The sequence below is a fragment of the Plecotus auritus genome (assembly GCF_963455305.1).
Source record: "Plecotus auritus genome assembly, chromosome: 6".
Taxonomy (NCBI): Eukaryota; Metazoa; Chordata; class Mammalia; order Chiroptera; family Vespertilionidae; genus Plecotus; species Plecotus auritus.
In genome coordinates this window covers 147720156-147792244 of record NC_137773.1, presented here as the reverse complement: position 1 = coordinate 147792244, position 72089 = coordinate 147720156, and the positions used below count along the sequence as shown (strand labels likewise).

At 40.9% G+C, this 72089-nt stretch overlaps 1 pseudogene across 1 annotated transcript; it reads right to left on the bottom strand.

The window, feature by feature from the left end:
• Positions 1-17256: 17256 nt before the first annotated feature.
• Positions 17257-29281, bottom strand: LOC308251857 (transducin-like enhancer protein 7; annotated as a pseudogene). The gene is made up of 2 exons: positions 29273-29281; positions 17257-18373 (listed from the first exon to the last, which is right to left on the bottom strand). The product of its transcript is annotated as a transducin-like enhancer protein 7 (transcript).
• Positions 29282-72089: the final 42808 nt, after the last annotated feature.

The following is a 72089-nucleotide window of genomic DNA, read 5'->3' as shown; positions in this document are numbered from 1 at the left end:
ATCTTTACAATAGTGATTCTCAAATGTTGGTGTGTACCTAGTATCAATTGGGGGAGGGGAATGATTGTTAAAAATGTAGTTTTTAGCCTGGTTGGAGTGGCTTAGTTGGTTGAGCGTTGTTCCATGCACCTAAAGGTTTTGGGTTTGATTCCCTGGCAGGACATAATGCCAGTGTTGTGGACTTGATCCCCAGTGGGGGGCATGCAGGAGGCAGCCAGTCAATGATGTTTCTCTCTTACATCAGTGTTTCTCTCTCACTCTCTCACTCTCCCTTTCTCTTTCTAAAATCAATAAATCAATAAATTGATTTAAAATCACCAAAGTCCATATATGAATATATTAAATGTAGTTTTTAAGAGAAGGCCCTATGGAGATTTCTGGAATTCTTTTGCTAAATAGCTCTCTCCTTTCTGAAGCTCTGCCCTGTAACTTCAGCTACCTCAACCTCCCTGAGTTCCTATTTATTTCCTCCACCCACTGAGACCATGTGCTCAACTTTGGATTTCCTTTGTTGCTTTATGATGTAGAATGCATTTTCAGACAGAGAACTGGGGTGATCATAGTCACTTATTTGTATTCTTTTTACATGGATCACAGTTCTGTGCTGCTTGTCTGAAAACAATGTCTGAAAACAGTAGCTTCATAGATTTTGTCCAGCTTTCTAGAGGTTTATGGCAGAAGGGTAAATCTGGTCGCAGTAACTTACTTATGGCTTGAAGTGAAAGTTGCTGCCATCACTTTTTATCTCAAGTATGGCAATGATATTCAGATCTCCATCCCTGCCAACTTTTCTATCTCATGTTCTGCTACTATCATCTTCATTCATGAGGCTCCAGCCAAAATCCAGTGTTCTTCTGTCCCTTAAATATACCAATCATCATTCAAATGTGAGCCTTTGTACTTATTCTTCTTTATTCCTAAAATATTCTTCTCATGCAGGTTGTAGCTCATATGTCACCCCCTCTGAAAGTTTACCCTGGCCACTTCACTAAAGTGAACCTCCAATTTCCTAATCTACTTTATCAACTATTTTAGAGTTTAGAACAGTGTGATAGATTCTCAAAAATACTCATTGATTGATGAATGACTGAATGCAAAATACCCCCAACAAAATACTATCAAATTGAATCCAGAAAAATATAAAAAACATTGTACACCATAACCAGGTAGGATTTATCTCAGGAACACATGGTTGATTTAATATCTGAACATCAGTTGATGCAATACACTACATAAATAGAATATTTAAATGTATCAGACTTAATGGTAAAGGGGTGAATATTTCCCCTAAGATTAGAAACAAGATAAGGATATTCACTGTCATTATTTCTATTCAATATTGTACTGGAGATTTTAATCAGTTCAAGAAAAAGAAGGAAAAGGCATCCAGATTGGAAAGAAAGAAGCAAAACTATCTCTATTGCAGATGAAAAGATCTGTATATACGAAACACTGAAGTGGCCTAAAAAACACACACAACCATACAGCTAGATCTAATAAATGAGTTTAGTAATGTTACAAAATACATGAATATACATAGGTCAACTTTATTTTTATACAATAATAATGAAAAACAAAACAAAAATAAAATTAAGAAAACAATTCCATTTACAATAACATGAAAAAGAATAAAATACTTAGGATTAATTTAACAAAAGAAGTGTAAAACATACTTTGAAAACTACAAAACATTGTTAAAAGAAATTAAGAAAGACTTAAATAATTGTTAAGACATCCTATGTTTATGGATTGGAAGACTTAGTATTGTTGAGATACTAATATTCTACAAATTTATATAAAAATTCAATACAGTCTCTGTAAAAATCCTAGCTAACTTATTTGCATAAACACACAAGCTAAGCCTAAGATTAACATGGAAATTCAATGGCTCCAGACTAGCCAACAAATATTGAAAGAGAACAAATTTATAGGACTCATACTTACTGATTTCAAAACTTACTACAAAACTATTAATCAAGTTAAGGTAGTACTGCATAAGGCTAGACACATAGCTAAATGGAACAGAATTGAAAGTACAGAGGAAAATCCATGAATCTGTGGTCAGCAAGAGTGCTGAGACAGCTCATTAGGAAAAAAGTCAACAAATGTTGCTGGGACATCTGCATATTCACATGCAAAAGAATGAAATCACATACACAAATCAATTAAAAGTGGATCAAAGACCTAAATGTAAGAGCTAAAACTCTAAGACTTTTAAAAGAAGTCATAGGTGTAAATCTGACTCTGAATTAGGCAATGCTTTCTTAGACATGACAAGGGCACAAGCAACTGAAGAAAAATAGATAAATTAGATTTAATCAAAATTAAAAACTTGTGCTTTAAAGGATACTATCAAGTAAACTAAAAATAACCCACAAAATGAAAGAAAGTCTTGCAAATCATATATCTGCTGAGTAAAGTATCCAGAATATATACATATCAATAACAAAACTCAATAATGAAAAGGTGAATAACCCAATTAAAAATAGGCAAAGGGAAATGCTGAATAGAGACATACCATGATTTGAAAGGAACGACTTGACATTGTAAGGATGGCAATTCTCCAGAAATTTAATTTGTAAATGCAAATAAATGTCAATCAAAGGCCCAAAATGATATTTTTTGAAACTTGAAAGGATGATTCTAAAGTTTACCTAGCAGAGAAAATGCATACAGAGGAACCAAAAAATGAATTAAGGAGAACAATGAAGGAGTTTTTGCCTACCAGATATTAACACATTTTATAATGTCAAAGCAACTTAAACATTTTGATGTTGGTATTCAAATAGACAACTTAATAAAAGAATACAGCAACAAACTAAGAGACATTGTAATTAATAGCCTTTTGTAGTCCTAAGAGCCTTGGATTGGATGCAATTGCTAAAATCTCTGTCCAGTATTCCTTGAAGAAATGCTGCTAGAGAGAACAGATGAGGCAACATGTCAGTTTGGAAATACTGACAAAGTTAGAGGGGAGATGGTAGGTATGTGCAGTATCCCAGGCATTTAAATATCACCAAAGTCCACCCACTCATAAATTCTCCTTTGTTTAATGTCCAACCCAAATGTGTCTAGTATTTTCTCAAGGTGAAAGTGACTAAACTATATGGAAATTTTTCCTTCATTAATGTTCACAGTTTGTCAGTGGTCTTATTATAATTAACACGAAGAAGGGTGTCTCTGATCAGGGAAACTAAGAGTGGACATTTTCCCTAGACTTTCTCTGCTTTCGGCTCAGTCTTCTGTGTTTGGCAACATGTGGTCTTCTCCCTCTTTATCTTATTTCTGTCCGTCAGCTATATCAGGATAACTACACAAAGTTACTAAAAGCAACCCTGTCCAAAAAAATGTGTTTCCCTTTTTGAGAGACTTTTCATGCAAATGCAATCATACACACTTCACTACATACCACCTTAATTTTTTATTCTAATATTGTAATACTCTTTCAATTTATCAGGTCCCTTTCATAAGAGAAGTTAATATATGATTAATATGTCACTTAAAGAGTGGAGAAAGAACATACTGTTTATTAAATGGTTTTGTGACAATCAATTATTAAGTTTTTAAGTTAGATTACTCCCTCACACCATAATCAAGGTTAATTCTAGATGAACTAAAGAAATACATATCAAAAACAAAATTGAAGGTTTCAAAAATATGTAAAAACATTTTTGTAAACTTTGAATGGTGTAGCACAGGTTTCCATTGTAAAACATGTAGAATTATACCAAACATTTAAAGAATAATATCAATATCATTAGTAATTCAGTCAATGCAAATTAAGTTAGTAAATGCAGTTTAAATAATGACAGCATTTTTTACTCTTCTGATGATCAAATTAAAAATATTTTTAACATCCCATGTGCATGTTGTATAGACAAGTAGTCCCTATAATATGTTGGTGAGAAAAGTCAGAAATGCCATTTTGGAAGGTAAATTTGCATTCTATCTAATAATAGGATAATATGCAAATTGGTCAGGACACTGTCAGGTAACAACCGATCAACAGGCTGTGTCCCCACCCCCTGCTCAGGAAGCTGCGAGGCCTGGGGTAGGTAGGATAGGATACGATAGGAGGGGATAAGAAAGGAGAGGGAGAGGAAGGCAGGCCTGCATGCAGACAGGCCGAGAGGAGAAACAGAAATACAGAAAGGGAACAAGAAAAAGATGCAGGAATGGAAAAGGGAAGGAAACGCGGGGCTGCATGCGGGAGGGTGTGGCAACCACGGGGTGGGGCGGGGGCGGGGTGGAGCAGGTGCGCCCAGTGAGGGGTGAGGTGCAGGCAGCGGGGAGCAGGGAGCCCCACCCAGACGTGGGAAGAGGGCAGTGGTCCCCAGTGCAGGCTGTTGGCGGGGAGGCGCCCATGGGTCCCAGGCCAGAGGGGTGGACAGTCCGAGGTCTTCTGGGCAGAGACGCTCCTGCTTCGCAGCAGCAGTGCCCGGGCCACGTGGGCATGGGCCACCCTCATTGGGCCGGGCACCCTGGGCTGGGAGGGGAGGCACAGCTTAGCTGGGGCAGAGTTGGACACTAAGGAGGGTACCCCTTTTGTCCCTGAGGGCTGGACCCCAAAGACACTGGCCAGGGTTAGGTTGGTGGCGCATTAAGTGTACTTTGTTGACTAGAAGTTGGGGCTTTCCAGGCAGGAAATGGGAGGAGGACGGCAGTGGGGAGGCCCAGGAATGGGGGGTGGCAAAGGCCTGGCCAGGACTGGGCCCTGGGCTGGGGGTTAATGCCCCCTAAACGGAAGCTTTAATATCAAAGTGCATTAGGTGGGGCTGGAAGCAGGTCCCAGAGAGGAAAGGGGAAGGTTTAAAAGAGAAACCAGTGAACATGGTCGGGTGTGGTGGTGCAGGGGGGTAATAATAGGGAAGGAGGGAGGGAGGCAGGGTTCAGGCTCACAAGGGAAAGGTGAATGGGGGGGAGGGGAATGAAGGGAGAGAAGAGGGGAGGAAGGGAGGGAGGGAGAGGGGCTGTGGGAGGATCAAAGGGAGGAAGGGAAAGAAAGCAGGAAAAAGAAGGATGCTAAAATGGGGTGAGGCCAGGAAAATAGTTAAATAAAAAGAAGAAACAGAATGTGAGAGTGAGGGGAGTTTAAAAGAAGGAGTTAGTGAGAAAATTAAGTACAGGATGATTTTTTTTAAATGTATTTTTATTGAGTGTGATTTTTAAGTAAAGAAGTCAGTACTAAGACAGGATGAAAAGCATAGAAAGAGAAAGAAGAAAGTATTTTTTTAAATTAGCCTGTAAAAAGAGTAAAAGAGTGAGGGAGGAGGGGGAAGAAGGGAAGGAGGGAGGGAAGAACTTTATATAAAGGAGTCAGTAGAGAGCAGAGCTAAAGAAGGAAAGAGGATGTATGAGTGAACTGTAGGAGCTATAATGAAAATCAAGTATAGTTGTGTACTGGAGACAGATTTTAAAAGTAGGAATCAGAAAAGTAAAAGGATAAATGACAGTGAATAATTAGGCAGGTAGATAGATAGATATTAAAACAGTGGAAGTAAGTAGAGAAGAATATATGGGAAAAGTAGGATGAGAGAGAAAGAGGGAGGGAAGAAAAGCTTTAAAGGGGAGCCAGTAGAGCTTAAAAGGAGAATGGGAAGAAGGAAGAAATGGGGGAGGGAGCAAAGCAGGTCCAAGGGAGGAAGTGAAGAAAAAAATTAAGGTGGGAAGGAAGGAAAAGGGGAGGGAGGGCACGGGTAAAGATAAAGGAAAGAAGGAATGTTGGAAGGGAGGGAGGATAGGAGAAAGATGGGAAGAAGGATGATGGAACAGAAGTAGGACATAAGGAGGAAAGAAAAGTTTATAAATGTTGAGTCAGTAGGAAAAAGTGTTACATAAAGGAGAGAGAAAAATTGTGTGAGAGGGAGAAGCCAATAAGGAAGTCAAATACAATTGTGTGTGAAGGGAATAAGATTAAAAAAAAAGTTAATATGGGCAACGAGGCTGGCAGGGGAGGGCAGTTAGGGGGATGAGACAGGCAGGGGAGGGCAGTTAGGGGGATGAGACAGGCAGGGGAGGGCAGTGAGGAGGATCAGGCCAGCAGGGGAGGGCAGTGAGGGGGATCAGGCCAGCAGGGGAGGGCAGTGAGGGGGATCAGGCAGGCAGGCAGAGTGGTTAGGGCAGGCAGGCAGGTGAGTGGTTAGAAGCCAGAGGTCCCAGATTGCGAGAGGGATGTCCAAAGGCTCCCAGATTGGAGAGGGTGCAGGTCGGGCTGAGGGACCCCCCGTGCACAAATTTTATGCACCAGGCCTCTGGTATAAAGATAAAAAGGTAAAATTTTAAATGTTTATATTTTGTCCCAGCTACTTTGTTCCTGGGATTCTTTCCTACAGAAATAAACCCATTTCAGCAATATGGATTTAGCATTATTTAAAACTAGAGGCCCAGTGCATGAAAATTCATGCACTGGAGTGGGGTGTCCCTCAACCCAGCCTGCCTCCTCTCACAGTCTGGGAGCCCTCAGGGAAAGGCGACGCCCGCATCACACCTCTGCTGCTGCCACTGCCGGCAGTGCAAGCCTCGGCCGGCCCTGGTTACCTGAGCCTCGGGCAGCCCTGGGCGGCTAGGCAGCCACTATCTGAGGCTTGCCTGCACCTCGGGCTGGCCCTGGGGGGCTGATGGGACTGGGGGACTCCGGAGGCAGGCACCCCAGTGGGGCTGAAGGGACTGGGCGCTGCCATTTTGTAGCTGTGAGCGCTGCCATCTTTGAGGGCGTGGCAGTCAATTAGCATATTCCCTCCTTATTGGCTGTGGGCTCCATCTTCGCGATGGCGTGAGGGTCAATTAGCATATTCCCTCTTTATTAGATAGGACTAGAGGCCCGTTACACGAATTCATGCACAGGTGGGGTCCCTCTGGGTGGCCTGCAGGGATCGGGCTGAAACCTGCAGTCCAATGCTGCCTGCAGCCCCTACCTGCCACTCCCGCTCATCCGGACCCCACTGTGCTTGCCATAGGCTCACGTCCAATCAGTCCTGATTGAGAAGCTTGCCCTGCCATAGCAGCACTCACCAGCCATGAGCCCTGCGGGTGGCGCCCTTCAAAGGGGAGTGGCCTGCGCGATTGGGCTGAAACCGGCTCTCCAACATCCCCTGAGGGGTCCGAAATGCAAGAGGGCACAGGCCAGGCTGAGGGACCCCACAATCAGGCTAGGGAGAGACTGTGGGAGAGCTCTAGGGCGTGTCCCGCCCATCTCGCTCAGTCCCAATTGGCTGGACCCCAGCAGCAAGCTAACCTACCTGTTGGAGCATCTGCCCTCTAATGGTCATTGCAAGTCATAATGACTGGTCAACCGGTTGACTGCCCCCTGGTGGTCAGTGCACATGGAGCGGTTGAGCAGCCTTAGCACATATCATTAGCATATTACACTTTGATTGGTTGTTCTGCTGTTCGGTCTATTTGCATATTACCCTTTTATCATATCGGATAGACAAATTGAAAACAATATAAATGACCTATAATTGGGGAGTGGTCAAAGAACTAATGGCCCACCCATAGTGTACTCATCAGAGTTCTTCAGAGAAACAGCCAATATAAATCTCTTTACTTCTAGCGTTATTGTTAGGAATTGGCTCATGTGATTAAAGAGGCTGACAAGTCCCAAGTTCTGCAGTCAGCAAACTGGAGATCCAGGAGAGCTGATGGAATAGTTCCAGTCTGGAAGCTGGCAGGCTTGAGATTCAGAAAAAGTAGGGGGGGAAATCAATGCCCCAGCTCAAAGGGAGTCAAACAGTTCCCTCTTACTCTGCCATTTTGTTCTATTCACGCCTTCAGCTGATTAGATGGGGCCCACCCACACTGGGGAAGGCAATCTCCTTTAAGCAGTCTACTGATTCAGATGTTAATCTTGTCCTGAAACACCCTCAAAGACACACTCAGAATAATGTTTGAACAAATATCTGGGCACTCCATGGCCCAGTCAAGTTAACACAAATTTAGTCCTCACACATATTATGAAATACTACTTGGTCTTTTTTTTTTTTTTTTTTTTTTTTTTTTAAGAAGGAGGTAGATCTGTATAATTCAATTTGAAAAGATTTCTGAGCTACATTTTTAAATGAAAAAAAAAATCACTGAATAATAATTGAGTATTATTCTTATTTATATTCCCCTATGCTAATTTTATATATTTACATATGGACATATTTAAATACAAGAAAAGGGTCTAGAATCTTATTTCTTTGGTCTCTAAGTTTCAAGCAACAGACACTTTCTCTCTAACCCAGTGAATTTGGATTCTAGTAAGTAGGATCCAGGGCTCAAACAGTATCACTGGGGCTTTCCTCCTCCCCATCCCTCAGATCTTCCTTCTGGGTGTATGATTCCTCCAGGGCTAGCCAATGACTTCTAGGTTTACTAGGTGTACCAGTTAATAATGGCGAATTTTGTAATCAAAGAAAACAATAATTTCAAGAGAAACATCAAAAGTGCTTTATTCAAAGTACTGTCTATCGCTTGCTACACATTTCCCCCATCTTTCAGGTAATTTGTGGATACCGTCCCAATAGAACTTTTCTTGTTTTGAGGCAAACCATTCAGAGACCCAATTTTCTACTTCTTTGTACGTTTTGAAGTGCTGCTCAGAACATGCATGTGCCATCAATTGGAACAAGTGGTAATCTGAAGGAGCAAAGTCTGGTGAATATGACGGGTGGGTTAATACTTCCCAGGCAAGATCTTTTAACGTGTCTTTAACTGGTTTTGAAGTGTGTGGTTGTGCATTATCATGAAACAAAATTACTTTGCTGTGTCTTCTGGCATATTCTGGTCGTTTCACGATCAAAGCGTGGTTCAAATTGATTATTTCTTGTTGGTAGCGATTAGTATTAACGGTTTCACCTGGTTTTAGAAGCTCATAATACACCACACCTTCCTGATCCCACCAAAAGCAGAACATTGTCTTCTTCCTGAAGTGATTTGGACTTGCAGTCGATGTTGATGGTTGACCCGGATCAACCCATGATTTTGTGCATTTGGGATTCTCAAAATAAATCCACTTTTCATCGCCAGTCACCATTCGATGCAAAAAAGACTTTTCTTTCGTGCTGTTGAAGCAACATTTTACTGATGACTTTTCAGTTTTCCATTTGTCTTTCATTCAGTTGATGTGGCACCCATTTTCCTTCCTTTAAAATGTTTCCCATTGCTTGTAAATGATCAGAAATTGTTTGCTGAGCAACGTTTAATCTTTCTGCAAGTTGTTTTTGAGTTTGACATGCATCTTCATCCAATAATGCTTATAATTGTTGGTCTTCAAACTTTTTCGGTTGACCTGGACGTTCTTTGTCTTTCACATAGAAATCATCACTTCTAAAGTGTTCAAACCAGTGTTCACAAGTATCTTGAGATGGAGCATGTTCACCATAAGCTTCCTGAAGTATACGATAACTTTTTCTTCAAAATAATGAATTATAACTTCCCGCAAATACTCTTTTTTTGGCATGAAATTCGACATTTTTAAGTGTAAAAATATCTATGATGTTAACACCTTCAGCAAATTTAACATATGAAGTTTTGAAGCTTGCTGTCAATACAACAAAATAGCATACATATCAAATCGCATATATATATCAACATATGTGTAACTCCATCTATTGAAAAAAAATTCGCATTATTAACTGGTATACCTAGTATACATGAGAAGATCCTTCTTGGTACTTTAAAGCCATACCCTATTCAGCCCAACATACATTCTGTTATCTTATCCACTAATATAATTTATTTTCAATTAAGAATGAATGAGAGCTCCCTAAGCAGCTATCTGATAAGTAACTTACAAGGCATGTGAACATGATGATAATCAGAGCATCACTGATAGGACAACACAGCAGCATTCTGGACTCCGGGCAACCATGTTCAGAAAGTAGACCCAGGGACTGGTCATGACTGAGGCGCTCCCTCAGCTAGCCAGCTGATGTGGAGGGAGGCCTTCTGCAAAGCTTCCTGCTCCAGGGTATGATAAATACCCTGGCCAGCGAGACTCAGTTGATTGAAGCATTGCCCTGTACACCAAAGGGTGTCGGGTTCCATTCCTGGTCAGGCTGTGTACGGGAGGCCACCAATAGATGTTTCTCTGACCTTTCTCTCTCTCTCTTTTCTCTCTCCCTCTCCCTTCCTCTCTCTAACAACAACAAAAATAATCAATTTAAAAAGATAGTAGAACATGGCATATGATCTCATTTTGGCTTTATTTCCACGACCTAGAGTTTTTCTAGAACTGCATCTCACTTGGCCTTTTTCTAAATACTCATATTTACTCCTGATGCCACATAGCGCAGAGCTAAGCATACTGACTGACTATCAGGGGTGGGCAAACTTTTTGACTCGAGGGCCACAGTGGGTTCTTAAACTGGACCGGAGGGCCGGAACAAAAGCATGGATGGAGTGTTTGTGTAAACTAATATAAATTCAAAGTAAAGGAGCGGAGGGGAGAGCAAGAGAACCGGATAGAACAGCCGGATCCGGCCCACGAGCCTGTAGTTTGCCCAAGGCTGGACTAGATGGTAAAGACTGACCTTTGCCTGACCTTAGGGGCGGGGTTTCACTGGCAGGTTAAGCAGGGAAAGTGAATGACAAAGATCCTGAAAGATCCAGGTGCGGAAGAACTGAATTCAAATCACCTAGAGATGACTCTGAGAATTGCATTCCCAATTTTCCTCTCGAGTTTCATTCAACCAGAAAGGAGCTGTTAAATTCTGCATGGTTAACCTAATATTTCTGTAAATCAGCTCAGTGGAGGTAATATGGAATAGCAATTAGGAGGAAGAACCTTGACGTCAGGCAGATAGGCATCCCAGCTTTGGCTCTGCGAAGCCCTAGTTTTATACCTTGAACAAGTGAACTGTAAGTCACAGTTTATTTGTAAATTGGCATAATAATAGTGCCTCACTTGGAGCATTGTTGCAAGGGCTAATGAGTGCTTAGTTTTTTAATAAATCACACACACATATACATACTCTAAACTACTAGGTGTGCTGGATCAAATTCATACAACCACTAAATTTCCTAAGAAAAGAAATCGCCAACCAGCTCCCAGAAGAGTACATGCAGACCTGACTAAATCTACCTTTTAAAATAGACTCTTACTCCAGTGACTTGTAAAATGCCGTAAACCGACATTTGTACTCTCTAAGTAAGTGGTACTTGATCTTCACAGTGATCCGCCTCCTGAATGATCAACAGTTTAGTCATGTCCATTTAGTTTTAGTGTATAGTGAATTATATTCTAAGATTTCTTTTTTAAATTGGTAACCCAAATAAAGTATTTTGGGTAATCTTCTGTAAAATGGAATACCTTCCTTAAATAGAACAACCCATTCTGTGACCAAGTCAAGAATTATATAGACCAGTGGCCGGCAAATGGCGGCTCGTGAGCCACATGCGGCTCTTTGGCCCCTTGAGTGTGGCTCTTCCACAAAATACCACGGCCTGGGCGAGTCTATTTTGAAGAAGTGGCGTTAGAAGAAGTTTAAGTTTAAAAAAATTTGGCTCTCAAAAGAAATTTCAATTGTTGTACTGTTGATATTTGGCTCTGTTGATTAATGAGTTTGCTGACCACTAATATAGACCAAGTACCTAGAAATCTTGCTATGACAACAATTGGGGGAAAAAGTAACTCTTTGTTATTGACCAATGGAATTATTTTCAACACTGATGATTTATACTTTCCAATAACTAGGAAACATTTCCATTTGATTGAATTTGACAGACATTTACAGAACACACCATGAGCCCCTTGTTCTCAAGGACCTCACAATGCCATGAGGGAGACAAACAGGTCATTTAGAATTTCCACTAAGTGTTAGCAGTAATATGATGGAGACAATAGGACTATTAGAAATGTCTTGACTTTTGAAATTTTTGTAATAAAAATAATCTGGCAAACCTCAAATTTTAAAGTGCTTTTGGAGAAAATATCTGTATCTATGTTGAACCTGTCCAATTTTACAATTTTTGATTATTTTAGGGCTACTGGATTAGATAAGTGATGGGCAGGTCCACACACAGACATAGTATGTGTTCACCAGTGTGACTACCTTTAACTCCCCTGCAGAAAAGGCCTTGAAGGTTTCTGGGAATGAGATATTGGCATCTGTCTCCCAGAATCAGGATGGTGCTGGGCACTGGACCAGGCCAGTGGTGTGTGAAGAAGGGACTTCCAAGGCACAACCCTTAGCCTGGATTGGAGCCCCCACCTCTGTGGGGTGAGCAGTGTGCTCCCAGTCCTCTGCCTCCTCTATGAGAGCATCCACCACCTCGAGGTGTCACTGCCTGTCTCTGGTCTGCCTCTCCTGCCAGGCTGGCATCCTAGAGGGCAGTGAGCTTGTCCTATTTATTTGCAGATCCACCGTTGCTGGCATAGCACCTGCTTCAGTGAGCACTCAATAAATGTTTGTTGAAAGAAGAATGAACAAATATTATAGGCAAAGTGTATAATCCAGGGATTGTAATCAACTCTAAGCTAATTCCTAGTCAATTTCTAGCAGTGGCTTATGGCCATATTAAACCTTGCATTAGAATGATTTATGATGCCTGGCTTAACACAATGACAATAACATACTCAATGAAGTAATAAATGAATTGTATTTTAGGCATGGTCAATTGTCAAACTAGAAATTAATTTAATTCAGAGTTTTGGTTTTTATCAATAATACTATCACACAGAAATATTTTAGGAGCTCAGAGTCATGCTATAGCATTGAACCACTTAAAATTCAAGCAGCTTTTATTTCCTTGAGAACTTTAATTGAGGAACAACCCTTTCTTCAATTTAACTTTTAACTTTAGTAAATGTGGTTTATGAATTTATTCATTTTAATTGCTATAGACATTTATTTAGCATCTGGTTTTGTAACTATTTAAATAAGTAGGTTTTGCTGTAATAAAATGTGTACATTTGTCTTGAATGGATAACATCATTTTTTATGGGAGTGTATCTTGTACAATGCAATTAAAGGCTTCTATAGTAACTGGTTTTCAAAATGTATATAAAATTATGATCCCAAAAGACATTTGCTGTAGAAAGATGTGAATAGATAGAAGTATATAAATTGAAAGATATTAAATTTTTTTCTCCTGGGAACCCTAATGGTATTTCTATTATATCATTTGCAAACAGTCATATGCTTTGGGGGAAAAAAGGTAATTTATGGAGTGGAATCCCCAAACCACATGGTCCTCTCTCATCTTACTTCCTCTCTTATCCTTAACCTGCCCCATTTTCATTCCTGTACCCACATGAGAATATTGTAGTCACAGACACACCTGATGATTAGCTATTAGAAAAATGGTAAATTTTATTATTTTTCATTTCTGGTGACGAAGGTGAAGATGGAGTGGTAAACTTTATAATTAAGTGGTATATTTTACGTGATATTTGCATGTTGAAATATATGTGTATATAGTCATATACACATATGTAATAGTCCACTTTCAGGGACACATTGAAAGCCATTTCCAGAAATCTTCCATTTTATGACCCGTTATTGGGTTCATTGTCTCCTCCTGGTATTTATTCCTTCTACAGCTTCCTGTCGTCTTGCCTAAGAGAGCACACATGTCAGCAGCAAACTCATTTGGTCAGATTCCCATGAAACACAACTAGGGACTCTAAACATTTAGCTGTTTGAAAAGAATTCATGACTGACCAAAGTGCTGGGTTGTTGTTGTTTTTCTTTCTGGAGAGAAATGGTGAGTTAGAAAGGAGAGTGATGAAAAAGAGGGTAACATTCCCAATGGAAAAAAATGCATTTATGAGACCTTGCTTAGTTTCTATTTGCATTCCCATCTTCCCTCCTTCAGATCCCAGGAAGGAGTTCTAGGGATTGTTTGTAAAGCAGTTTAAAAGCATCTTGAGGGTTTTCAGGAGTGATCTCAAAAACCTTTACCCCCAAACAATCTGCATGCATATGAGAAAAGATGGTGATTGGTACCATTAATTGAGACAAGAGGAAAACAAGTTTGGCCACACTATGCTATTTATTTTCAATGGTGTTCTCAATTCCCTAACACCCGAAGAGTATTTTAATTGTTGCCTCTCCAAAGCTCCTTTTGATCCCTTTCACTTGTGCTGCCTGCAGCCTTGTTTCTGAAATTTATACTATGTCAGAAATCCTAGATTAAAAACCTAGCAGTATGGCTTGATACATTTAGCTCTCTTTCTCTCGAGGTGTTCGACACCCTTATTGAGGGTCCATCTTGTCATCTATGTAGATGTGTGCAAGTGACACACACACACACACACACACACACAGCAGGAATTGACTTCGGTGCCACTTTGCATCATCACCCCTATTAGGATTATCTGAGTATAGGAATTGTGGGTAAAAGAAGATCTATTTCTTTTCCAAAGTGTGAGAAAAATGGGAGGGTGTCAGGGAGAGGGAGAAGAGAGAAAATAAAGTGTGTGTGTGTTTTGGGCAGGGGGAGGGAGAATAAGAGAGGGGGAATATGAGTGAGTGTGGAGGGAGGAGGGGAAATGAAAGGATATTATATATTTTTTTGTATCTGTCATTTCCCTGCTATCTCCCATATGACTTCTTAATCCATCAGAATGCTGGGAAGATAATGTTTTGGGCGAAATAACATGAGAGAGAGGATAGACTCCCAAGGACCAATATCTTTATTGCTCGGAGGATAAACGGATTATGTCAGCCATTTTCTGTTGCTGACAGCTTTTCTTATTAACCGATTTTATTTTTTAATCTTCCAGGGAAGAAATATGGTTTTATGTCACAATAAAACGCCGGTCACATCTAATTCTGCCCTCAAACAAACAGATTTCTGAAAGCCTTGCAGAGAAATTTGAAATAACTTTAAAGAGGGGGTTTTTGGATAAAGTCTTTATCCAGGGGCTTGTTCAACTGCAGTGTAAAAGGTTTAGAGAGAGAGGAGAGGAGAGGGGAGAGAGAGAGAAATAGACGGAGGGAGGGAGAAGGGAAGGAGAGAGAAGAAAAGGAGAAAGGAAGACCCGCACAGCGGGTTTTGCTTGGTGATCTCTCTTCGAACCCACGCCGGCACAGTCAGGAAACTGCCATTTGGATGAAGGAGGCCTGGGCAGGGCAGGTGAGCAGAGGGGAAGTGAGCCTTCTTGGAGCTTTGGGTTTGGGAAGCTGCTTATACACCACCCCCCGAAACAGACACTTGTGCCCAGTTGTCCTGGAACTATTAGTGGTTGATGGCATCCGTTAAGAATCATAAACAAATCAATGTGAGGCATTTAAAGCTCAGAGGCAATTCTAGCCTTTTCTCCATGATTCCTTTGCCAGGAGATTTCAACCTGCTGGAGGATTGAGGTCCTGTGTTCCCCCAAGAAAATCTTCTGTCAAACAACCCAGACAGCTCCAGCCTTTGCTTGCTTGGGTCGGCTCGCAGCAAGCACATCAGCATCACTAATATTAAAAAAACACCGCTCGTTTCTTCTCTTCTGTTTGGCACAAAGCAATTTAGCCAGACAGGGCCCCTTGCCCACCAGGGGCTTAGCCCAGAAAACGTCCTTAATTTGTGCCTCTCGCTTTGTCCAGCGCTCTGCTCACTGCAAGCCCCGTTACCTTGATTGATAGTGATGGCCCAGTCTTACATCGCGCCCTGCGGCAGGTATCGGTGATATAGAGCACTTTAACAATCTGTTAAAAATAAATCGCTTGGATTTTCTAAGGTGTTGTTTTGTATAAGAGAAACTGGCTTTTCAAGAAAGTATTCTGAAACCTGGGGCAGTTTGGGAACTTAAAACTTGTCCTAAGGCAGTGGTCGGCAAACCGGTTTGCGAGCCGCAGTTTGCCGCTCTGTTGACTAATGAGTTTGCCGACCACTGTCTAAGGCACGTCAGCCAAGCTAAGCACCTCCAGCTGTGAGAAGAGCAAGGTTCTCAGGAACAGGCTGAGCTAAACATCTTACCTGGGGGCCAAGAGTGGATTTTCCTGCCTCGTTTCTTTACCTGAGGAAACAGAGAACTGGTAGAATGGAGAGAAAAGGTCATTTGAAGTCTTCCCATCCTGAAGTAAAATGTATGCCAGGACCTGCCAGGAAGTGCTTTAACTCTAAGCTGTGATTTAAAAATTATTATTTGTTTACTATGCATAGATCTCCCCCCCCCAAAAAAAAGTAATTATATTTAAATAAAAATGGGCTAAATGCTTGTGTTAAAAAATAGACTAAGTTTGAAAATTCTATGTGCCATTTACAATAGCTACATTTAAAACATAAAATACAGAAAGATCGACAGTAAGTGAACAGTTTTATTGGCTTTGATGTATGTGTATAACTGTGTTCAACACACCAATCAACACTTAGAATGTTTTTATCAATCCTGATCCAAATGGATGGTGTCCCTGAAGCTGCCACCACACCATCTGGGCAGACATTTGTGGTGGCCCAGCCGGCAGCCCAGGTGAAGAGACGCCGGTGTATAGGTAATGAGCAGGTTATTTGACATGGGAAGAATAACTATTATATTCTGTTTTTCTGTCTATCAAGCACTTTCATGCATATCATCTTAGCATAGCCTTCCAGATGACAAAGGTAATGACAGAAGTATGAATAACAACAGCACAATAAGCACAGACACTGATTTATGTATTTTATGTCAAGCACATATATCTTATATTTAATCCTTCCGACAACCCTTTAAGGTCTGTACATTTTATAGTTGAAGAAAGTGAAGCAAGGAGAGGTTAAGTAACTTGCCCAAGATCACACAAGTAAGTGTTAGAGTCTGATACGCTGCCTCCAGAAACTGTTTTTAACTAAACACGTGGAGCCTGGGACGGGCAGATGACATATTAACAAAAGTCGCACCCACCCCTTCAGCCTCGTTCTCACTCTGTGCCCCCACCCTGGACACCTCCCATTCCATGCCTCAGACCCAGAGCTAATTGCTCTCTGGGCTTGCCATCACCTTTTAGGCCTCTGTGCCTTGTTTTGTTTTTTTGGTTTTTGCTTTTCTATTTTATTAATTATAAGGGCAAGTTTCCCCAGCAATCAGTGGTGGGAAAATAACAAAATAAAAAATCCCTAAGCTGTATAATAAGAACCTGGGAATACAGGCTAGGGGTGTATTTTAAGGGATGGGGGAGGAGGGGAACAGACAGATGACCTGCCATGGAGGAGAAGGGAGGGTGTAGGAGGTGTTGGAAGTTGTCCAGCACCCAAAGTCACCCTCTCAGCATGCTGGCCTTCTATTGGTCTTCACCAGGAGGGCCATGGCACGCAACCTGCAATACAAGAGCACAGTAGCCCAGTTCTTGGAGTCCATGGCTGTTACTGGTTGTCGGAGGACACATCAATTTCTGTAGACTTCTCTTCCTGAAACAATATTTGTAGAAAAGGTGCAGCTAAGCAGTGGATTGACTCGTCCAGTGTGGTCACAAAATAGCTCCCACAGGAGGCAAACTTGAGGTTGTGGTGGTGCACGTATCTATGTATGATGGCCTTAAACTTCCCCTTCCGGTGCATGTGCAGGGTTATGATATCACTCGTTCGCAGGCCCACTAACATCCATTCCTCACTGGGGTTGTGGGTAATGCTGAGATCTCATGGTGTCGACTGTGTTGCTGCAGCTTCTGGTAGCTCTTCAGGTCTCAGGAATACAGGCGGGTGTCTTCACCTCTGGAGCCAAACATATTGCCCATGATATCCACACATCGGGACCCATATTCAGGAACTTCATGCTTCCTGATCAAGATTTAGTTCTTCAAACCCCAAATCTCAATGAATCCTTTGAAACAAGCCAAGCAGATCTGGGCATTGGAGGAGATGGCCAGAGAGTGGCATTTGGGGCTTGTGGAGGCAAGCTGTGTCCTGATATGGGGTGTGGGTGCCAGATCCCAAAGAGTCAGGGTTCAGGACAGACCCCCAGTGATCAGGCTCTGCTCTTTGGGGAACACCTGATAGGTGAGGACACAATTCTGATGGTCCTGAAAGTTCAGCTGAACCTGAGGGGCCTTGTTCCTGGTATGCAGAGCACTCTCATCCCACACCCTGAGAAAGTCATGACCATACGTGTACGTATGATTGAGCTGCTGATGGCAATGGCACAGACATTCTTACTGTGATGGAGTATGCCAACCTTCTGGGATGCATGTGGGGTCTCCTACCTGCCCACCACTTCATCTGCAATAGGAGGGATTTCTCTGAGGAATGACCAGACTTCGTTACTGGGAGGAGGTCAAAGACAAGGCTGGCCAAACTCGGATCCTGGTAGGCTGGAGCCAGACTCTCCTTCTCCTGGCTCCCATCAGAGAGCCAGCAGGCCTGGAGCTCAGACCTGTCTGGGCCTGGAAGGCCCACTGCTGCTCATCTCCTGATAAACTAGGCCATGCTGTACTGGGGAACCTGGGGGTCACTGGGGTGTACCATGCACCCCATCCAGTTGGGACTATGCTTGATGCCATGCTGGGAGGAAATGTCAGAGCATTCTGGCTCATACCTTTTTTCCTCAGGTTCATCATACCTTTTTTCCTCAGGTTCATCATAAATTCCAAGGATTCTGAATGAGGTCTCTTCCTTCTCTCCACTCATGTTCTCAGATTGATAAAAAAGCCTGGGCCACCTGGTTCTAGGGCTTGAGAAATGGGCCCATTAAACAGATGCTGGATTCCCAATTCGTCCTGATCCCCTCTGAAAGCAGAAGGTCAAACTCTGGGAATGGGAAGTCGGCAGAGCTGAGAGCTAGCTAGTGCTAAGAACCCTCACCCCTAGCTCTGGACCCTCTCTTCCACACCTAGGAACTCGCCTCTGTGCCTTTGAATGTGTTCTTTCCTCATCTTCTATTGGACAAATCTCACTCATCTTTCAAGGCTCAGCTGTATTAACACCTCCTCAGTGAATTCCCCTTGAAACTCCATGTGTGGTTTGTTCCTTTCCTGGCATCCCTTTACTACCCCACTCATCTCATCAGCCATGTCCTTGTCTTTCCCAGTAATTATGAGCCCCTAAAGGGCAGAGGCTGTGTTTTTGCCTTCTTCTGTTTCTGGTGCCTAGTACTGTGCTTGCCAAAGGGCCTAGTTGAATGGTTTTCACTAAAATATATTAAGACTTGTATCTTCAATTTGAAAGGGGAAGAGGTGCTGTGTTTATCTCAAACCTCTGGTTTATGCCTCATCATTTGAAACCCATGGCTGTGAGACACCTGCACCAGCTGCTGGTGCTGTGCTTGGTTTAGGAGTTCCTTTTCTGAGAGACAAATGCTATTCTTTTAAAAGACTTAGAGTTGCTAAAATTCCAGACCAGAATATAGAAAAATGTCTCAATGCAAGATGTGTTTTTTTTTAATTGATTTTTTTTACAGAGAGGAAGGAAGAGGGATAGAGAGTTAGAAACATCGATGAGAGAGAAACATCGATCAGCTGCCTCTTGCACGCCTCCTACTGGGAATGTGCCCGCAACCAAGGTACATGCCCTTGACCGAAATCAAACCCGGGACCCTTGAGTCCGCAGGCTGATGCTCTATCCACTTAGCCAAACCGGTTTTGGCGCAAGATGTTTTTTTTTTTTTATCTACAATTCTGTAACAAACAGAATATGGTCATACCTGTTTGGTGTCATTGAGGACCCAGCCTTCTGCTAAAGAGCCTTCACCCAAACTTTGCAAAGTGTGGCTAAAAACTTCTTAAAATGCTGCACACCTTTATCCTGCTCTTCACTTTCATGTGAGCACCTCCTGAGCAATTTTATAACATACTTTAACTCGGGATTTTATATCTGACATCCTACATACAATGTTCTATAGGACATTAATAGGGGCAGGAAAGGGATAGATACAAGGTTAAATAAGCATGAAAAGTGATGTTTACGTGAGTTTCTTGAGAGCAGTACTTTACAGAGTGTATATTGTTTAGTGTTTCATTTATTTATTAAAATAGGGGACCCATTTTGGAGCGGTTCCAATCAACACCTCCTATAATAGTGTGCTTGTCCATCCATAGTTTAGTAAGCATTCTTCAGCTCCTAAGCATAAACATCCTTGACTCATTTTCCATCTCAAAGAATATTTCTAATTGGTGCTTTCAAATATAAAACAATGTTGACCACAACTTGCATTGGGTTATGCAGTCTCTGAGGACTGGAAACTTTCAGGCTCTTATTAGAAATCTCAGTGGATCTCTCAGAAATACCAATTGACAAACTGGTAATGGAGGGTGGTTCTTGGGCTGACCTACAAAGGGAAGCTACTATGAGAAGGACTGACTGTTGACACAGACTAAGATACCATGGTATGGAGTCACGCAGAAGCCAAAAGTCCTGGGCTCACAGCAGCCAGGTGAGCCTGGTGTGAGTCTTTGATGCATTTACAACAGGGAGAACTATTTGTGCTTTTTCTGAAGACTGAGGTACAGATGGCTGTCACTGGGTTCTCTTGCATTAGTCTCTCTCACTCAACTGTCCATAAAATGCATCACTGGTTGAGAGCTTATATTTTCTTTTTGTTAGAAATGGAGAAGATCAAGCCAACAATAATATTTCACAGGATTGTTGAGATGACCAAATGAGAAAATGTCTTGAAAGCACCATGCACAGGGCTGGGGATATAATAGGTATTCAATAAATGGTGACACTTACTAAAAGCCACAATAATTATAATAGTGATCATAGCAAAGTTTGTGCACTACATTATTTGGTCATATTGCCCTTTGCCACTTTGTAGTTCCTGGTACATAGTAAGCATATAGTAATAAAAGTTTATTAAATGGATGAGTACTAACTAGCTTACATGTCCTCTGACTTTATGGACCAGTTCATCTCGGTGTACTTATGAAGACAGGTTTTCTTTTTGTTTCTTGTGTAGTGCCTGGGATCTTAAAGTATTGCTGTGTTAATTTCCTAGAGTTGCCATAACAAATTACCATAAAGTGGTGGCTTAAAACAACAGAAATTTATTCTCTCACACTTTTGGAGGCCAGAAAGCCAAAATCAAAGTTTCTGCAGGGTCAGGCTCCCTCTGAAATCCGAAGGGCAGATTTCTTCCTTGCCTCTTCTATTTCTGGTGGTAGCCATTGATCCTAGTTTTCCTTGGCTTGAGGCTGCATCATGCCAGTCTCTGCCCCGATTATTACATAGCATTCTGCCTGTGTGTCTCTGTCTTCACAGGGTTTTCCTCTTCTAATAAGGGCAGCAGTCATATTAGGTTAGAGCACACCTTAATGACCTCATCATAACTTGCTTACATTTGCAAAGATCCTGCTTTCAAATAAGGTCACATTCACAGGTACTGGGGTTAGGACATGAACGTATCTTGTGGGGACATCACTCAACTCATAACAATCTCTACCTCTAGGCTTACTAAAAAGTGAAATGATGTGTCCCTGGGGTTTAAGCCATTGTTAGTTAGGTTTTCTGTCATTAGCAAATGCATTCTAAGTAATATAACTTGGGAGGGAATGGAGTCGCAAGATTGCTATTAGGACTAAGACTGAACTAATACAGGATATAGGGTTAACCAGGACTGAGGCATGTACCCACCTGTCCCTGGGACTAGAGGCAGAGAGACACTGGAGGCAAAGCACTGAGATTAACACCACCAGAACCACATGTGAGGGAAGGGAAAGACATTTCTCCAAAGGGAAGGTGGACGAGGGGTACAATTACCTAAAGAGGCAGGAAAGAATGTTTGGGAGGCCAAAACAATGCACACCAACTCTACAAATTAAATGTCTAACTGTGGGTGAAAGCTATCTTTAATAGATTTTTATCCAGCTATTGAACGTGTGTTTATGCACAAATCTGTAATAGCATGTAGAAATGTTTATAATAATTCTAATAGAAAAGTGTACACAAGATTACAAGTTTTCTTAGATAAAGATGATACCTTAAGAAGAAAAGTTTTAAGACATTACATATAAGTAGACAAGTCAATATTATGCTAGCTATTGTAAGAAGTACGTTAATTTTGTTGGTATAACACTGAATTATTTAATTAGAACAAAGAATTGATCCAAAATTTATGCAAAACTAAACTTGAAAGTGAGACATCTGGCATGTGGAAAGAATCTTAAGGAATTGAAGAGATGTCCAGCGCAGGAGTTCTGACAAAGGGTTCACAAAAGGTGTGAAGATAATAGGGGACCGCTTAGAAGATGGTGGATTAAAAACAGGGCCAAATTCCTCCTCCTGGTTACTGTAACAGAAAAGCAATAGCATGATCTGATAAAATGAAGATCAATAACCCCCCAGTGTAGGCTTAGGAAACAATGAACAAGTCTAAGTAAGTGCAGTGACCCCGATTCAATTCAGTGAGACTGCAACACCTGCTGAAGAAGCTACCAGAGAGGCAGCACCAGCTCCTGAAGGGGCTTCAATGAGTTGATAAGTTTAAAATAACTAAACAATGATTTCTAAAAATGAAGCAAATAGCAAAACTGAAGGACCGCAAAAATGTAAAGAGTAAAGAAGGGTCACAGGAGATTAAGAGCAAAATCATGTCTAGAAGCCCAGAAACTCAAGGGCTGAAGAGCGATGGAAAACCACACACAGAAGAAATCCATAAACACAAGGTACACTAGAAGAAAGAGGAAAGACCACTTCTGTGATACCAGCATCCGGGACACAAGGAGACAACAGATTTGTTACATGAAGGAAATTTCATCATGCAAATTAGAAAGGTCCAGAAAACTCCATTTAAGAGTAGTCCTCAAGGAAAGATCCCCATTTCTTTGAAACATTAGAGCCAAAGATAAGTTACTAAGAAAGAAGAGGAAAGAAATGGCAAGATGACTTGGATGTTTATTCGGAGTACTGACATTTCAAGGTGTAAGACTAAGCATGGCTCTATTACTTCGACCCTCAGAATTTGAAGAAGAAAAGGATTTTGAAATGGTGTGTGTGTTTATGTCTGCTCAAGCAGGTGTGTGTGCCTGGTTTGAAAACTCTATTTAAAGCCAAATGTAGAATTATTGAAATGTAGTTATCTCCCCACTTACTCATTTAATGTCTCTTTTTGAGGGTTGAAGAATAGTACTTTACACAAAGACCCTAAATAAAAATGAAGCGTTGCACCTATTCTTCCCCATATTTAGAAAAAAAAGTGGTTTGTGGTCCTGACCGGTTTTGCTCAGTGGTTAGGGCATGGCTCCTGGACCGAAGGGTTGTGGGTTCAATTCTCAGTCAAGGGTACATACCTCGGTTGCAGGCTCAATCCCTGGCCCCAGTCGGGTGTGAACGGGAGGCAACCAATCAATGTGTCTCTCTCTCCTTCCCTCCACTCTCTCTGTAAAAAAATGGAAAAATATCCTTGGGTGAGGATTTAAAAAAATGTTTAGCTGCACTAGGTGAGAATGGGTAGGGTGGTATTGGGGCAATGGTTCTGGGAAGTTTTCTATTTGTAGTAGTTTATTAACAAATCACCACAAACTGGGTGGCTTAAGCAACAGACATGTATTCTCTCACAGTTCTGGAGGCTGGAAGTCTGAAATCCAGGTGCCAGCAGGGCCATGCTCCTTGTGAAAGCTCAGGAAGAATCCTTCTGTTCCTCTTCTATCTTCTGGTGGTGACCAACAGTCCTGGGTGCTCCTTGGTTTATGGCAGCATAACTCTGCCTCCATGTTCACATGACCATCTATTCTCTGTATGTGTCTGTGAACAAACTCCCTCTTCTTATAAGGATACCAGTTATTGGATTAGGATCCACCCAAATCCAGAATGATTTCATTTTAACTCGATTACACCTGCAAAGACCCTATTTCCAACTAATATTACTTTCACAAGTTCTGGGAGGACATTAATTGGTGATGATGGAGCATTATTTATCTCAGTACTCTGATGTGGAGATGGTTCAGAAGAATCTGAATTCTACCAACAATGGGAGCAGCACGAGGGGCACTCGATGCCCCCTGGTGGATGAAGCCATGAGCCACAGGCAAGGTGAGCAGTGAGGAAAGCGAGGATGGTCAAGTGCATCCTGGCTCCACCCCAGCTTCCAGACCAGAATTGTTATGATGAGTCAAATAGGGACTTCCAATTACTCTGTGTTCCATTTCTTTCTGCCCACTCAAGAATCTCAGTATAACACTGTCCTTTCAATCTTCTAAATCCTTTTATTCTTTATTGATCAAGGTATTACATATGTGTCCTTATCCTCCCATGGCCCCCCTACACCCCCACGCATGCCCTCACCCCCCTGGTGTCTGTGTCCATTGGTTAGGCTTATATGCATGCATACAAGTCCTTTGGTTGATCTCTCCCTCTTACCCCCACCCTCCCCTACCTTCCCTCTGAGGTTTGATGGTCTGATTGATGCTTCTCTGTCTCTGGATCTGTTTTTGTTAATCAGTTTATGTTGTTCATTATATTCCACAAATCAGTGAGATCATGTGATATTTATCTTTTCTCTGACTGGCTTATTTCTCTTAGCATAATGCTCTCTAAGTGCATCCATGCTGTTGCAAATGGTAAGAATTTCTTCTTTTTTACAGCAGTGTAGCATTCCATTGTGTAGATGTACCACAGTTTTTTAATCCATTCTGATGAGCACTTAGGCTGTTTCCAAATCTTAGTTAGGGTAAATTGTGCTGCTATGAACATAGGGGTGCATATATCCTTTCTGATTGGTGTTTCTAGTTTCTTGGGATATATTCCTAAAAGTGGGATCACTGGGTCAAATGGGAGTTCCATTTTTAGTTTTTTGAGGAAACTCCATACTGTTCTCCACAGTGGCTGCACAAGTCTGCATTCCCACCAGCAGTGCACGAGGGTTCCTTTTTCTCCGCATCCTTGCCAGCACTTGTCGTTTGTTGATTTATTGATGCTAGCCATTCTGACAGGTGTGAGATGGTACCAAATTGTCGTTTTGATTTGCATCTCTTGGATGATTAGTGACTTTGAGCATGTTTTCATATATCTTTTGGCCTTCCTTATGTCCTCTCTCAAAAGGTATCTATTTAGGTCCATTGCCCATTTTTTGATTGGGTTGTTCTTAACTGCTTCCTATCTCCAGGCTCCTTTGCATCAAGATGGAAATATGATGTAAGAAAAACTTTCACTCATATGTGGGATCTAAAACTGAAGTGTGTCAATATAAACAGCAGTGTGGTGGTTGTCAGAGGGAAGGGGGTGGGGGGTGAAGAGGATCTAATATATGGTGATGGTAGATGATGTGACTTTGGGTGGTGGGCGCATAGTACAATATACAGATCTTGTAACATAGACATCCATATGATCCATTAACCAATGTCACCCCAATACATTTCATAAAAAAGAAAAATTATATGTGTGTGCATGTGTGTATGTATGTACATACTCAAAATTACAGTCACAGTCCTAGAGATTTATATGTTCTCTTTGTGATCTGAATTTCTCAAGTTTACCGTTCTATGAATATGGCAGAGTGAGCAGCATTGGAGGGGCACCAGGAAGAGAAGAGACCCCCACCTCCACCCTAGGCTAAACTGGGTCACCCAAAACCAGAAGCAGAACCGTGGGGGCTTTCCAGTTTTGCACAGATTTCCTATGAACAGCCCCTTTAGTTCCCTTTTCTCAGACTATCAAGGGAACAGGCAACATTTCAACCCACCCATCTAGGCCATTCTCCCCCTGGTCTTCTCCCACTAGGATTCTCTGCACTGAATAATCCCTTCCTCCTCCTTTCTCTGCCAACCAAATGCAGAGGTTACCCTCCTGTAAACGGATCCATCTAAGGTACTGAGTCTCTCCTCTGGCCAGCAAGAAGACTTCATTCCATCCCATTTAATCCTATGAGGAGGTATAGTTATGCTCATTTTACAGAAAAGGAAACTAAGGATCCAAGAGACAGAGAAACTTGCTCAAGTTCACCAGCAGAGCAAGATTTTAACCCAGGGAAAGCCGACTCCTAGGTCCAAAACTACATGCAATTTCTCCCCTCCTTCAATAAGAGGTAGAAACATGCTGAGGTTAAAGGCGATTAATGGGGCCTTTTCTTTATCTTTAGCAGTACCTGGTCACCATTTATTATAATTTCCTCCTCATTGATTACGGGGATTCCAACCTCAGTGGACCTGCTCTAGACTGAGATGGGAAGTCTCTGGTTGAGCTGCTCCTGCTAAGTGAGTTTTTGTGACTCTGTTCCCCAACAGAGTCCCCTCAGTGCCTTTCACCCTGTTGGATGAGCTGCCTCAATCAATCTGCTTACAGTGCTGCATTTACCCGAAGTCACTTGCTTGCAAATCTTGGTTTTGTTAACTGATTTGAATTCAGTCTTTACTCTGCTGTTTTTGCCCAGTCCAAAAAAAAAAAAAAAAAAAAAAAAAGCAAAGGCGAAAAGACTTCTTCATGCATCTTCCTGGAATTCTGTTGCAACCTTCACTTCCCATTCAGAACAGCTATTGGGACCACAACTCTACAAGGGCCACCAGACTTTCTCTGACTTCCATCTGCTTACTTGCCTATCTTAATGCACAATTAATCATGAATTGGGTTCTTACCTCTTCGAGTCTGTATGTTTCTGTTTCTGCAATCTGCTACAGTCTAGTGCTTAAAGAGGCCAAGTTCGGTTTACTTCCTTGGCTTTTATAACAGCACAGACCAGAACATTACCAGAATTATCCTAAGCTTTGGAGTTCTCGGACGGCTCCAAGATGAAAGGAGGGACCACCATTCCACTAGAAAGTAAATTTATAACTTTGGATTCTATTTATACTTCTACTATAAATCTATGAATAACCTATTTGCCTTAAAAGGACTCTGTTGGTTTTTTTAAAGCCAACAGTTCCACTCAATAAATGATTATGCATTTAAATTGCTAGGTATTGATATACCCAGGGATAGCCTAGTTTACGTGGTGCTAACACAAACAGCAAAATCTTAGTGGCTCCTAAAAATAAGTCTTTGTCATGCTCATTCTGTAGGCCATTGCAGGTTGGCTGGGGCCTCTGCACTGCATCTCCTCACTTCAGGACCAGGCTGGTGGAGTATCCACCATCTGGAATGCTGTTGGTAGCCACCACAGAAGAAAATAGGGCTCAGGCAAATTGTGCCCTGGTTCTTACAATTTTTCCCTAAAAGTGTGACTTGTCACTTCCATCCACATTTCATTACCCAAGGGAAGTTGTGTGGCTACAACAAACTTCAAGGGGTAAGCGATATGCAATTCTATTATGTGCCCGGAAGTAGAGAAAACAATAAATATTTGGTTAGAAGCACCAATAACTGCCACTAGGGACTTGGGTAGGAACTACAGAGAGTACAAAGTTCTTAAATTGGTGAAAAAGTGAAAGTAACTATCTTTTTCAAGTTAGAAATAAATAGTAAACTCTGGTTCAATAAGCATCTAATTGTTCCCCATTACCTTTTACATGTAGGCTCCTTGAGAGGAGAGATTTTATCTTCTCATTGATATGATATAGTCAGTGGCTTTGGAATCGGACAGTCAACTCCAGGATGTAGTTGCTGTGTGAACCTATTGCTTTTTTCTGTCAGAAAAAAAAACAAACCCACAAAAATGGATCATGTCATCCTCTAGCAATCTCTCAAAGCCATTGGTAGTATACAGAGAATAGTGGTGTTTTGTGTGTTTTTTAACTTAGTCCCCATGGAGTCTAAGACTGAAATTCACATGTTTTGACAGAGACTGGCTAATTTTGACAGAAACATAGCTTTTTTCTCATTTTCTTGGACACACTGACAAGCTATACATAGTTAGATGTGGGCTCAGCAAGCACATCTGGGAACCTCAGTCCTGGTCTAGCCAACTTATGTGTTTCTTTGAGCAAGCCCTGGTGTTCTGTTCTCCAACCTCTTTTTTCATTCCTTTGTTTTATTCAAGACTCAACTCAGATGTCACCTCTTCCTGGAAGTCTTCCCTGATCCCAGGCTGGGTTAAGTACACTGGTAAGGTGTATCCCTCCTCCATACTCCCACAGAGGAACATCAGACTGTAGCACCACAATTGTGTCTTCCCAAATGGACTGGATGTTTTTGAGGGCAGGAACTATGTCTTACTTATTGTTGGATCTCCAGCATGTGGCCCACGGCCTAGCATATCAAAGGTGTGTTAAATACATTAGAAACTTATTTTTCTGGGAGGTTTTATATATATATGAAGGAAAAGAGAGAGAGAGAGAGAGAGAGAGAGAGAGAGAGAGAGAGAGAGAGAAACATCAATGATGAGAGAGAATCATTGATCAGCTGCCTCCTACATGCCCCACACAGGGAACTCAGCCCACAATCTGGGCATGTCCCCTAACTGGGAATCGAACCATGACCTCCTGGTTCATAGATTGACACTCAACCACTGAGCCATGCCATTTGGGCTGGGAGGTTTTTGTTTCATATAAAGAAGAGATCAGGACACTCTTCATCCCAACAGACAGAATCTGAGCGGGGGCCTAAAGGAAGGCAGGAGAAAAGGGAAAAGAAATTCCAAGAAGAAGGAACCATGTGAGCAGGACTGTGGACCAGTTCCAGAACAGCCATCGGAGGGCAGTGGGTGGGCTGGAAGTCCCCGGAATCTGGGTGGTGTGGCCAGAGGCCTTTCCATGCAGACAATGCCGGGAGGCGAGTGGGAACAGGATCCTGCACTCCTATCCCCAGGAATGCCCTATCTGTCTGCAGTCCACAGGAGGGGACTGTCATCAGTAATGCCAATGTCCAGGGGATGAAATAAATAAATAAATAAATAAATAAATAAATAAATAAATAAATAAATAAAGCAAGCTATATTAATAACAGCTCCATTAGAAACACAGGAAATAAATTAATGTTTGTCAAATGGGAAAAGAAAAAATCAATAGGGAAAGAAATATTATTTTTAATCTTCTGAGAAGGTTTTTATAAACAACAGAAAGGGAAAAAGATAAACACCATGAAAAAGAATCTACCATCATCCTTTTAAACTTTATTATCACTCATTCTACATCATCCCAAACTGCATGATAATTTAGAATTTCATTTTAATTTCAATGTACCACATAATTCAACCTTGCCTTTTCACAGCATTTTTTTTTTTTGTAGAAAAGTTTTTAAATGTCTCAAAAGGAAATATAACCAGGAGGAGGGAGGGTAAGAAGTCCTGTGACCTTCTAGAGTAGTCATTTAATTTCTGAGATTAAAGGTCTGTGCAAAAATATGATAACACTGAAAGCAACAAACATGACCAATATGAATGTTCCTTAATGGCGTGCTGAATTGTGTGGAGTGCCTGGGCTTCTCTCTGTGTCCTTCTGTGCTTTCATTTGAATTCAAATTATTTTAGACTCTAGGCCGTTTTGGTTGTTCTAGAAGAATATTTTTTCATTCATTTCTACCATGTTTGATCCATTCTGAGACAGTGGCTTCTCCTTTCTGGGACTTGTCCTGTAGCTCTTACCTGAGACATTGCTAGAGTTTCGGAAAATACTCATATTAGTAGCATTTAATAAGCACATACTCTGTGCCAAACACTTCATCAAGTGTTGTAAGCGCATTTTGTTATTTACTTCTCACTGCCTTAGAGATAGTGGTTATTAGAGTCCACATTTTGCAGATAAGAAAACTGAAGTTCAGAGAGGTTAAGTAAACTGATGGAGGTCACATAGCTAAGGAGTAGTAGAGACTTAAGCCCAAGCCCAGCAGATGCCAAAGGCTGTGCTTTTAAAATTATCAAAGGAAACTGATTAGTGGGAGGAACTAGGAAGGTACTGGGCCTCCGTCTTCACATCACTCCTGTACTGGAGGCACCCCTCTACTAAGGCTCTATTCAGAAATCTATTTTCTAAGCAAATAACCTAGAGAGAGGGAGCATGCTGGGACCCTGGCTACGGAGGAGTTAGGCTGGACCTGTAATACAGTCAGTAAGACCTGCACTTTGCCCTTCCTCTTCTTTCCTGGGCTCATTGTCTTGGCCTTGGCTCTGGTCTTAATATCCTATTGGTATGGACGAATCTGAGTTGGACTGTGGTTGCTGATACCAGAAAGGAGTATTGCTAGACTTAGTAGGTCATCTGTTTATTGCGTTCATTCACTCATTTACTCATTTCTGCACTATGCTAGTCAGGATAGGTTAGACCAGTGGTCGGCAAACCGCGGCTCGTGAGCCACGGTTTGCCGCTCTGTTGACTAATGAGTTTGCCGACCACTGGACTAGACCATACTGAAGTAACTAACAGACCACTCCCCAAGGCTCAGGGTTTTTAATTTCCTGATATATGTCCAATATGAGTTGTCAGGGGGCTTTTGCTCAAATTCCATCTGGACATGCTTCTCGGACCTCTGCAGCAGGGGGAAGGCATGTGTTTGTGCACTGGCTCTTCATGGTTCTATTTGGAAATTATACATGTTATGTCTTCTTGTATCTCATTGGCTAAAGCAAGTCACTTGAACTGGAGTATTTGTGAATAGTCTTGATGATGGCTATGCCCCTATTCTAGGCAATATAATGTTATGGAAAGTCTCTATTCTAGTGGGGCAGGCAGTTAATAAATGTGTGAATAATTTTAGTCAGAATTAAGTGCCATGAAAAATTAAAGGAGTGGGAGAGTACACAGTGAACACAAGGGAGACAGTGGGTAGAGGAAGTTTTTTCAGATAAGGTGGTCAGGAAAGACCTCTGTGAGAATATGCCATTTGAGTCTATAATTGAAATGAAGGAATAAGCCACAAGAACTTCTAGGGAAAGACCATTTTAGAAAGAAGGAAGCAGCAAGTGCTGAGGCCCTGAGATGAAAATGGGCTTCACATATTAGAAGAATAGCCAGGGAGACCAGTTGGCTGGAGCATAGTGAGGGAGAGAAAGGGAGGTTGTGGACAAGGAGAGGGCAGAGTCAGATCACAAGAATCTTGTAGGCCATGATCAGGATTTTGAATTTTAATTCAAGTGTGATGGAAAGCCATTGGAGGATTTTTAAACAAAGAGTTGATGCAATCTGATTTACATTTTAAAGAGATAATTTGACTGTTCTGAGGAGAACAGACTGCAGTGGGCAAAGGTGAAAGCAGGAAGGGAAACCACTCAGGAAGTGGCTGCATCAGTCTGGGAGCCCAGAAGCACGTGTGAATGGTTTGCACCTTTCTGCCCCTCAGAGCAGCTCCTGGGCCTCCGCTGGGCTGTCACACAGGCGAGGTCTGGCTTAAGGGATTCTTCCTAAGGGATGTGTGTCTTCCCCCTACAACACATCTCAGAATTTCCAAGGGAAGAATGGCACTCAGCCCAAGATCTCTTCCCCAAATTCCAGAACATGAAAGACATGCTGCAGGAGTGAGCCAGTCCCGTGGAACCTGTCACAGTGGCTGAGAGCCATCTCCACATTGATTGCCACAATTTTTCTCCCTAATCATGCATGAAAAATAAATTCCTTGCTTTAAAAAAATATATTATTTTAAAAACTCCTGAACATTAATTTGCTTAATGCTGCCCTGTCACTGATGATGTGTTTCACCTGATGCCTTGGCACAAGACATGGGCAGAAGGCGCCTCATTTTTCTATGTCAGGCCTCATTGGCAGTGACGTTTGTCAGGGGCTGCTTAAGTGACAGCCACAAACACCTGATTGTATACCTAGAATTACCTATTATGGCAGAGCGGCTCTATCTGCCATCAGTGATTTGTATGTTTCAGCGAAAAATGGGCACGAAACAAATCTGGAAGGATGTAGATATCCAAATTAGTTCTGTGACTAACCTTTTGCAATGAAAACAGGCCTCTTTGCTGAAAGTTTCTGTGTGGCAAGTTCGCTTGGGACATTTATTTGCTGTTTCTATTCTCTGCTCTGCCCAGACAGAAGCCTGGAAGTCTTAGGGCTCAGTGATACCCAGGGGAGGGGACTGAATTCAGGCGTTGCAAATGAATTTCAATTAGAGAGGATTCGTTTCTGTTATTTCTGAATCTAGCCCTAATTGGAGGTCTACTCTGAAGACCAGAAAAGAGAAATAGAGAAACTTAATATTTGTACAAAACTCAAACTGACATTCTTCCAGATTTAAGTCCAAATCATTATGGAAACAAAAACAGTGCATTAAAATAATGCAGAATAAGAAAGGCAGCAAATGTATGATACTTCCACTTTCAGGAATATACTGTAGTGCAGTGGTTGGCAAACTCATTAGTCAACAGAGCCAAATATCAACAGTACAACGATTAAAATTTCTTTTGAGAACCAAATTTTTTAAACGTAAACTTCTTCTAACGCCACTTCTTCAAAATAGACTCGCCCAGGCCGTGGTATTTTGTGGAAGAGCCACACTCAAGGGGCCAAAGAGCCGCATGTGGCTCGCGAGCCGCAGTTTGCCAACCATGGCTGGGGTGAATGCAGTGCTTATTTTATTTTTTAATTTAACTTTTTGACTAGGTAACATTTTTTACATGGTTTAACAATCAAAACAATATACGTATGTATCTAAAGCAATAACAATATTAGATACTTTTATTTAATTTTTATTTTGAAATAATTTTAGATTTGTAGACATTACAGAGAGAGTACAGAGTTCCTACAATACAGTTTACCCACCTTCCCCTAACATTAACATCTAATATAACCACAGTGCATTTGTCAAAATTAAGAAATTAACATTGGTGTAATGCTATTGAGTAAATACAGGCTTTATCCAGATTTCATCAGTTTTTCTACTAATGTCTTTTTGTCTGCATCAGCATCCAACACAGAATATGACATGGCATTTAGTTATCATGTCTCTTTAGTTTCCTCTGATCAGTGTTCTCAGTATTTACTAGTACTTGTTCATCACGATCTAGGTATTTTTGAAGAATATTGGTTAGATACATTTTTAAAATTTAAATTCTTTACATGAGTCTCCTTTCCCCCCACCACTGACCTCTCCCTGGCTGCTCCCACCCCCCCAGCACATGCCCTCACCCCCTTACTGTCTGTGTCCATTGGTTATGCATGTATACAAGTCCTTTGGTTGCTTAGATATTTTATAGGATATCCCTCAAATGGGGTCTGCCTGATGTTTTCTTATAATTAACCTGGAGTTAGGAGTTTGGGGAAAGTATACCACAGAAATGAAGTGCTGTTCTCATTGCATCTTATTGAGGGCACATGATAGGTTAACATTGATCACTTGGTTAAAGTAGCACTGATACTGTTGTAATAATCTGGTTATTATATAATAGGAAAGGAATAAAGGGGAAACTAGATAATATAGGCATGCCATTTATATAACTTTGCTAATTTAACCATCTCCAAGTCTGTTCTCCGCTGATCAATGAGGGAAGGGACTGGACAAAGGCAGTTTGGACTCATGCCCAGTAAGGTCTGAGTGTCACGGGAAGGTGTCTACTGTTTGTCAGTAACACCTGGGAATGAGTCAGTAGCCAGAATAAGAGTGGCCAGTGGAAGGAGCTGAAACCTGAATATTTAAACTCCTAGACAAAGGAGCAGGCTCTCTGGTCTCTTGGCCCGCGGGAGACTCCTGTTGCAGGGAGCACATTCCCTGCATTCACCCAGGTAGCCACAGCCACGTGGGCTCCACACAACGGACTTTAATTAACCTGAATGCTGAACTGAACTGGGCTGCAACATGGGATGGAAGCTCTGGACACTGGCTTTGCTTTTGGCTCTACTGGAATCCCAGCTGCGCCTTTTCTAGGACTGGTTTAAGGGACATAGAACTTTGCAACCTGAAAAATGTAACTCTATGCAAATAAAGTTACCTTTTGCCACATCTCATTCTCCCATGGGGGCTTCTGAAAATGCTTATTTCATCAGTACCCCAAGAACCTCATTCCCACTCGTGTCTGGGAAATCTGGCCCACTGATTCCTCCGAGAATAGTACCTGTTGTCTTTCAGGTCTTCCTTCCCATACTCTATGCTTTAGACATGGGCCATAAAGTCCAGTTCCATCTCGAGGAGAGGGGACTATCTACACTACCCGGAATTATATCTTGTAAGGGAAATGTGTTCTTTATTAATAAATTGTTTATACCAATATGCACTCATAGATATCTATTTTATGCTTTGGATTATAATTCAATACTATGGTAATTGTGTTCCTCAAGCAAAGCAACAAGCAAAGTTTGTCATTCCAGCGTTGGTCACTGGGTGCGCTTTCTGATTGGCTCCATGGTCCTTGAGATATGACCCCATTCTTTACTTTTTTTCCCCCTTTTCTTTTTTCCAACTAAGTGGACAGGCTAGAATATAAATACTAACTTATGTATTTACACAAATGTATATCTCTCTCTCCTCTCTCTTTTAAAATAAGAATTCACACTGATAACTCTGCCTCTAACCCAGCACCACAGAATCTATTCCAGCAATCCTTTCTTGCTTGTGACTCCTTTCTATGGCAGTGAGAAAACAGGCTTATATTATCTGCAATATATTTACTTATTTGTTCAATCCTAGCATACATGTAGTTTCATGATTGCTAACCTATACACTTATGAGAAATAAATTGATCAACTAGAATACAGTGTTTATGTACAATTCTTCTTGTTGCTAGCCTTAATATTCAGCTCAGACACCATTTTTCAAAGCTACTTAGGTCAACTCTTTTTATTTTACACCCTTTAGTGAGCTTATGTCTAACACTGATCATACAGTTAGATTTGTTTGTCTGAGTCTGCATTCTATCCTGGTTTATTGTTTTTCAACTAGCATACAGTGCCATTCACATTTTGTGGTGTATAATGCTATGAATTGTGACAAGTGAACTCACTACTCCATCATTTCCTTTCATCTATTCATCTCCATCATCAGCTCTAGAATTTTGCTTTTCAGAAATGCCTTCATAAAAAAAATAAAGTGTATAATCACTTCTTGAGGGTTATCTTGTCCTGGATTTGGAGCAGAGATCTACCAAGGACTGTTGCTATGTGGATGTGGACAGCAGCTGAGTGATCATGGGCTTAGTAACTGGCCAAGGCCATCGTTGTCTAGAACAGTATTCACTGTTCTAGATAGCATCTCCGATTTGTCTAGATGCCATGGATCTTTGGGTAAGACAACATGTCCAATTCATGTACGTTAATTCCACAAATCTTGATATGATTGTGGAGAATAATTTACTAGAATTCAGGTATAGCTTTAGGAGCTTGGAATACCCTGAAATTGTATGCAAAATCTTATGTGAAGAAGAGGAAACCATTTTATGGTTTCCCATCTTACGTTTGTTTTCATTTTTGCTGAGAAATAATTGATAACTTTTTTTCCTTTATTGATTAAGGTATTACATATGTGTCCCCCTCCTCCCACTCATGCCCTCATCTCCCTGGTGTCTGTGTCCATTGGTTAGGCTTATATGCATGCATTCCTTTGGTTGATCTCTCCCCCTTACCCCTCCTTCCCCTACCTTCCTTCTGAAGTTTGACAGTCTGATCAATGCTTCTATGTCTCTGGATCTGTTTTTGTTCATCAGTTTATGTTGTTCATTATATTCCACAAATGAGTAAGATCATGTGATATTTATCTTTCTCTGACTGGCTTATTTCATTTAGCATAATGCTCTCCAGGTCCATCCATGCTGTTGCAAATAGTAAAAATTCTTCCTTTTTTACAGCAGCATAGTATTCCATTGTGTAGATTTTCCATAGTTTTTTAATCCACTCATCTGCTGATGGGCACTTAGGCTGTTTCTAAATCTTAGCTATGGTAAATTGTGCTGCTATGAACACAGGGGTGCATATATCCTTTCTGATTGGTGTTTCTAGTTTATTGGGATATATTCCTAAAAGTAGGATTACTGGATCAAATGGGAGTTCCATTTTTAGTTTTTTGAGGAAACTCCATACTCTTCTCCACAGTGGCTGCACCACTCTGCATTCCCTTCAGCAGTGCACTAGGGTTCCTTTTTCTCCGCATCCTCGCCAGCACTTGTCATTTGTTGATGATAGCCATTCTGACAGGTGTGAGATGGTACCAAATTGTCGTTTTGATTTGCATCTCTTGGATGATTAGTGACTTTGAGCATGTTTTCATATGTCTCTTGGCCTTCCTTTTGTCCTCTTTTGAACAGTATCTATTTAGATCCGTGGCCCATTTCTTTTTTTTTTTTTTAAATATATTTTATTGATTTTTTACAGAGAGGAAGGGAGAGGGATAGAGAGCTAGAAACATCGATGAGAGAGAAACATCGATCAGCTGCCTCCTGCACACCTCCTAATGGGGATGTGCCCGCAACCAAGGTACATGCCCTTGACCGGAATCGAACCCGGGACCCTTCAGTCCGCAAGCCGACGCTCTATCCACTGAGCCAAACCGGTTTTGGCCGTTGCCCATTTCTTGATTGGGTTCTTTATCTTCTTTTTGTTAAGTTGTATGAGTTCCCTGTAAATTTTGGAGATTAAACCCTTATCAGTGATAACATTGGCAAATATGTTCTCCCATGCAGTGGGCTTTCTTGTTGTTTTGTTGATGGTTTCTTTTGCTGTGAAGAAGTTTTTTATTTTGATGTAGTCCCGTTTGTTTATTTTCTCTTTAGTTTCCATTGCCCTGGGAGCTGTATCGGTGAAGATATTGCTTCAGCATATGTCTGAGATTTTGCTGCCTGTGGATTCCTCTAACATTTTTATGGTTTCCCATCTTACGTTTAAGTCATTTATCCATTTTGAGTTTATTTTTGTGTATGGTGTAAGTTGGTGGTCTAGCATTTTTTCTGCATGTATCTGTCCACTTTTTCTAACACCATTTATTGAAGAGACTGTCTTGACTCCATTGTATGTTCTTGCCTCCTTTATCAAATATTAATTGAGCATAGTGGTTTGGCTCAATATCTGGGTTCTCTATTCTATTCCATTGGTCTATATGTTCTTGTGCCAGTACCAGGCAGTTTTAAGAACAGTGGCTTTGTAATACAGCTTGATATCTGGTATTGAGATCCCTCCTACTTTGTTCTTTCTCAGGCTTGCTGCAGCTATTCAGGGTCTTTTTTATTCCAGATGAATTTTTGGAGAATTTGTTCTAGGTCTGTGAAATATGCCATTGGTTTTTTAATGGGGAGTGCATTGAATCTATAGATGGCTTTGGGTAGTATGGACATTTTAATGATGTTGATTCTACCAATCCATGAACACGGTATGTTTTTCCATCTGTTTACATCTTCCTCTATCTTTTTTTCAGTGTCCTGTAGTTTTCTGAGTACAAGTCTTTTACCTCCTTAGTTAAGTTTATTCCTGGGCATCTTAATTTTTTTGGTGCGATGGTAAATGGGATTGTTTTTTTAATCTCTCTGTAAGTTCACTATTGCTGTATAAAAAATGCCATAGATTTCTTGGCATTAATTTTGTATCCTGCTACATTGCAGAATTCATTTATTAAGTCTAATAATTTTTTGATGGAGTCTTTAGGGTTTTCTATGTACAGTATCATGTCATCTTTGAATAATGACTATTTTACTTTTATTAGATTTTCAAAAAACTCCATGTTCCAAAAGAGTTCATGACTGTTAGTGAATTGTACATATTTTTATCCCATCTTATTTCAGAAAAATTAAGATTATTTTCAAAGATCTCCAAAACATGTAAGTTATAATAAATTAGGACCAAGCATTAAACATGAAAGTATGTTCAACTGATCTGACCAGTTGGGACCTTGTCATATGTCTCTCTAGACCATTCATTATTCATGGTGATTGGGGTGCTAGTCAAGGTCTTTAAAGAGAAATTACATTGGAAAGGCCCCAAGTCCCTAGGGCAGTGGTCGGCAAATACATTAGTCAACAGAGCCAAATATCAACAGTACAACGATTGAAATTTCTTTTGAGAGCCAAATTTTTTAAACTTAAACTTCGTCTAATGCCACTTCTTCAAAATAGACTTGCCCAGGCCGTGGTATTTTGTGAAAGAGCCATACTCAAGGGGCCAAAGAGCCGCATGTGGCTCACGAGCCGCGGTTTGCCGACCACGGCCCTAGGGCATGTCAAAGAGAGGAGAATTGAGTGTTTTTTAAAGAAGCACGTCTAGGAAATTGTATATATGCAGAAGTATGGGTATATTTATACATATGTCTACTGTAAATGGATGTGTGACCATGTGTAAAGGAGGGTGTGTGAGCTAAAAATATGAGTATATATGGTGATGTGCTCAAAACTAATATGTGTTTGAACTTCATTATGTGTTTGTGAGTTTGAGTATGCATGTAGATGTGTCACAGTCCAGAAATACATAGGACATGGAAAATAGGAGAGGGCAAGGCCAAGGGTAAACATAATAGGTGAAGAGGGGAAGGAAGAATCCTCTGGGAAAACTAGAGCATAACTTTATAGTAGTGAACACTATTTCAAGATGTATTCAATGATCTAAATATATCTATGAGTTCTATGAGTGATAATGTCACAGATATTGATGATACTACTGTAATTTTTTGTCTACATTAATAATAGAAGGAATCACTGAGTTTGTTTCAGCTAGTGAAAATGAAGATGTAAATTTTCCCATTATAATTTATGAACCCTCTAAAATGTATTCACAACTTCCATGAAAGTATCTATTGGCCTTATGTTAAGAATGCCTGATTGAGAGAGTCATGACCAATATTTTAAAGGGAAATACAGAATGAAGTTGAATGAACAGATTCAACTTCATTCTGTATTTCCCTTTAAAATATTGAACATTTTGAATGAAAATAATAGAAAAATCTCTCACATAGGATGAAGTATTATATTGAACATTTTGTTTCAATGATTGTGTTATAATGTGAAAATGGGCAAAATAGTCAGAAAAATATTGTACCAGGGAATAAGTTTCAAATGAATCCTAAACCTCCTGGAATGCCAGGGAAGGATTTCAAAAGCAAGAGGCACCTAACTAGGGTTCGGTTGCAGGAATCTTCCTCAAAAGCCGTGAGAAGGATGGACCAGAGTGGGGTGAGGTGGAGCAAGGGAGGGCTAGCAAGTCACCATGGAATTCAAGGAACAGGGGAGCATCGGTGTGATGGTGAAAATGGAGGGCAGGGGAAGATGCCAGGGCTGTTATGGAGGTAAAACCTAGGGATTTGATGAGTCATTGGATATGGGAAATGCTGCAAAGGAAGGCGTATTGGTTTACTCCTGAAGTTCTGATTTAGACCCGAGGTGGATGGGCATGCCCATCTGAGATAGAGCTCACAGGAGCAAGTCTGAGGGGAACTGAGTCTGGTTTTAGAAATGTCTCTTTTTGGTACTTCAATTTGGGATGTTACTGAACCTCTCTCTAGATCTGTTTCATCATTTCTTAAACGTGGCATTTCTATCTGAAAATAAATTTTTTGAGGCTTTAAATATATTCTACCTCATAAAGGTATTTATATAATTACATTAAATGAGATTATATATGCAAAAAGGACTTCCTAAACTTAATCTTAAAAATCTTTCTACAAGTAATAGTTACCTAGTCTATAAATAAAGTCTCTTTTTTTTTTTTAATGGCAAGGGACAAAACCCCAAAAGCAAATTGAGTGCAAAGGGAATATTTAATAATTTTTCTTTTAAATCCTCACCCCCAGGATATTTTTACCCTTGCTTTTTAGAGAGAGTAGAAGGGAAGGGTAAGGGGAGGGAGAGAAAAAAAAATCTATGAGAGAGAGACACATCGATTGGTTGCCTCCTGCATGACCCCCCTGACTGAGGCAGGGGGTCTAACCTACAACCTGGGTACATGCCTTTGGCCAGGAATCCAACCTGAGACCCTTTGGTGCACAAGCCAATGCTCTAACCACTTAGCAACACCGGCCAGAGCTAAAGGGGACATTTAAATAGAATGTAGGGATAGGTCTAGCTTCAGGTAGAGTTGAATCCAGGGACTCCTGATTTTGCTCCAGCTCTCTGCTCAGGTCTTCTCTCCTCTGTGTGATGGTCCTATTCTCAAGGAGGCTTTCAACTTGGTGTGATGGTCCTATTCTTAAGGAGGCTTTCAACTTGGTGGCAGAGCTCCAACCTCCCGGTCTCCCAGGTTCCAGGCCAGGATAAGATAGTCTCTTTTCTCCTAGGTCTTACAAATGTATTATTATGATTCGATGAGTTTAGGTCTCTTGCATCCCTCTGAACCAATCAAGGTGGCCCTGGGAAAATGATTGACTAGTTTTCTTAGGATTGGAGACAGTGGATCCCATGAGATCACTGGCCTGAGAAAGTGGGAGGAGGGTTCCTAAATGAAAAAGGTGAGCTACAGCCAGAAGAAGGTAGAATGGATACTGGTGAGACAAACATCAAAAGTCTGGATATCCACGCCAGAGAGGATTATAGCTTTAGTGTAGATCTACATGGAGAAAGGTGTTGAGGGCACCTTTGTTGAGCTGGACATCCCTAGTCTACGGTTGAAAGCACAAATACTAATAGAGCTCTGAAGAATTAGACTGCCTTTAAAGATTGACGAGGGTGAAAATTCAAAAGTCCTTACAACTGTAGGTCCTAGAAAGCCCCATTCAGAGAGAGAAGGTAGGATTTAACAAGTGGAGGCATCTAGAAGAATTTTTCTCTTCTAGAGTATTCAGTTGAGAGATTACCAGACCTCTGCATGTGTCAGACAAGAATCTGGAACAATATTACATTCCTCCTCTCTCAAAGCCTCTCTTCAGGAGCTGTTTCTGGCTGAGATTTCTTTGGGCCGGGGCGCTGAAGACAGGGAGTGTGGGCTCTGAGGGGTACAATCTGTGGTCGGCACTGTAGCTCTGGGCCAGGTGACCATACATAAATTTTTAAGGTGCACATAAAGTACGTCAATTGCCCACACACACCTACAAGTAGATTTGCACATGTGTGCACTGTGTATGCAACACGTGCGCTCACATACACCTGCGCACACACACGCGCACATACCTCAAAAAGCAATTTTCCCCCAGAGCATCAAGAAAGTTCCCCTTTCCACTTAAATGCTTTTCCAAATAGTCTTATTTTATTTTATTTTTTTATTTATTTCTCTGCCATATCCTTTTCAATCTGGAAAGTGACTTGGCCTCTTTTCCCCCATCTATTTTCTGCCTTCCTGCTATTCAGTTTAGGCATGAAACACAGAACTAGATTGAAAGCATTCAATGGCTATTCAATCGGAGAAGAAAAGAGCCCCTTGGAGCTTTATTAGATATGAAGATCCACAATAAAAATCAATTTCTGCCTCTTTATGCAGTTTAAATGACAAAGCACCCACCCATTCTGCAGCCATTGTGCCGGGGAAATGTAATTCAGTCCCGGAGCTGGGCCCAGAGCGCCGTGGACTCCCTGACCTGCACTGACAGATTCCAATATGATACAGACCTTTGGAGATAATGACAGCCACTTCATCTCACTGCAAGAAAAAAGTTATCTGATATCTTTGAGGGTTAAAAGGCTATGTGGGCAGCATTTTCAATAACCCACTAAATCAGCATCTTAAAAAATACCTAAGCTTTGTTCCTTTAAAAAAATTTTGACCCTTACTCCTAACTCCATTTCTGAGCCCCAGCTGACAATGTCACAAGTGTCTTCTGCCAAATCTATTGAGCCTTCTTGGACACAGAAGGGAACCCTCCTAGAAAATTAGTCCAAAGGGAAACTCGGTGCGAGAAATGTCTATTCCTCTAAGGCAGTGGTCGGCAAACTCATTAGTCAACAGAGCCAAATATCAACAGTACAACGATTGAAATTTCTTTTGAGAGCCAAATTTTTTAAACTTAAACTTCTTCTATCGCCACTTCTTCAAAATAGACTCGCCCAGGCCGTGGTATTTTGTGGAAGAGCCACACTCAAGGGGCCAAAGAGCCGCATGTGGCTCGCGAGCCGCAGTTTGCCGACCACGGCTCTAAGGAATACAGATTTTCAGGTCTCCAGATCTAGACAAAATAAATGGAATGAAACCAGTATAAACAAAACAAAACAAAAAAAACCCCAAGAACTTGGTCCCAAACCTGTTCTAACCTGTGTAAAATGTTACTATAAAGTTTCTTCACTAGAAAGGTACACAGTCCTGTTTGTTAATGGAAAGAAGTTTGTGTTTGAAGAAAGTTTGTTGCCAAGGGAACCACTGAAAGCCCTGCAGTTGGTCGTTAATTTCCATGGTAGAAACTTATCCTGATCAAGGGGGAGAAGTTCAGCAAGGAGAAGTGTATTTCTGTTTTTGTTTATGATGGTTTACTTGCAGGAAAACATGCCATCAGTCCTGGTGGTTCACACTCTAAGCCCATTGAGGGACACACCTGTGTGATCTTCATTCTCTTACCATGACCAGGGAGGCAAGAGGGAAAAGAGGTGATGGAAAAATAAACTGCTTGTGTTCCCTGGTCCCAGGGAAGGACTCAGAGAATTAAAGGGCTACAGGATGGTTAAACAAGGACCACGGGAAGAACTTCCAGCTCTAAGTTGAGAAAAGCACAGTGTGTTACAAATCTACCTGGCCATGGTCATAAGTAACATGAGGAATTTGAATGAGTTAGAACAATGATGCATTGCTATGGTAGCATTGGGGAGTAGTGGGAGTGGGGTTCTGGGTTCAAAGAACCAGTGGTAATTTAGAAAAGCCTCTCTCTAGGCCTAAGCTCTCTCGTTGATAACGTATGAAGTCTCTGCCAAATGATCCTTAAAGGCACTTTTATTGTCTCTATAATTTGATGCCCAAATTACAAAGTTATTTGCTATATAGTTATTATCTTTTGGTTTTATATTTTTAAAATTCTTTACAACCACTGGTTCTAATAAAACATTCTTTAAAATGTCAAGTGGAAAAGCTCAATTTAGCCCCATATCTGAGAAAACATGGCACTATTGCCCAGGCCTGGGTTGGCTCAGGGGTTTGGTCTTATGTGCCGACTGTGACTGACAGGCTGGGGCTACCTGGAGCAGTGCTGTCTGATAGGGATGTGGGGGACAAAGGTAAGCCACATGGTAATTTTTAAAAATTGTGGTAAAAACACATAACCTAAAATTCACCATCTTAACCATTTTAAATGTCCAATACACTTGAAATCATGATTACATGCACTCTTATGCAACAGCTCTCTAGAACTTTTTCATCTTGGAAAACTGAACTTATACCCATCCTATATAATAAAAGTCCAGTGACTGAAATAGCAGAACGACCGCGGCTCCTAGCCCAGGCCAGCCCCGCCCCACAGCAGGGACCACCACCCCGATCAGGGTGTGGCTGGCCTGCAAACCACTCGCGGCCCCTCGCCCAGGCCGGCCCTGTCCCCCAGCGGGGACCCCCACCCCGATTGGGGGCATGATTGGCCTGAAAACTGGCCCCAGCCATCCTCGCACCCCAACCAGGTCCTCCCACTCCCATCCAGGGCCCCCATCAGGGCAGGCCAGCCAGCCCCCACCCGTGCACCAGGCCTCAATCCTGTATAATAAAAGGATAATATGCAAATTGACCCTAACGGCAGAATGACCAGAATGACTGCTGGACCAGTCACTATGAGGCGCACTGATCACCTCTTGGTCCCTTTCCCTGGCGGGCCGGCTCTGATCGCCCGATGGCCACCCATGGTGTGGGTGGGGACGGTGAACAGGTGGGAACAGCCTACCTCTTCGTCTCTTCCTCCAGCTGTCAGGCACCATTCACCCTATGGCAAACAGGGAACCGGGGGTGGGTGGCGGCAGGGGCAGGGCCAGCTGTGGGCAGCTGGGAAAGATGGCCCTGATTGCAGGCCAGGCCTAGGGACCATACCTGCGCACAAATTTCGTGCGCCGGGCCTCTAGTCTTTCTACACTAATGAAAGAGAAAGATACAAATTGACAGTACCTTGATGACGCCCACCAGCCAATCCGGAGTGAGTATGCAAATTAACCCAACAAAGATGGTGGGTTAATTTGCATACACAGGCGCCGAGTGGCTGGGGGTGGGGCAGGACACTTGCGTTGTCACCATGGTGATGACACAGGCGTTCTGCACTGCCCCAGTGCTCTGGGCCTCTGGGCAGCGTGGGAAGGCAGAAAGGCAGCTTGGCCAGAGCAAAGGCGGTGCTGGCAGCCAGGGGAAGGAAGGCCTATTCTTGCATGAATCTTCATGCATCAGGCCTCTAGTATATATATAAAAGCCTAAGCAACCGGCCAACCGGCCAGTAGCTATGATGTGCAATGACCACCAGGAAGCAAGCGCTCAACGCACAGGCATGGAAACATGGAACAGACTGATGAATCTCAGAGGGAAGGGGGCAGGAGGGAGGGTGGAAAGAGATTAACCAAAGATTTTATATGCATACTAGAGGCCCGGTGCACGGATTCGGCCCAGTGCCTGTGGAGATCCAGCCAAAACTGGCTCTCCAACATCCCCCAAGGGGTCTTGGATTGTGAAAGGGTGCAGGCCAGGCTGAGGGACCCCACCGAGTTAAACAATAATTCCCCTTATTCCCTCTTCCAGTTCTTGGCAACCACTTTTCTGCTTTCTGTTTCTATGATTTTGGCTACTTTAGATATTTTATATAAGTGGAAACAGTATTTGTCCTTTTGTGGTTGACTTATTTCCCTTACTATAACATCCTCAAGGTTCATGAATGTTGTAGCATAGAAAAGAATTTTCTTTTTGAAGGCTGCATAATGTTCTATTTTATATATGTACCACATTTTCTTTATCCATTCATCTGTTAATGGGCATTTAGTTTGCTTCCACATCTTGGTTGATGTGAATAATGCTGCAATGAACATGAGTATACAAATACTTCTTCAAGATCCTGCTTTCAATTCTTTAAATATATACCCAGAAGTGGATTTATGGATCATCTGAGTTCTATTTTTAATTTTTACATTCCTACCAACAGTACACAAGGATTCCAATCCCTTCACATCATTGTCAATATTTGATATTTTCTTTTACAGAGGCCATCCTCACATATGGGAGGTGGTTTTGTCCCATTGCAGTTTTGATTTGCATTTCCTTGATGATTAGGGAAGTTGAACATCTGTTCATAGGCTTGTTGGCCATTTCTTCTTCAGAGAAATGTTTATTCAAATCCTTTGCCCATTTCTAAATTGGATTACTTCTTTGGTGGTTGTTAAGTTGTAGTAGTTATTTATATATTCTGGATTTCAATCTTTATCAGGTATATTATTTGCAAATATTTTCTGCTGCCATTCTGTAGGTTGCCTTTTCACTCTGTTTCCTTTGCTGTGCGGAAGTTTTAAGTTTGATGTAGTCTCATTTACCTTTTTTTTAATTTTTTATTTTCTTGCCTGTGATTTTGGTAAGAAATCATTAGCAAACCCAGTTTCGTAAAGCTTTTCCCCTCTGTTTTCTTCTAGAAGTTTACAGTTCCAGGTATTATGTTTAGAAGTACATACACCATAAGCATGTCCCTCTATATTTGACATCCTGGTTTAGGTCTCAGCCAGAAAGTAAGATAAAAATATCAGGATCCCATTTTACCCTAATTTTAAATTTGGGTCTTTGTGCTGAGGTAACATCAGAAGATCTTAGTTTTCACTGCAAAAAAAGGGGGTAGGGATTTGAGGTATTTTAGGTTTTCCTCAGTAGATACAACTTCTCAGTAGAAACCTTTGGAGGAAAATTTCTCTGTATTAGAATAATAGCTCCTAGGAACTGAAATCCACATTTCTCCTCTGTGGTTTGACTGAGCAGGCTACTTTATTGTGAGGACAGTGTGAACACCAATCAGCCTTCACTTGTATATTTGGAAATTCAAGTGGAAGAAAAGCAAATTTTCTTAGGACACAATCTGTTTCTTGCTTACACCTCTAAGTAATTTGTGGCATGTTGTTTTAAGCCAAAGAGAGTGTTAAAGGTATAATCAGATTCTTTTTTTTTAAATTTCTTTATTGATTAAGGTATCACATATTTGTCCTCATCCCCCCATTCCCATCCCAAACCCCTCCCCACTCATGCCCCTACGCCCCTGTTGTCCGTGACCACTGGTTAGGCTTATATGCATGCATACAAGTCCTTTGGTTGATCTCTCCCCGTTACCACCACCCTCCCCTACCTTCCCTCTGGATTATCTTTTTAAAAAGGTACATTTTTAGTAACTGAAGCATCTTCCCAGCTATCTAAACCTTTATCTGAGTCTGTGATATATAATCTTTCTATTTTTGAGCGGTGTCAGGGTTAATTTGTGCCTATTTTATTATAATGCAGTATAGCCAGAACTATTTTTCAAAATATGAGTAGTTATCTTCCTTGCTGCCTATCTTTGAGGAAAATCATGGCATAATCTTTGATATTTTAAAATTCATCTTCCCAAGTCCATTTTACTAGAAATAATGGATATTGCTTGTCTTCAAGTTCAAGAAGGCCAAGAGAATGAAATTGGAAGGTCAGCCAGGATAATTTAGTAGGATCAGCCATTTTAGGTTTTTATACTGTTTTTGGATTAATTATTTGGAGTTCATTTATATTGGGAATCACAGTATAAAGGTTAGAAGTACTGTAATATTAATGCTTAATTTATGGAGTGGTTATTTCCTAGGGAAGTAAGTGATCTTCAGGTTCTTTGGGCAATGACACACATAGTTTATTTCCTGTGGAATATTTCTTGGGTGGCCATTCTAAAACTTCATAACTCCTGCTTCATTGTGTGGCTTTGAGGAAATTACCTGACCATACTAGAACCAACATAAATGCAACTGAGGTAGGATATGAAAAATATTAATAAAAAGGTTAGTGAAGCCATGGAGCCTGTTGAAGAAAGATAAAACTATCAGAATGAGACATTTTGTCATTAATAATTTCAGATTACTCTCTGAATTTGGAAGTTGAGGTTCTTAGACTGGACTAATTCCAATTTTAATATTTGGAGATATCAAATACTTAATAGTGCCTATGTGTTCACTGGAAACTTTCTAGAGAATAACAAAGCCTAGTTATAGAGCTCCATCATTAAATCAGGTCCTGTTAGACAAAATATTAAAGGAAGGCTCAATTGCTCAGATGGTTCAGATCTGACCTCCCCCTTGGATCCCAGGTAGTACAGCAAGGGCAGCTGATTTCATGGAGCAATAAGACTGAGGCAGAATATGGTGCCACATCTCAGGAGATCACAATTGACACCAGAAAGGGCTCTCAACCCAAAGATTCCTACTTCTGCTTACCTCGCAGGTTGTGAGGTTGAAGAGAGAAGATATACTTGGCTAAGTACTGGAGATAGAAACCCTATGTACTGATTCTGTGACAGAAATTTAACTTTGGTTGGATTGGCATTTGTCCAGCTTCAGGAAATGAATAGTGGTTGGTTAAGTTAATGATTAACTTGGGGGAGGGGAGTTGTGTGTGGGATGTGAACCAGCTCTGGACAAAGAACCATTAAGAGAAGTCTGAGGAAATTTATAGAAAGATTTCCCTCCCTATAAGAAGTGAAAGGCCACAGGAGAAAGCTCCTGCCCCACATCTGCCTATAAACCACATTAAACCAGTGATTCTCAAAGTGTGGTCCCCAAACAGTAATATCAGCACCACTTGGAAACTTGCTAAAACTGTAAATTGTCGAAAGCTAACATAGCAGGCCCGAGACTACATTCCTTAGAAGGTCCTACTTGCAAGGACTTGGTTGCTTCATCCATTTGGTGACAATTTTTACACATCTTGGGTACAGCTCTGGTTCTAGAATCATGAAACTCCAAGCCCAAGCTTCTCTGCACTGGGCCTCTTTGGGGGTGTCTAAGAAAAAGCTAAGCTAGTAAGAGCCAACAGGAGAAGGAACTAGGGGCAACCTAGTATGCAGGGCCTCGCCCAGCTCGCTCAGAGGCTCACTTATGGCCCTGCTAGACCCTAAAGAGGCCCTGGACTTGGGAGATAGGAAACGGACACTACTCTCTCTGTGTGTGGAAAGCTGCTTCAACCACAGACAACAGAGACTGGGGTTTCCTCTTCTAAATAAATGAAACTTTCCATTTTTCTGCTGTGCCAGTGCCTTTACACTTTCCCCTGTTCCCATCATAGATGTGAAGATGGTGCAAAAGCAAAGCAAAGAAGAAGCCATTGTTCATTCCCAGAATCCCAGGTCTGATCAGAATATCAGAACTATTGGGACTGGAAGGAATTTGCATAAATTCCCTCACTAGACCCTCATTCCCTCTTCCTCTCTTTAATTCTGGCCTTTAGAAGCTTTGCAGGGTTTTTAATTACAATGGAAAAAGGGGTTTGTACAGTAGTTAAGTAAAATAAAATAACAATACTTAAAATTACAATTGAGTCCCAAATGATCCGACAGTTTATTCTCTGCCTTAAAATAAAATAGCTTTCATCTTTTCCCCCTTACAACAGCCTCCTCCGCCTAGATAATGCATTTCGTTAGATTTATTTGCTCAGCCCCGAAAACTTGACACTAAGGGGATTATTTAGTTTTAGATTTGCTGTAGTCCATAGTAATAGCCAACAGGGAAAGGAATGAAGCAGCAATATTAGCAGGGCGATGGGAGGGAAGTGAGGACGGGGAGGGGGCTGTGCAGTCTGCAGCTAAGCAAAACTGCTTGCATAAACACCATTAAGAAGATTTAGACATCGCTTTTCTTATCATCAGCACTCCTGGAAGAAATAAAAAAAAAGAAAAAGAAAAAAGAAAAAAGGGAAAAGGGACAGGCCTTGACTTGCTGTGTATGCGTTTCCATTAAAGGTTCAATAGGAAATAAAACCAGCTGAGAGTCCAAATGCAATGAAGCTACAGACCTATCCACGCTACCTCATCATGGTCCAAAAGAGACATTTGTTCCACATGTTACTGAAAGGAGCAGCTGGATAGAGAACAAAACAGCCTGTGTCACCCCATCTGTGGCTGAGCATGTGACACTAAGGCTGCTGCCTAGGTTGGCGTTGCGCCCCCATCTCTTCTGTACACCCTCTGCACACACACATCCCTGGATAAAATATGCCTGATTTCCTATGCCCTACCCCAGTGGTCGGCAAACTCATTAGTCAACAGAGCCAAATATCAACAGTACAACGACTGAAATTTCTTTTGAGAGCCGAAAACCGACTTCTGCGCATGGGCCATGAAGTTTCAATCGCACTGTACGTGCGCCCGCACATGGTATTTTGTGGAAGAGCCACACTCAAGGGGCCGAAGAGCTGCATGTGGCTCGCGAGCCATGATTTGCCGACCAGTGTCCTCCCCAAACCACTAATGTTCAGATTCCGAGGATAAGAACTGGAGGAAAACAGAAGGAAACTGTGGAGGCAGGATTGAAAGGGTTCTGGGAGAGAAAGAGATAAGAGGGGCCCAACAGGAGGAAGAGGAAGGGGAGGAATCTGTGGTCAAACCTCCAGAGGGAAAGTGGAAAACACCTCTGCAGTTGAAAGCGGTTTTAAAGCATTTCTGGATGCAAACAGGCCACTACTCCCAGAGGGATGTCTGTCATTCCGTCTGTCTGATAAGTTCTGTGTACACCTAGGGGAATGGAAAAGTGGCAACTAGGCATTGCATGGCTCAGAGAGTACTAAGAACAGATAATAACTCAGCTGTGGGACTCCAAATATTACATTTGGGATTTTAAACACTGCTCCGTTTTCTAGAAGCATCTTTAGCAAGGCATTCCTAAATGGTCAAAGGGTATGTGTGTATAAATATACACACACAGACATAGAGGGTTATTGGTGTGAAGTATTTCTAATAATTACAGAATTTGTAGTACAGATAAAAAATACTGATGGGTACTAAATGTTATTAGCAATACACACATCAACGCGAGCAAACATTTTCATTGCCAAACTTGTCCATAAAATATTGGCATCCCTGGGGCTCCACACTTTTTTTTCTCTCCACTCACTGGATCTTCCCTTCTGTGGGTTTATTCTCCTGGGGGCCATACATTTCAGGGGCCACTGAAGAGAGTGCCCACAAAACCTTCCTGATTTTTTTAGGGAATATGAATCCTGAATTCCATGGCACAGTAAGGGCAGCTGGTCACACCCCTTCCATACCAAGACAGAATCAGCAGACACCATGACCAAATGACATGAAAGGAAGGGTTCCATGGGCCTCGTTTGGTTAGTCAATGGAATACTGCCACTACGACTAATATAAACATCACTGCAGTTTATTGAGTTCTTATTATTTTCCAGGTCCTATAATAAGTGCCATCGCATGCTCTTTCAATTCCTCAGAGATGCATAAGTTGATGCCTGGAGGAATTAAATAAGGAGGCCCCATCACTCAGAAAGTGACGGCCCGTTCTGTTTCCTAAGCCTGTGCTTCTAACAAGGACTGTTCTGCCCCGGCAAAATGAGAGCTGGTGTCATCAGGACAGTTCATTCTCAGAGCCAAGTAGATTGTCCCTAGCAACTTCTTTTCAATGAATTGAAAATGGAAGAGAGGGTGGAAGTGAGAAATCTTAGATCTTAGGCTCTCCTAACTGTGAGATATGGGAATGAGGGAGAGAGTTGCCTGGATAAGACTTTGGTTATGATGTAAGTCTACAGGTCCACAGGCCAGAGACTGGAGCTGACCAGCCTAAGGGCCATTCTCAGGGCCACCTATTCAGGAAGATTTGCCTCATTTACTTGGGCATGCTGAATGGGCAGGATCCTGCTTAAGCTCTCAATCTTGGGGCACATCTAAAAGGTGCCCAAGGTCTAGTATGGGAAACAGTGCTTAGTCACCTGCAGTTCCCCATGGTCCTCAGCCTCACTACACCTCAGTACCCCTTGGTTTCCTAGGTCATTTGTCTCTACACTCTGAGTTCACTGAGGACAGGACCTCTTTCTGGATCAGCTTTGTATCCTAGCACTTCTGGCACAGGATGAGAGCTCTGGAAACATTTGTTGAATACCACTGTCATTTCACTGCATCCACAGGCCGCTGGGAACCCTTCTTTGTCTGCTGCCACCAAGCAGGACTAACATCCATTCCAGATAAGCAGCTAGCTCTGTTATTTTACAATTTTTTTTCCTAATAAGAAAATTCTCCACCATCTTTAATAACACATTACAGCATTTAACAGCCTCCTTGTCAGGAAGTTCTTCCCAGTAGCTAACTTCTCTCTCCTGTTCTTGGTAGGAATGCCAAACCTACTTCCACATCTATCCCCTGTAGAGATGGAGAATAATTAACAATACACCATTCCTTATGTAATAATTCTTTATCTGCTTGAAGGTTATTTACTAGTCTTATAAAAAGTATCTTTCTATTGCCCTAGTCCCAGAGTGGTAGTATAATGTAATGATAGAGAAGTAAGAAGTGACACAAACCCTAATCTCCAGCTCTTTCCTGCATGATTTTAATCGAATGTCAAACAAAAAGATGGGCAAGTAATGAGGGCTGAGGTCAATACGGCTCCAAGATGTCCCATGTGCAGAGTTGTTTCTATGCAGCTGTAGCTCATGTTGACATTCTGCAAAGCCGGCCCAACCCCTGCACCTGGGTCCCAGAGCACATCCAACATGGGCAGGCCCTGGCCTTTTGGAGGGCCACTGCCATTTTCCAGGATCCTGGAGTTCAACACAAATATCTTAAATCCTTATACCCGCAGCCAAATTTTTGAGTGATTATGCAAAATTGTGCAGGCATTATTTCAAGTGCTTTACATATGTCATCTCTTTTGATCCTTACTACCACTTATAAAGCAGGTTTTATCACCCTCATTTTACGGAAAAGAAAATATAAGGCTGGTTAGTTAACTTGTCCCAAATCCTGTATCTTAAAACTGGCAGAGCCAGAATTTGAAGCTCACCAGTCTGACTCTAGAGGCCGTGCTTACACCCCATAAACATAATGCCACCAAGGCTTGGCCCAGGGCCTGGCACACAGCAGGTGCCCAATGTCTTTCTGACGAATTTAAATGAGATGGGTGGTATATTTATTTAGGATCTGGTTATTCAAGAAGATCTTTCCCCCAAAGTCTCAACTTTCCTTTCTAAAAATTATTCTGCCTGTCAAATAGTCAAAAGCAAAACTTCCAGAATCCAAGAGTAGCAGTGATGCAGGTAACATCAAACCCTTAACATCAAAGGATGTGTTATTGTGATGGTGAGGAATAATGAGTCTGATTTAAAGTAGAGCATAGGGCAGTTTTCAAGGAGAGTCAACCCAGTGTGTTTTAGGTTACAATTCACATGATGAGCCAACAAATTAATTCACAAACACTAAAGCAATCATCCAATAGAAATTCATCTGGAATCTAGAAAAAACAAAAGCAGTGACTATTGACCTCAAAAATTTTACAGTATAATTATAGTGACAAAATGAATGCAGTAGAATCTTGGAAGAGGAAGGAACCATGGGGCCATCCAGCCTTCCTTGCATGGTCTCATGGTCCTGCCTGATTGCAACACTGCCAAACTGTCCCTCACTCAATTGCTCCAACCCCAGTGGTCTTCCTCCTGTTCCTTGAATGTGATGTGTAGATTCCACCTGAGACCCTTTGTACTAACTGCTCCTTCTGTCTGGAAGGCTGTCCTGTGTTCTTAACATGTCTCTTCATGCCACTCAAGTGTCAACTCCAATATTTCCTCCTCAAAGAAGCCTTCCCTGAACTCTGAGGCCCAAGTAAACCTTCCACACACACACAGTCAGTTTTAGTTTATTTCCTGTTGAAATTAAATAACCTTCTTTGCATGTTTATCATTTGTCTCCTTCACTGAATTTGTACCCTGAATGAAAGCAAACTGTAAACCATAGCATTAGCCTGCTTCTTGCCCTACTTGTGATAACTAATAATAGTAATCTATAATAATAAAATCATAACATGCTAATTAGACCAGATGTCCTTCCGGATGTCCTTCTGGACAACCTTCTGGATGAAGCTGGGGCTGCAAGGGAAGCCTGGGTCCCGGATGCCAGAGGGAAGCTGGTGCCGACAGCCGGGGGAAGGAAGGCCTACTCTTGCACGAATTTCGTGCATTGGGCCTCTAGTAATAATAATAATGGCTAATGTATTAAACACACTATCAGGCACTATTTGAAGTGTTTTCTATATATTAACTCATTTAATTCTCACAACAAACTTATGAGATAGGTAGGATTATTACACTCCTTTTACAGGCAAAGAGAGTTAAGTAAATTTCCCAAGATTATGGAGCACAGCTGTTATTTGAACCCAGGCAATCTGGTTCCAGAGCCTAGGCTTATGACCATTTTGCAATCCTGACTCTTGAAATCCTAAAATTGAATACTTTTCTTCCATCTAGAACTTCGTTTGACTTTTCTGTTAGAAAAGGTTGCAATTTAAACAGCTAATATTCTCAAAGCTGAGTTTTTATACAAACTCTGAGTTTATTTTCCATTAATAACAGAAGCCTGAGATAATTTCTCCATCATTGGTAGCATGGCTCACAGAATTGTTCTGATAGCTGTATGGGTCAGACTTATCACCGTGATTCCTGTCCACAGTGACTAGGAAAGCCCTAGTGGTATTTTTGTGCCTTCAGACAAGCCCTCATTGGCCAGAATATATCAAAGAAACAGTAATGCATTTGCTGCTGCCATAAGGATTTCCAAGGCTGTGAGGATCCCTATTCTATAGGAAGCTTTTGGGTCTGCATGCTGCTTTGTTTTTTTCAATAGTGCCAAGGACTAATTTTTTTTTAATAGTCAAGAATGCTTAGCCCAGCTGGTGTGGTTCAGTAGTTGAGCATTGACCTATGAACCAGGAGGTCATGGTTCTATTCCCAATTGGGGCACATGTCCAGTATGGGCTCCATCCCCAGAAGGGGGCGTGCAAAAGGCAGCCGATAGATGAGTCTCATCATTGATGTTTCTATCTCTTTCTCCCTCTTCCTTTCTCTCTGAAATCAATAAAAAATATAAGAATGCTTAGATACATCAATGCATTGACATGAAGCTCCTTTAGTCTCAGCTGAAATACTCCTTCCGTCAAGGTCAGGATTAATTTATGCTCCTGAACTGGCCTGAAGTTAAGAGACGTGTAGGCAGCTTTATTGGCCTGATTTTCATCCCTTTATAAGGTCAAGCACACAGAACCTCCACAGTGGACTTATCTTAGACTTTAAGGGGAAGTTGGCATTTGAATTAGTGGTTTTGAGCAGAATATAAAAAGGGATTTATAGGCATCATATTTAAGTTTACTAGTATTTGTAACACAAGAGCCTACATGTAACAAAGTTAAACATGAATAGAAAATAAAAACTAGGGTAAAAATATATTTTGAATAGTGGAGGATAAGGAGTCTGGGACTGACTTTATCTGACTGAAACATCTCCTGGTCATGATCTAGAGTGGCAAATTTATCCCAGAGACTGCCATGCACATGCCAAGTCATTTGTTGAGGAATTGGCCCTTTAAATGGTCACCTTCAGTTGAGACCACATATCTGGGATACAAGACCACCCCAATCATATTCCCACCCCCAACAGGGATTCATTTTCAAGGATTCTGAATTCAGAATTTTTTTTTACTTTGATATAAATTCATGTTTTCTAGAACTATCCCAGCCAGAGCAAAATGATCGTATAGGACATGCTCTTAAACTTGTCCAAGGAATAGCAAAACTCAGAACATCTGAAAGAAGTTTCCATGCTTCTAAGAGCTTCCCTGCTTAGCCAGTGACAACCACTTGGATTCAGTTCTGAAAAAAGAATGAGACCTGGAGATATAGATATGCATCCTGTCACTGTGTGCTTGGGTGGCAGGTGTCATAGAAGAGAATTCTGGAAATCCGTAGGACTTCTTGAGAACCTGGAAACAAGTAGTAAAGGGATAAAGGGAAAACACCACCAGAATAGAAACAGATATGAAGCCAGAGCCTCACATGAACCCATATGTGAACCCAAGATCTTTTTTATGGAAATCATTAGGGCTATTGCCTTTGGGAATATTATGAAATTTTATTCCTTGGCCACTTAAAGTCAGCAGAGGCCATAGTATTTGCTTTGCTAAGTGAGATATAAGCAGGATCTTTAAGAATCAGTGTGTGTTTCTGCTATTCCATTTGGCATGGTGAACAAGAATATTTAAGATGTGGCTGTCCCATAAACCTGGGTTCTGGCCAATTTACACTTGACAGGTAAAGTAAATGAAAAAAAACCTCTTTGTTGTTTTAAGTCCCTGAGATTTGGGGGGATGTTTGTTGTGGTATAAACCCTAACCTACCCTGACTAATACATTAGGAAAGCCAAATGATTGAAATATTTAAACATGAAATATATTTGGAATGAAAATAGTCCTTGGAAACATGATATTCAGGACTTTATTTCCTGTTAGGAAAGGTAATTCTGGCTACTCTTTTGTAAGAAGTCAAGTGAAAATAACATGAGGAATAACAAACAAACAAACAATAAAAGAACACTCCAAATTAGATCAAAGTTGCAGAGACACAACTCTGAAGCAAAGCCATAAAAAATGGCTGCCAAATATCCTACAAAATTAGACACAGGTAAAGGAAAATAAACATATGCTTCTGCAAATCTCAGTATTTAGAACTCTTTAAAAGAAGTAGCCCATCCCACAGAACCAAAATCCACTCCATTCCTTCAAAACACAAATTCAGGTGTGCAGGCAGTCTGCAGTGGCATCTCTGGATCCTGTCTGAGGCATGGTTGAGGTATAGGCAGGACTGAACAGAGAAATACAGATACACTGCATTTGTAGGAAGTAGAGTTGGTGATGTTGACATTGTGGTTGTTGATCTTGGTTAACTGAAAAATTCTAAATCATTTATTTTTCAACTATGATCCTAAAAGAAATGTCTTGCTTTGGATTTCCTCCTCTTTCTCATTCCCATTCTGGAAGTTGGCAGTAATCACACTTGGCCATACAAATAAAATACCCTCAGGGTGGGTGGAGCTACAGGGGAAGAACTGGGTTTTTGGATGACTTTATGAAACAGCTCTGACCACCATGGAGCAGCTGCACAGCTGTGTGAAAGAGAACTAAACTTCTATTGGTTTAAGCCACTGTACTTTGAGCTCTTTCTGTTATATCAGCTTAGCTTTTGCCCTAATTAAAATATCTAAAGGCCAATCTTTTTAAAAGGCTCTGAAATAGATGAAGCTGGTTATTGTAGTCAAGTAAATAGGAGCCAGCACAAAACTGGAAATAGAGTGGGGAAGTAATCTCAAAATAATAAAGGAACTCAACAACATATAGCATGTACTTTCTTTAAATAAGATACCTGAATGAAATAATGACTTTTCTATGAAAACATATATTTCCAAAATTACCTCAAAGGAAGTGAGATGGTTTCAGAGGTAAGTGTAATCAAATAATCAAGACAAATGAAACTCCAATAATATGTAAACTATTCTAACCCATAAATAGAAAAATAACTCTTTCAAATTCTGTCTGTAAAGTGTGAATAATGTTGACAATAGAATTTGACTGAGATGGTATAAAAATAGAAAACTACACATCAATTTACCCAACATATCATTGTCAAAAATCATAAATAAAATATGTTTTGCCAACCTGAAAATGCAACTCAACAGCCCGATAAAAGTAGAACAATCCACAATACAAGAATATTTTGCTTCTAGGAAAATTTGAGACAATCAAAGATTTTTCAAACAAAACATAACTTACATTATTGACCTAAAATGTCTTACTATAATAAAATTAATAGAACATTTCTTATTATAATTTTACATATACATAGTATAGTTTATTTTGTATATACTATACAGTGTTATGGTTAATTTCACTAGAAGCATTTCCATTAGAATAGAACACAAGTAAAGGATGCCCCCATCAATACCTCTTTAGCATTGCTCAGGCAATTTAGAAAGAGAAGAAAGTGATGTAACAAAAAAAGAGAGACAAAATAATTATTTTTAGCATATGGTAAGCTCTTTAACCTGGAAAATCTAAGAGGATCAAGTGAAAAATATTTTTAAGAAAAGAAAGACTTCAATAAGGTGCCTAGTTATAATATTAAACACAAAAAATAGCTTTTCAGTGGACAAGCAATCTCTAAACACTGATGGGAAATGTTATTTAAAATAGTAACAAGAAATATGAAATACTAAAGAAAAACTTGAGAAATGTGCCATACCTATATAAAGAAAACTTTTAAGTTTTGTTGAAAGCACAGAAGACTTGACTAAATCAGATCTATTGTGTTCTTGCTTAGAAGACTTGATATGCTAAATGTTAACTATTTCTAAATTAATCTATAATATCAATAAAAACTCAAAATAACTTTTCTTCTTCACAAGAGTATTCAAAATTTCAAATGAAAAATAAATATTTGAGGGTAGCCAGAACAAATCTGAAGAGTTATGAGGGGGCACTATACCAAATACTAAAACATATGATAAACTTACAGTAATTAAAACAATCTGGTATTGGCACATAAACAGACCACTGGAAAAGAGAGTTCAGAAACAGATCCAAGTCCAGATGGAGATTTAATTTATTAAATGTGGCATTACCATTTGGTGGGAAAGTGATGAATAAGTCAGCAAACGATGTTGTGACAACTGGTTAGCCATTTGGAACAACATAAACCTTGAGCACTACATTATTTATTACATCAAAAATGAATTACTTGCATCAAATATTTAAATGTAAAAAATAAAATCATGAAAATAATAATAAACAACAGGGGGATTTTTATTTGTATTACTTTTGTAACCTCACTAATAATTATGAAAATATACATTTAAATGAAACTAAGATATCATTTTTGTCTATCAGATCAAAATTTTAAAATACATACGTTAGATAATCATTCTTTTTATACTTATTGGCGAGACAGCTAATTAATGCAAGCTTTTTAGAGGGAAGTCTGGCAATTTTAACCCAGCAAGTCTGCACCTAAGAATTTAATTTTCAGATGTATTTACACATTATGTAAATATGTATGTACAAAAATGTGTATTTAAGCATTGTTAGTAAAAGCAAAACAAAAAACAGAAAATAATTTTAATTACTACATTACTGGTAAATAAAGTATGGCAAATCTACAATGAAATGTTATTTAGCCATAAAAAAAATGTGATAGATCTGTATGTACTAATAGGCAATAGTATTTAAGTTTTATTGCGATAAATGAAAGGTAGAGATATATAGAGTATGTTATATCACGTGATTTAAGTATATAAATTAAAACATACCTCATTATATGTCTTTAATTATGTAAATTCCTTTATGCTCCAGCCATACCGGACTCCCTGATGTTTTGCCAACACTCTAAGCACACTCCTGCTTCACTCAGGCCTTCCTTTGCCCTGGAAACCCTGATCTCCTGCATAATTTCATGGTTTACTTCTCTCCCTACATCTTTGCTCAAATGTTACCCAGTGATGAGGCTGACCCCAACTACCCTATTTTAAAATTGCACCCCCTCCCAAGACCCTCTACTGTATCCCCAGTACCTTTAACAGTACCTGACAAACAGGAGGAAACAGCCTCAAAAAGCCTAAGTAACATGAAAGTTCATGGAACCACTAAGTGAAAGAACTACATATGAATCACAGTCAAGAATAAGTTGTTCACTAACTTCCACTAACTTCAAACGGGCAGTGGAATTACATGGGAGATGCCCTGCTCTGGTGGTTTAAGATTACCTGGGGTGCCTGCATTTTCCAGGTTAGAATAGAAGTCACTGAGTGTGAGTTCTCAGGCACCTCTGAGAATGTTCTAGGGACAACTGAGGAGGACTCTTGCTGAGTCATCACTAGAGTGTTTATACACCTCTCAGGTACTCAAATGGTTTGGCAGAATTTCCATTTCTTTTCTTAAACCTGTGACTCAATCTGCCTACCATAACCTAACCTATAATTGAATTAGCTCTCAATAAAATGACATACATTTTGAATCTCTCTCAAAATAGCTTCAGAAATTATTCCTTGACAATTTTTCTGGGTCAAATAACACTTTGTGTCAGGTTATTAATCAGTGAGAAATTCTGATGTCATTCATTTTACTCTGTATGCATCTTTCAGAAAGGGGAGAATTGTGATACAAATGACTGTGCAGGAGAAAATATATTAGGTTTATAAGGTGGTAAGAACAAATCTTTAAGGCCCAATTCAAATCATTCCACCTCCAAGAAACCTCAGATTCTCTTATTTCTCCTTTCTTCAAAATCCCATAGCACTTTGCTTGTGGGTCAGTAATTATCGTAGCCTGCTTTCTGTTAAAATTATTTGAGTTCCTTGTGTGCAGAGATCCCCCTCTTACTCTTCTTGGGGTCCCTCATGGCACCGAGCACCATTTTTTTTGTATGTGGAATTTGCTCAACAAATACTTGTTGAAGTGATTAAAATATGTTCAGGATTGAACACTAGCTCCTATTCCAATTTTGGTTTCTCTATCATGACCTGATTATTACAGTTAACTTTTTAAAACAATAGCCTGCAAATATTCCATTCTTTTAATTTCTATTTTTTAAAACAATACACACACAAATAAAACAAATCCTAGAGCTTGGCATCTTTCCAAATACAGCAATAATTGCTTTGCCCTTTTTAATTTCATCAAACTCAGTCGGCCTAACCCTCCACAAAGCCTAATAGTGAGAGGTGAGCAAAGTTTGGTAAACTCATGAAGATTATTGATTTATAAATGCTTCAAATCGTTCATCATTTACCAGTTTTATTTTTTCAGATAGAGGGTCTTCCATTTTACACACTTCTTTTTGTTATTGCTGGGTTGTTTTTTCAGTTTTACTGAAGTACAACTGACAAAATTATAGGATATTTAAAGAGTACATGAAAATGATTTAATATACGTATACACTGTGAAAGAATTCCTCCCATCTAAGTTAACTAATACATTATTGCCTCACATATTTATCTTTGTGTGGTGTGAGTGTGTGTGTGTTTATGTTTGGTGAGAACCTTGTTTGTTTTTTACTTCATTAATTTCGAGATCCGTGTTTATTTTCTGCTCTTTCTTCCCCGTTTGGAGCTCATCAGCATAAGAACTCTGGCATATTGAGCCCCGAAATGAACCAGCCTTCCTCTGATGCTGTAGCCCACGCAACAGCCCTTTGACTAGGCACTACCTGGTTTTTGTTTGTTTGTTTTATGGATGAGAAACCGTAGAGGTAGAGGTGGAAGGTAACTTACTTGCCCCATTGCACAGAGGGGGGAAAACTGTCCTCCCACAATCGTGCAGACTGCACCTCTCTCTGAAAAAGTCCGCGATGGAGGATTGGCACTGGGATAGAGCAAGTGAACTCCCAGATGGATTTGTCCCGCTGTCCTAAATGTCCGCAGTGGCAGGGCTAGCCCCGCACCCTGCCCACCTGGCTCACACCGTCCTGCAGCGTTCCGCGAACCCCGGACAGCTCCTGGGCTTCCCTGGAGCAGGGCAGGAACCTCATTCCCAGCCCCGGCTCGCCCAAGCTCTCCCGTCCATCTTCGCAGAAACCTCCCTTGTGAGAGAGACCTCAGGCGGTCTCCAGCTCTTCCCAAGGGTGAGGCTGTTCTTGGCCCCTTCAAAGCCGCAGAGCCTCCCAGGCCAGGTGCCCAAGTGCCTGGCAGTTCCCAGCTTTGAGTCGGCCGCATTTTCCGGCTCACATCTTGGCAGAAAGCACAGACCTGGGAATGGTTATGGGCCAAGAGCTGCAGGCGAACAGCTAATCCAGTCCTGGAAGGGGGCACTGGTAGTTAAGCCCTTTAATGGCCCCAGTCCTATGATAATTAGTCCTGGCCTGGAGCTAGCGAACAGCGAGCCCCTTTAACCTGAAAGGGAGCCTCATCCACTGCTGGCGCTAATCCCTTGCACAATGAAAGCCGAACTAATTCACTGGGTAAACACCCTCTCCAGTTACTTACAAGCTGTCTTATTTCAGCCCCAAACCAAATAGAAAAGCAGCCAGTGACTGAAGAGAAAATCAAATATTTAAGAACTCATTTTGCCTGATCTCTCCCTCCTCCCCCCGGGGATGCTTGCCTATTGCACACGGGATCTTTTCATGCTGCTTCTTCTATGAATCAAATCACAGCCTGTAAGCCTGGGATCAGGCACATAGTAGGTGTTTAGTAGAGATCAACTTCTGCCTTTATTTCAGGGTGTGGCTCACTAGTCTGGACCAGTGGTCCACAAACTCCAGCGTGCATCAGATTCACCCGGGAGGATATTAAACTCACATTGCTGGGTTCTATGTCCACAGTTTCTGACTCAGTAGATGAGGCCAGATAATTTATATTTCTAACAAGTTCCTCAGAGAACCACTGGTCTAGATCTGGGATCCATAAATTATTGTGTAAAGGGCCAGGTAGTAAATATTTTAGGTTTTGTGGGCCAAAAAATTTGTCCCAACTTCTCAACTCTGCTATTGTGCAAAAGCTACATATAATATTTAACTGAATGAACATGGGACTCAAATGTGAATACCGTGTAATTTTCACATTATGAAATATTCTAATTTAGCTTGCAGGCCATACAAAAACAGGCTAGATTTGGCTTTTGGACCATGGTTTGCTAATGCATATCTTAGAATGATTATGGTTAACACTTAGTCCGCCATAAGTGTCTATAGACGCAAGTGTCAGACCTTCCCCACACGCCACGCGTGTCTATAGCCGCAAACCTCTCATATCAATTCCGGTCGCCCAATTTTAAAGTCAGACTTGTTAGTGACATCTCTGGGTTTGTAAAGAAAATTATGGTAAATATTCCAGCGTATATGTAAGAAATTCCAATATCGTCCCGTTTTGGACGCATGGCAGTTAATAATAAGTGATATGGCAGAGACAACAACTCAAGCCTGGGAACAGAAGAGAGGGTTCTGTGGGTTAAATTGTGACCCTCCCCAAATTCACATGTTGAATTCCTAAGTGTGAGTAGAGATAGCACTTTTAGGAGATAACTAAGGTTGTATGACATCATAAGGGTGGAGTCCTACTCTGATAGGGTTGGTAGCTTTGAAAAAATTCATTTTCAATTACAGTTAACATATTATATTAGTTTCAGGTATACAACACAGTGATTAGACATTTATATATCTTATGAAGTGATCACTTTGGTGGTAAGTCTAATACCCATCTGACATCATACATAGTTATTACAATATTATTGACTATATTTCCTATTACAATTTCTATAACTGGCAATATGTACTTCTTAATCCCCTTCACCTTTTTTACCCACACCCCCAAACCCCTTCCCATCTGGTGACCATCAATTTATTTTCTGTATCTATTAGTTTCTTTGTTTGTTCATTTATTTTGTTTTTTAGATTCCACTTATAAGTGAACTCATATGGTATTTGTCTTTCTCTGTTTGACTTATTTCACTTAGCATAAAACCCTCTAGGTCCACTAGGGTTGGTGGTTTTATATGAAGAGGAAAAGGCTGAGATAAGGCCACTGGAAGTAGCCATCTGCAAGCCAAGAAAAGAGTTCTCACCGGAACCCAGCAATGATGGCACTCTGATCTCCGACATCCAGAAAATAAATTTCTGTTACTTAGGCCACCCATTCTATGGTATTTTGTTATGGAAATATTAACTGACTAATATAGATGGAAATAATTGTATTGTAGAAAAATTCTCTACTTATAAACCTGAATTCTCATTTACTTATAAACCTGCTTCACAGCCCTGTTCTGGGCATTGGGCATATAGAGTGGAAGAAAAACTGCTTCCACTTTCCAGAACTCTGTGTGTGGGGGAGTGGGTGCTGGCTCTGCACGGAGCTCAAAGGCTGAGATGTGCACATTTGCAGGCCAGGCAGCAGTGTTCATGAGGACACAGAGTTGCCAAAATTAATCAACTAACTACATTTATGAAACCCACACCATGTGCACAGCCCTATTCTAAACCCAGTGGAGAAAGATTAAGAAAAACAGAGAAGACCTGTTCCTGGGCATGAATGCTAGCAATCGCATTCTTCTCAGTGCCAACCACCTTTGCCTTTAGGAAACAGGGACAGAAACACCCTCAACTTTCAGTAAAGGGTGGCATTGCTATAGAAAAGGCAGATTCTTTGTTCAGAAAGCCAAAATAAAAGACACATCTCACTTTTTAGAGCAGGACGTAAGAACTGTGCTCCTTTGTTAAGTGAGAAGATTTAAAACATCTATATTCCTGTGCTTGAGGCAAGCAGGGACTTCTTAAATGCTGACCATGTTTATTCTGTTTTAATCTGTCCTGGTCTTGGAGTAGAGGAGTCAGGAGGTCTGTCAGACTCTTCTCGTTCACTGGGATCATGGGGTTGCTTTTGCAGGGCCTGCTGTTTGAAACTTTGCATATTTGAACACTTGAACACGTCGAACATTTGTCAAAGAAGTGGCATATCAGGATATAAGGAGCTACATTTCTGTTCATGTGTTTCTGTCACAACTCTCAAGCTGTGTGAGGACCACTTTCATCAGAAGACAATTAGGGGATGTAGTGGAGGCTTTCCCAATCACTGATTGTCTGTATCCTCAACTATGCGTTAGATTTACATCATTCTTGAGTCAGAGGGGCAGGAATAATTGTGGGGTCTATACTGCTGAATCCTTACTGAATGCTTTCAGAATGCTAACTGGGGTTACACCAGTAAGATTTTAGCAGCCACCAGGGAAAGCTGAAAATTGTGGTCACCAATGGACATGGGACTGTCACCCTTGTCTTTGTACATTTCACTATCTGATAGCACAGATGAGCAAGCGAATTAAGATGACTCCTCTAAATCTTGGCCACATTGGTGAGCTTTTCTGTATGTCCCCAGATTCCATTGGAGCCCAAGGGAGACAGGCAAGGGGGTTGTTGAACATACTCCCCACAGTTTGGGCTCTAACTTCTGCCGATTCCCAATTTTATGTGCATGACTCATAATCTCTCAGTTTCCTCTATGAGAGAGATGAAGCTAATGAGACTGACCTTTGCTTCAGGATTGTGCTGAGGATCAAGTAAGATAGTGGATGGAAAGGAGACTTGTAGTGTACTACACACGTGACAGGTATTATATTTAAGTGCTTAAAGTGCTTAATAACTAATTTTACATGAAGATGATAATGTTATATGATGCTTAAGTTTTCTTAGCATTTTCCAGATTTCTGTGTTAGACAAGTTAATCCTCAATTCTACCTTGTTATCTACTTTGTCAGCTAAAAGGGAATATCTTGGTCTCCTCAGGAAATTTAGTGAACAATGAAACAGATATAAAGGCACAATTTGGATATTTCAAGTTCAAAGACTTGTCTAAAGTATTAACTTCTTACAGAGAGCTTAAATCAGGTGTAATCAGACAAAATCAGATTGGTGGGGACTTTTTTCAGTTTATAATATAGGGGTGATGGTTTGGGGAAAAAGTGACTTCTATTATTGTTTATGGAAAGGCAAAGTTATATTATTGTATACGGTATAATGCTGGTCCTCTAAGCATTTTCCATGCACACATATATATCTGGCCATTGATCAATTTCTGAGTCTATTAAGTGGTTCTCACCTAATAGTCTTCTGAGTAGGTACCAAGGCAGATGCCCATCAGATCAGAACAGACCCCTTTTCTAGCAGGATCTGTGGGTAGCCCCTGGAGTGACTTAAAAACACTATTTTTACCTCAGGAATAGATGCAAGACATGGAGCACCAATACCCCAGTGCTGAACCTTCTGAGAGCTCACCCATACCACCCCAGAAGAGTGGAGAGAACCATGGACTTGGAGGCCATGGCTTACATCTGAGTGCTGGACTGCCACTTTATATGTAGGTCACCTAGATAGATCTCTTAAATCCTCTGGGAGTCCAGGTAACTCCTCTATAGGTAGGAAGAGTTTCCTTCATGTTTAGAGATCTGTTGCATTAAGTCTCTATGGATGGAGGAAATGATTTTCAGGGAGGACTTCCTAACTCAGTTGTCCTATCCAGCTGGGGGACTGAGAGGAGGAGGGCATTTGGGAGAAAACAGTGACTGGAGGACCAGACAACCAGCGTAGAACAAACAAGTAGACACTGACCTGGTAGCTCAACCCCAAACTCACCATCTCCCTGCTGCCCATCTCTTGCTTTGCCCAGATAAGTCTGCTGATCCAGGGACCACTGACCTGAGCTTCCATCTCATCTGATGAAGGAATTCTGACAAAGTCTTTTTCTCCAGGACTCCAAAGTCAGTGTTGCATATTTAATCTCTTGATACTATTCACGTATGAGGTGGGGAGTTGGGGAGGAAGGACCTGGTCTGGAGAGTGTGAGCCTCTAAGGACCTGATACTTCCTGATCATGTAGGTCAGTAGTTGACAAACTGCAGCTCGCGAGCCATGGTTTGCCACTCTGTTGTCTAATGAGTTTGCCGATCACTGACCTAGACTCTCAATTCCAATAATTACAGGCTGTTGTTGTTCCTTGTGATTAAGCCCCTATCCCAGTGGTCGGCAAACTCATTAGTCAACAGAGTGGCAAACCACGGCGAGCCGCATGTGGCTTGCAAGCCGCAGTTTGCCGACCACTGATGTAGGTCCCTAGGTCTGGGATTATTGACTTTGGAACGCTGGCCCCCAATCTCACCCGGCTAGTTCTCTAGCAGGGAAAAATCCTGCATTGCGGGGTTGGGTGGCAGGGTGCAGGGCAGTGGTGGGGAGTAGAAAGTTAAAAGTTAAAACGCTTCCTTAAACTTTCTGTGAGCACTAGGTGATGTGACTGCAGATAGATGAACATTTGAATAACACATCCTCCCCTTTACTTCTTAATTACGTAAGTAAGCACGTATTGCATATATTTGCTATAAATTATGTTTTACTGTGCAAGCCATTTAAGCAGCACAACAAACCCCTTCGTTCCTCCCAAGTCTTCACATTTTTTTCCTCCCCTTCCCCACCTTGATCCCAGAGGTGGGATCCCCCTTCCCCCTCCCCCCCACCCAGCCGCGTCTGCCAAGGGCCCATTAAAGAAATAATTTCCCACCCTGCCCCCAACAGCACCACACACCTGGTAATAAATAATATGATCATTGCCTAACAGGCACTCAGAAGAGCCCTGTGATAAATAAGGAGACTTCCCATCTCTCCACAGGCTCTGCAGTGAGGGCTGGCAGAGGAGAGTTCCCTATTAAAGAACTCGCATAGCCACAGGCAAATTCTCTTACTGCGTCTCCTTGTGGAGACCTTTTCTTAAAAGCTGAGATTGCTCTGATGGTTCAAGGTGCTATTGAGCTCTAACCAGGGACAATTACAAGACTCCAGTTGCAGCATCTGAGGCGATGCTTGTGTCTGATAAGGTTGCTGGAGAATAATGCAAAGGAGAGAGGCCTGATAATGGGTTGCTGAAAGGATGGGATGAGGCATCTTTGCCCAGAGCCTGAAGACAGAAGCAGCCTCCCCCTATCCCACCCCCAAATTCTTTTCCATTTTTATTGCATTAAAAAAAACTACTCTCTAAACATGCACTTCAGAAATGATTTTTTTTCTAGCTCCAAGCTAGTAATACTCCTCACCAACTGATTTTTTTTTTTTTTATCTTGAGAGGTTTTGAGAATAATTCTGCTTTGCTTGTTCAGTTTTTTTCCTGTTTTCTATTGAGAAAACCAGAGAGGGAACAATTGCATTTTGTCCCTTCCCTTTCTTCAGTTGTATGGTTATTCCATAGAATTTTCTACCTTACCTTATTTTTGGTTTTCAAAACCTTTCACAAAATACTAAAAAACAAAAATCCTACAGCCATTCTTTCATGGTATTTTCTATTTCTCTTTTTATTTTCTTGTCTGTGGTCTGTTGTCTTTGGGAGATTTCTCTCTCTCTCTCTCTCTCTCTCTCTCTCTCTCTCTCTCTCTCTCTCAGAATTTGATGAAAGCAAATTTCCAGGATTAATTACATTTAGAAATTGAGGCCATTTCGGCAATCAACAAAATATGTTAATTCAATCCAAAGACAGGTAAGCAACCAGGAGACCACAGGGGTTAGGGATATACGAGAGATTTTGCTAGTGTGCCTTTCTCAGTGTGGTCGGAAGCCTAGATTTCCCGCCTGGACAAGGCAGAATCAGAATAGGTGCAGTGAAATAGTTTGGGCTGTGACAACACGGTTGTAATTCCTCCATTTTTTTCTCTCTCATTCACTTTTGAACTCCAGGAGATGTACCATAGGGAAGGCCTCAGAGCTCTGACTGTGAATCAGAGACCTGTCTAATTCCTTCCAAGTGTGTATGTGTGTATGTGAGCAGGGAGAGGGGGGCAGGGTCAGTGAACCCAGGCTGTTTTTCAGTCATGCACTTCTCTCGCCCACTGTTTGAAGCCATGTCTGTGGGTGAATGAAATTAACAAGGATACTTGCTCCTACCCAGAAGATTATTCAAGAACTAGGTGCTGACCTCAAAGAACGCAAGCTTTGTGCCAAAATTAACACAGATAGATCAATAATAGATTAATAACCATATGTTATAGATGTCAGATGCTGTTGAAACCCACAGTACCAGGAAAATGGTGAGGGCTTGGGTTGTTAGGGTCATCACTGAAGATAAAGTGAGAATTACCTGGGCTTTTAAAATAGCTCTTTTTGACCATGTGCTTCTAGAGAGAAGTCATTTCCAGTCCTGCCTTAAGAGCTATCCCATGATCAGGTAATGCCTGGTCTACTGCATAGGAAGGTGAACAGACATGTGTCTGTGATTCTAGCTCATAGGTCCTATTTTGAATCTCTGTGAATACTTCCCTAGAACAGAGGGCATTGGATCTGACCTTCCTTTACTTCTGATGGTTTCTGACTCACTCCCATTAGCAGGGGAATAATGTCAGACCTACTCCATACAACTGAGGCTCCAACATGGGTGATGAGGAAGCACAGGAAATTAGAAGAGACCTAGAAGCCAATTCCAGTCCTCACTGTCTGTAAATCACAAGCAACAACCTGGGGCGGATCCTTTCCCATCTCTGAGTTTTTGTTTCCTCATCTCTTCTGAAATGAAGGTTTGATGAGAACAAATGTCCATTTAGGGTGCAACTCTCAGAAGCTAATGGCCATGTGCTGGAGGCCAGCAATGCTTACTTGCCCTGAGGCAGCTTATGATGGTGAGTAGTTGGCAACTGCAAACACTACCTCCTGAGTTACACAAAGATCCAGCAGGATTTTCAAACCTTCATTTCCGGTGTGGCCAGTAGGTAATGGCCAAACAGGCATCTAGGATTAGGGGTTTCTAGTCTCAGAAAAGGGCAACAAGATCCTAAGGAAGAATCTTAAGCGTTATTTCAGTGAGTGTTGTCCTGTCACATATAGCCTCACTTGAAGGAAAAAATATGGGGCTAGAGCTCTAGAATAGAATTCCTATGGTTTAAACTCAGCAGTCTAGGGCAAGTGGGGAGAAATTGCAGGTGAATCAGACAAAAACAAAACAACTATAGTTTTAATTCATTTTGGATCAATCAGCCCCTCAAGTGGCAAACCTGGGGCTTGGACCAACTACAAGATTTGTGAAGCCCAGTGCAAAAGGAAGATGTGGAGTCCTTATTCAAAAATTGTTAAGAATCTCAGTTAGCAACAGTGAGCATTAAACCACGCATAAGCCTTTGTAAACATGAAGTCCTGTGTACTGCTCTGGTCACACATCCATGACGTTGCCCTACTGGGCACTTTCCCAGATGAGGTGAGACCGCTGACTACTGGTTTAACAGAATGAGGTAAGTCCAAAGAGGTCACTTGCTTTATTTGTATGATCAGCATAGAATCCAATCGACTAGGTTCCAGTCACAGGGTGCATGGAAGACTAAAATTTTATAGACGATTCTAATTTAAAGCATTCTCTAGTATCATTGCCATTGCCTGACTATGTTTCACTGCTTTTTTTTGTTGTTATTGTTTTCTTGTTCAGAAAGTGCAGCATCAAATATGTAAAATATATTCATGAATTTTTGGTTACTTTATTTCAATACAAAAAGTATGTATTGATTGATGTTCTGTGTTGCACTATGAGATGTGAGGGGTATGGAGGACATTGCCCTCATCCCCAAGGAATGATGTTGCTCGTTCATTCATCAGAGTGGCCCAGAAGTACATATCCATAGGGTGACTTCAGCAGCCATCAGGAGGTGCACCTTTTATGTATCTGGACACAACTGGACACAACTGCCGGAAGCCAATTCCAGTATGTCAGCAGGGCTGAATCATCTGGGATGGCTGAAAGGCATTTCCCCAAACCTGAAAAGGATGATTGCTTGCTGCCAGACAGCTCTGAATCATCTGGGATGGCTGAGGGCATACAGAAAAGGGGGTCTTCCTTAACGATAGTTTGTGGATCAGACCTGTGACATTTGCAGTCTTAGTATTCAGGAGTTTGGTAATTTAACATGGTCCAAAGATGCCTAATGTTTTGCTGAGGCACAAATTTGAATCAGGAGCTGCAAGGCTGGGCAGAAGGGCCAGGCACTTACCCTGACCACTTGCTCACATCTGCCTTTGGTCATGGCTTTGGATCTCTTCATTTATCATTACCTATGTAGTTCATGGGACTAATTCTATGGTGCAGCAGTATTTAAAAGGTGGGCAATTCATAAGGGACTTAGAACTTACTCTTCAAAAAGGCTAAGCTAAGGGATAAATGTGAGTCAAATTTTTACTTATTCAAACTGGTAATATCCTCATTGGTCTGACACAGAGACCTGAATTACTCCCTCTGTATCTCTATTTTTATGCCCTGGTTCTCCGTCTCATCCATTGGTTTATATTTTCCCACTATTTTTAACATTCCTAAGGAGTCAAACTCTTCCAAAATAAGGCTTGTGTCAATGTCCTTTCCCATATTTGTGACAGAGACTCCATTTTCATATGCACCAAAGGAAATATACAAATCAACATGTTGAAAATAACAAAATTGATTTGCATAGTTTGGGTGGAAAGATGTGTAAAGAATATTTTATTTGTAAGTCAGTTAAACATTTGGGGCCTCAAGTAGTTAATGCTAACATTAAAAGATAAGACTTATAAATCCAATGACATTTCTAGGTTTTCAAAACAGAGATGTATGAATTGCTGTTTATCAAAGAACTTATTTTTAAAGAGTCATAGGTCCTTCTACATCAAAATAAAAAGCTTCTGCACAGCAAAAGAAACCATCAACAAAACAACAAGAAAGCCCACTGCATGGGAGAACATATTTGCCAATGTTATCTCTGATAAGGGTTTAATCTCCAAAATTTACAGGGAACTCATACAACTCAACAAAAGGAAGATAAACAATCCAATAAAAAAATAGGCAAAGGACCTAAATAGACACTTTTCGAAAGAGGACATACAGAAGGCCAAGAGACATATGAAAACATGCTCAGTCAGTAATCATCCAAGAGATGCAAATCAAAACGACAATTTGGTACCATCTCACACCTGTCAGAATGGCTATCATCAACAAATGACAAGTGCTGGTGAGGATGTGGAGAAAAAGGAACCTTCTTGTACTGCTGGTGGGAATGCAGACTGGTGCAGCCACTGTGGATAACAGTATGGCGTTTCCTCAAAAAATTAAAAATGGAACTCCCATTTGACCCAGTAATCCCACTTCTAGGACTATATCCCAAGAAATCAGAAACACCAATCAGAGAGAATATATGCACCCCTATGATCATAGCAGCACAATTTACAATAGCTAAGATTTGGAAACAGCTTAAGTGCCCATCAGCAGATGACTGGATCAGAAAACTGTGGTACATCTACACAATGGAATACTATGCTGCTATAAAAAAGAAGCAACTCTTACCATTTGCAAAAGCATGGATGAACCTGGAGAGCATTATGCTAAGCAAAATAAGCCAGGCAGAGAAAGATAAATATCACATGATCTCACTCATTTGTGGAATATAATGAACAACATAAACTGATGAACAAAAATAGAGCCAGAAAACAATTAGAATAGAAGTAATCCTGTTATTTGCAGTTTTTAATATTTCCTACAACTTTTGTGATATTGCACTATGTTAGTACAGTTTTGGTAACATTATTTAAAATCTTTTTTTTCTTGAAATATTTATGTTTATTACATGTAACATTATATTTAAAATCCTTTTTCTTGAAATACTAATGTTTATTGCATGTAACATTATTACACTTATAATCATTTTTCTTGAAATATTAATGTTTATTGCATGTTATATAATAAAAAAATTTAAATAAAAATAACATAGATGGTGCCAGGTGGGAAATGGAAATATCGAGAAGAACACTTTGTAAAGCACACGATTGTCTAACCACATACTGTACACCTGAAACTAATGGCAAATAATATTGAATGTAAACTGTAATTAAAAATACATATTAAAAAATAAAGAGTCATAGGTCTTTAATGCTGGAAAACCCCAGGAATTTCATAGTGATCATCTCAGAAAGCCTCAACTTCATGCATTAAGACCCTGTTTTGTTCCTCGAGAGTCTTTAGATCAACCTTTCAGCATGAAAGGCAATTCCAGGACTAGGCAGTGGTGAGGCCTGTGTTTTGAAGGAAGACTAAAACAGCTGCTTTCCCTATATGGCCCCTAACTGAAGAGGATTTCTCAGAGTTCCACAGCTTCCATCCAAAGAGCCATGACTTTTTTCAAAAGTGTGCATGTGCCAAAAGCCCTCACTGATTTAAGAATTTAGTGTTTGTGAACTCTCTCATGTCTAAGAAGAAAGAAAAAAAGCAAGCAAGAAAAAATAATTCTCAGTTTCCTAGGGTTCTAAAACTTATTTTTTAAAATTAAATATTTTAAGCTGAGGATTTTCAAATCAACTATTAACTTTTCAGAGTTTCATTATAGTTTTTTTAAAAATCATAATTACTTGAGTTAGGGAGAGGGGGTGTCTACTTTATTCCTAATGGAAACTATACATATAGATGAAGTGTCTATATAAAAATGGGAACGGTGATTATATTAATGCAGCCTAACTGATATTCAATAACTCACCCTTCTATTTTCTATTGTACATATTTAAATACTTCAAAAAGAATTCTAATCAAGTGGAAATTAATAGGGAAGGAAAGACTGGGACTGGCAGGAGAAGGTTCTAATCCTACTATCTCTTAATATTTCAAAGTCTCCTTTATTTTCTTAATAAAAGGGTGAGAGAAAGAGAGGGAAAGAGAGAAAAGGGAATTAATTCAGGGCTCTGAACTGTCCTCTCATCTTAATGCTTTAAATAAATTCTAAGAGAATATTATACATGAGAAGGCTATTTCTGGCCAATGGCCGGGGTTTACTTTGGCTTCTCAACTTTTTTTCTATCTTTCCTTCTTACTCCCCTTTATTCTACCTATCTTCTCTCCCCTCTTTCCTCCCAGTGATGAGAACTATATTTAAAGTCCAGGCTCCCCAATATCACCTAGCCGCATATTCTCCCTGGCCCCCTTCTTCCCCACTCCATCAGCCGGGACACTGCTCCACGCATCCTATGCATCCCTGCCTCTGTGTTTCTGGACTTGCTTTTCCCTTATTTTTTCCTCTTCCCTCAAGTCCTACTTATTCTCAAGTCCCATCTCCTCTATAAAAGCATTTCTATGTAGCTTCTTAAAAATTATAGTAATAATGAAATACTTTAACTGTAAATATTTATTGAACAATTCCAGTTTTCTAGGCAA